Genomic DNA, 72,089 nt, shown 5'->3' on the forward strand with positions numbered 1-72,089 from the left:
TTTGAACATGGAAATGTGACATTAGATGGTAGAAAAGGTGGCATTTGGGGCAGACTCAACCTGAATAGGAAGTTAGTTCATTAGGAAAGTCAAAGGACAGCTCTGTGGGAGGCATGCTTTTCTTTGTGTGTGTGTGTGTGTGTGTGTGTGTGTGTGTGTGTGTGTGTGTGTGTGTGTGTGTGTGTGTGTGTGTGTGTGTGTGTGTGTGTGTGTGTGTGTGTGTGTGTGTGTGTGTGTGTGTGTGTGTGTGTGTGTGTGTGTGTGTGTGTGTGTGTGTGTGTGTGTGTGTGTGTGTGTGTGTGTGTGTGTGTGTGTGTGTGTGTGTGTGTGTGTGTGTGGAAACTACAATCATCTGAGATAATGTAATGTCAGAAAATCCCTATCATTAGTGGGGATGTGATGGTTTCCTGTCTGGGTTTCACTTCCCACCATCGTCTGAATGACATAAAAGGTGTTCGAGTGTGACAAACTTTGTGTTCAAGGACGAATCTGCTGCACTTCTCACAGAGGTCTACATGCGCCTGGATTTCAAAGGGCTGAAGTATAAATTTATCTTTTAATAAAAATGTTTCATGTCTCACTTGGTTGACTTGTGACTCTGATCAAGACAGCAATAATAACTGGGAGGCATGGGCTAATTAAAAATGAGCTTGAGAGTATTAAAAACATTATATATTTATACACAGTACACATACAGAGAAAACACATTTCAAATTTCCAAATAGTTTGCCTGATGTCAGCATTTTGCTTCCTGTAGGCTCTTCAGCATCACCATGCATACCCGTGGCAGAAAAAGGCTTTTTTTTTTTTTTTTGCAATTCCCAAGATGCAAAGTGATGGAGCAAGGGGAGTTTTCTAAATGATGAGCTCTTGCAAATTGATGACTAGTGAAGATCACTGATGACTTCAAAGCTGCATGGATCCAGGTCACCTGCAACACGTTTCATGCTTTAATAAGTGCGGGTGAACACAAAAATGAACCTGCATCGATCCACTTTCACTCAAGTCAGTCAGGCAGTTTATTATTAAGAGACAAAACCAGCCAATCGCTCTTTGAGCTGTAACAGACTCCATCCGCCTCAATTAGCCATCACTTTGTATTTCAAATTTGCGAAACCCAGGCACGTCCCCACGGTCCTCGGTTTCTCATTTTTGCATAGTTGATGCAAATATATTTGTTCTGATGCCTGTCTGGTTTTGAATGTCCCATAATCCATCAAGTAAGCAGCGGACCAAGAGGCATGCCGTTTTCCTCTCCTCTTGCTTTCCGGCGAGCTCATGTTTCTCAGACCACTGACATTCTTTGAACGATATGGAGCGGTAGAAGTTGTCATGATGGTGGACTCGCACAGAAAGTGCAGCCATGCAATTAGCGTGACAGCGTGCTTCATTCGCCAGCTTTACGGAGTAGCCGGTCTTGAGTGCGAGGGCCGTTTTAAGAAGCCGTTTCCTCCTCATCTGTCTGCTCCACTTGTCAGTCCAAGTGATTGTGAATAAACGGAACCTCCCCGAGTGTTGTGGTCTCACACTAGACAACAAATTGTGAACAGCAGTCGTTGAAAGCCTGCTTCTCCGTAAGTTTAATGCGTTAATGTCATGTTCACTTTTTTATTTGGTCAATGATGCTCATGATATAATTGCCAGTATAACTTTGCACACGCTATCAAAAATAATTATTGTACATTTGAATTGTTAATGTGAAGATACCTGCTAATGTGTTAGTAAAATATGTGGGATTTGGGGATTTTTGCCAATGATATGTGGAGGACGTTGATGAACGAAGTGGTTGCCGACAAGCCGTTTCTCTTCGCGCCTGTGCTGCCAGTTCTAATGCTGTCAGCTGGAGGAAATATCTCTACAGCTCACGGAATCCACTTATTTGTAGGATTTTACTCTTACACTCGTATTCATACATTATACACTAACAACAGCCAAGTACCTTGGATCACCTCAAGATCAGCTGAAGTAACAGGCTGTTGGCTGGCAACCAGCCAAAACCTTTTGTGGGCGATGCAGCGAGCCGAGATATACCGCAATCGTACCTGGGGAAAAAAAGTCCTTTTCAAGCCTCTTTCTTTCTTTCTTTTGCAAAGAAATCATTGTAGTAATCAGCGGTATTTTTGCATAGTTCCTCTTTTTTCCTACTAAAATTGCCAAACTGTGAAAGCACCCTAATCTAGGAAAAAGGGTTAATCATCGAAGAGCATACTTGGAACAAAATGATAGAAAGCAAAGTCACACCAAATCATACGGAGAAATTCTCCCTCTGTATTTTACATTCATGTTTCTTGGCGCAATATTGGATTATTATTGCAATTTGAATAAAATCACGTATTTTCAGGATCTTTGTATGTAGCTTCAAAATAATGGCAGCGTCAAAAAATATACGGTCTTAAATTCACCCGTTTTAAACTGTTCTTTAAATAATCCGGTTGGATTTCAAGATAGTTTGACAATAGTTTCTGGATTTTTTTTCTATATTCTATATCATTATTTTCATTCAAGGGGATGGAAGTTTGTCATTTGAAAAGTAATATTGTAATAAAGCCATCCTTCAAATGCAGTGATTTAAATAACCTGAAAGACTTGTGCTTGAGTAAACATACTTACAGTGTTTACTTGTCACTCATGGTCATCAGTGGGCGTTAGAGGGATGCAGGGAAAAAAAAAGGCTTGTTTTCTATTGTAAGTTATAATATTCAGGAGTTAATGTGACATACACAATTAAAACAAAAAGGCATGCACAGCGATGCAGACAAGCATGTAACGCGCCGGTTTGTGGAGGGGGAAAAAAAAAAAAGCGAGCGAGAGGGAGTTACAGTCGAAATGGCAGCCGTTCAGCTGGGTTTGAGGACTGGGACCCTGAGAACAAAGGAGGCCTCAGCGCGGATTCTGCACTGGGAGTTCGCACTGTAGAAAGGGAAGGGACGGCTACTGTTTCCTCTCCTTCCATTACCCAGAGGTCTTAATTAGTTTAGGTTAATCATGCACTGCTGTAATTGACTACTGTTGTTTCTTCTTTTCATCTATCAATTCACTGCCTGGAACCAACCTGTAGTGGGGCACCTCATTTCACATAACAACACTGATACACCCCAATTCCCTAATATGATTGTTCTGTAGCTCCCTCCCTCCCTCTCGGTCTCCTTTCTTTCTTTTAATCTCGGTTTCCCACACTTCTCTTTGTCTCGCGCACACACTTAATTACGCACACATATTGCACCAAGGCTGCTTTGTTTTTGCAATCTTCACAGTCACTTATTTTCAGAGCAGAGAGAACTGCAGGTCCACGACACGAGTCGTGAGGCCGTGCGATCATTAATCAGGAATCAGTCCACTTTAATCAAAACTCACTACTGCTACCCTAACCGTGCAGCGTGTGGATGTTTATTCTACGTTTTTATTCCCACACTGTGTAAACCAGGCGCTTGCTTTTTCAGTTTTTTGTTTTTTTTTGTTGCCTCTTCGATTATTTTATCATAAAATCCAAGACATTTTCATATACCAAATCAGCCAGAGGGCACTTGTAATCACAAGGTGCATCTGAAAAACATTCATCAGAAATGCAAATTATATGCGGTTCTCGGGATTTGCGCTCCTTGCTTGTGTTTAATTTAGGCCATTTGTGAAGTTGATGATTTTCAGATTGAACGTAGTCAATATCATTATCAACTTCAAAATATTCACCGCCAGGTTGTTTATCTTAATGTTTATAGTTCCGCTCTGCTCATGTAAATGAGACTAAGTTTATTCACCATCTGCATAATGATGGCTGGGGCGAAATGTCTGGGGCAGTATCGTCAAAAGGTTGCTCAGTGAAGTAATGTTGTTTTGTCAGAAAGGTGGATATGTACTTTGTGATGTTGGAAGAATGTCTCATACTTCCCAATAAACTTAAGAAAAACTCCAAATAAAGATATGAAAAAAGGACGTAGGAGGTATGTTGGCTTTCTGGCATTAACCGTGCCTGCTTCATATTCAAAATAATAGGCAGATCCAACGGGGTAAAAAAAAAAAAAAAAAGTAATTCCCAAGTGATGTGTCGAGATCAAGCTGTGAGAGTTCCTAAATTAGTGCTGTGACTTAGATAATGTAGTTACTGTTTTCGCTCATCCCTGGGAGATTGAACAAGTTCCTCTGTTCTTGTGTAGCGTGTTGGGACCTTAACTCACCTGGTATCTGTTGACCAATTGTTGGGAGGGGGAGCTTCCAGTCGCGTGAACAAACCACGTCCCTATGAAGTTAATGATATACATTTTAGAGATGGACTTAATGAAATGAACTCATAGTTATTCAATTCCTTTTGAAATGACAGGAAAATGACTTGGAGTCAGATCAAGATGTTGATTTATCACTGTATGTGTAAGTAGAAGGTAGTTATTGATACCCAGAGACAATTGGTTGACTGATTTACTGTTGGATGTTGTTGCTCTTTTCTGTCGTCTTCACTGGGCCATAGAGTTGTGTGCATTAAGATGTCAGGCAATGGCCCTGGGTGATGTGCACACAACAGGCCGCCCATCAATATCCCGTTCCCAACACTTGTTGCTCCTCTGCGGCAACATCCCGTCAATTCAGTTTTAACACAAGACCAGTGACATGCAGCGAGGTTCATGGCAGGCAAGCCACTGACTCTTTAGGAGTCGGATTCAGAAATCAATGAGCCCTCTCGAAGAGCTTAAATTTGCCATTCAACTGCCCATTCACGCAAACACGACCGGTTGCGTTTCAAATATCAAATCAGAATTTTCTGCACATAAATAGGGACACAGATTTGATCAGAGAAACAGCCATGTGTGCTTCACCAGTCCTAATTTTCAAAGCAAAAGCAGAATGAGCCGTGCGCTCAGCACCGCCCTGGCAGTGACACGGAGGTGCCGACTGCATTACTCTGTGCTTTTTCATTGTGGTCTGTCAGATGTCAGAGCAGTAGAATTAAATACGGATGAAATACATTACCGTTTCATTGGAAAGTAAAGACTTTAGACTAAGTGACGTGTGCTAAAATCCCAGTCTCGTAGTTTTGAAGGGATTGCACAACCTGAGGTGACGCTCAGCTTGAGCTGCTTCACCTCGCAAGTCGTTTCAACAGCAACGATGCAAACTGAGAAGTTTTGTTAATAATCAAGTGATTGTAATAGTAAAGAACTCAAAGCACAACTCGGCATACAAATATGAATATCATTTCTTTTTTAATCATTATTCACTTTTTGTCATACCCTGACTTCACGTTCCACTTGTCAGTGTAACATCACCACCACTCTATCATTTGGACTATAGACTGATTACCAAGGATGTTTTCATTAATCAATATTGTACTCAAATTAAAATCCCTTTCTGCTGAAAATTATCTTAATTTACATGCTTACAGAGTAATTTTGAATTACCTAAGGCTCAGTGCTGGGCCCCCTTTAGTATTCCATTCAGTGAAACTTTACTAATAACAACAAAAAAAAAAAAAAACACAGCTCATCGCGACACCTCTACACAGATTTGGCTTTTTTTTATTGATTCAGACAGAAACAGGTCTCAAAAAAAACCTTTAAATCAAAGAAAAGAATGTATGGTTAAAACTGCTACTTGTAGTTCGGCGGTTTCTCCATTTTAAATTCTGGTCAGCAAAACAACAATCTGTTTGTTTTGTTTTATACAGCACCGGACGGCCAAATAAAGGAATTAAGTTAAAAGCTTAAAAGCTCAAATTCATGTGGACATACAGAAGCCAGAATGTGCCAGCCCTGTTGGGAGGCACAGGGGTGAGATAATGGCTCCAGTCTGTGCTCACAGCATATGCTAGAACATAAGTGTCTCTGTCAGTATTTCATGCAGTTTCTGTCAGGGCTGAAGGGCAGACATGCACAACAGAGATTTGAATTTGGATTTCTCTTCAGGGAAAAACAAAAACAAAACAGATGTGTGGTGGCATTTGGGAGGCTTTCTATTGCATCTCCAGGTGAGGGGATTTTTTTATTAATTTTTTTACCGTGAGACTTGAGGAATCTTTGGCAGGCTTTGTTATTGTCCACGAGTCGGAGGAAAAATTAAGGCACTCCAGACCGGCCGTCGTGGTCCCTCTGCTGTCGGTGCCGGCTCTCTTATCAACAGCCCACTTCTTTTCTTTCAGCTCTTTCTCGATGAAGAAAATTGAAATTATCACAGAGGAAACGCCGCACATCCTGAGCTCACCTAGAGCTGATATAAAATAAACAAAGGAATTTCACACCAACTGTGCAAAACAAATGTGTTTGTTTTTTTTCTGTCACATTTTAATGGTCTGTGTCTCTTGGGGGTGGGGGGGGGGGGGGGGGGGTGGGGGGGGGTGTCTCGAGCTGTGCGAACCCGTTTTCTGATTGAGGCGTATCTTTGTGGGTTTTCATATTCCCGATTTTAATAGTGCCCTCAAATTGTTCATGCCTAATTCTGGTGTGCCACTTTCTGTGTTTATTCGGGGCTAACAGCGAGTCCTGGGTTGGATGACAAACCAAAGAGACAGGCTGACACTGGGCTGTCAGGGTGATGCCAAGCCATCTGCTGCTCTTCTGGTGCTTCCAAGCGGGAGTGAGGTAGGGTAGGGGTGGAGAAGAAAAAGACTAAGAATCTTAACACTAACCCCGCAGACTGTCTTTTGGCTCACCTATAATTCCCATGGAGCTGATATCAGTTGACAAAACATAACATTATCTGAGCAAATGTGTGAGGCTAAGTTTGCAATTTTCGGTGCAAGGCTGCTTGTACGAGCAAATGACTAAACTTTTACTGAGATTCGGTGTTACTCACGGATCCCCGAGGAGAATCCCAGATGGCTGCACCTCAGCAGCCCTGAGTCATCTCGTAGGGAGTGAATAAAGGTCATTCCACAAGAAGAAGCAAGATAATATTGTGCTGTTTTAATCATTTCATATCACCAGTCGCAGCAGTAAATGTCCAAAGTGATTGCAAATTTTCACTTTCATGTCCTGACAATTCTAAATGGTTTTAAAGCAACCCACCCCCATATTAGATAATGAAAAAAAACCGACTGAATAGCTCAATTTCCACTTCCTCCAAATGAAACATGTTCATCGTGGCAATGTCCTTGATTGAAGCTTATAATCTGTTGTAGAGTGTCGTAGTGTGAGGGGCTCGCAGGCAGTGTCTACTCGTCTGAGATTATGATTAGTAGATAATACGACGATAATACGACAGTGTGAGTACACCTCACTCTCACCGATGGTTCCAGCTATATCCGCTAACAATCCGTATAAAATCAGCAGAAAGAATTGTAACTGTTAAAAGTGACCCCATTGCATCAAAATAATAGTTTTTGTATTTCACTGTACATAAATGCCACTAGAACAAGTGCGTGTCTGGACCAATCGTTTTCCTGTATGTTGAAATAAATTGTCGATTCTGTAGTGCGCTGTCAAAGTTCCTGTCGTACCCAGGTTTATAACAGCCAAATTGCACAAAATAGCTAATAAACATAAAAGACCGCTAAACTCCTAAGTGTTTGTTCAGGTTCAAACCATGGTTCAATTGCTCTTTTAGAGCAGTCTGCATAAGTGCCAGCAATCTCATTTAAACAATGAGGAGCTTAACATGTAGCGTTTGGTTTGCTTTCGAATAAACTGGCGCCGTCCCATTCAAGTTTGATAGAAGAATGAACACAGCATGAATAATAGACCTTAAAATCAGGAATGTCAAAATGTAGCCTGCAGGCCAAAGACAGCCCACTGGCCTCTGGGACAAAATAGCATAGAGTAAAAGTCCACTCTCAAACAGGGATGCATGTGGCCCTTAAACAAACAAACAAAAACAACAAAAGTTTGACAGCTCTGCTGGAAATGAGCCGAGCTTAGGACGTGAGAGGCTTTGGAACATCGCAACCCCTGTTAACGGATGTGTTCATAGGATTCCTCTACTGCAATAACCCCAGATGCGTGCTTCACATTTAGGCAAACCTGAAGCATTGGTGTTGAGAACGTTTGATTTGAGAGAATATACATAACAGCTATCCAACATGCTTTATCTTAATAAGTGTTTGAAATGTACAATATTTATTGCTTTTAGTTTGAGGCTGTGTAAATGCCATCGGCATCGATCAGTGCTCTAGTGGTGGGGGAGGGGGTTGGGGTTTGTCTCAATAAATGCATCTGACAACTACACATTTCCACATTTCCTTAAAAAAGCTTGAGAACTAATGTTTATGACTGCATTTGTTCTTATCCATGTGGATTATTTTGATCTGCATTTTATACCATGAACGGTGCTCAGCGAAGCTTACAACCATCTTTGTTCAAGGTAACTTCCAAACACAAGACTATTGTCATGTGCGATTTTCATCCGACCACCATCTTTTGCCTGCATGCTTTCTTATACTACATGGCCTGATGGTTTAATTTGCCTAAATACGGGTCAGTTTTGCAGCTTACACAATCAGTCCCTCCGGTTGGATTTCACAAGAGGGGATGTTGCATTAATGGACTCAGTAAAACTCTATTCTCTTTTATTTTGAAGTGACAACAGAAAACTATCTCTGCACGTGTATAATTGATTATAGTAATTCATCAAAACACATTACTCAGTAACTAAATATTTCCATGCATAATTGATTATTTTTCGTTTACCTAAATTTGATCACATGCCTTAGCATCAAGACCTTTTTCCTCTAATCCAGAAGCATGCTGGATCAGCCTCTGTGACCTCCCCGTTGTGTTCTTCGACCGCACGCAAGTCCTTCGCCAATAACAGGCTTCCAAAAAGTGTGCATGTGCGGTTTGCAAAAAATACTTCCGTGTCAACAGTCACACATAATTACCGTATTTCACAAAATGTTTTACCCACTAGATGCGCACCCCGAGGCTTGCATGCGCACACTACTGGAACTATACGGTAAATATAGAGGAATCCTTGTCCAATAGCCAAAACTCTTGAAATACCGCGCAATGCTACATTTTGCTACCTAAGCTACACTTTTGTATTTTTTGACAGTCTCCCTTGGCTCCAGAGATCTCATTGTTGTGTTGAAATTATGTCATTTAGTTGGAAGTCACACTGTGGGGCACAACCGTAATTTTGGCCCTGCTGATCTAACCAGAGGCCGGACAACGGTGCCTCATAGTGAGAATCTGTGGGCCTCCGTGTGGAGTTTGCATGCGCTCTCTGTGTGCGCATGGATTTTCTCCAGATGCACCAGTTTGCCCCCACAGTCCAAAAATGTGCATGCGAGGTTAACTGACGAGCTCAGAGAGCCCAAATTGTCTGCAGGTGTGAATCTGAGTGTGTGTTATTGTTTGTCTCTCTGTTTGCTCTGTGATGAAATGATACTGTTCAGGGTGTAACCTACCCGTCACCTGCAGTCAGCTGGGATTTAAATGGGCTGAAGATAAAGTCAGTCATTTATGTCTGGTGTTCTGAACTGCACGTGCTCCCGCAAAGGGAATGCACATCTTTAAAAGGACATTTAAGTTGGGTGTTGCTCATTAGTTGCAGAGAACGTGAACAATATGGACATTATTATACTTGCTCGATAGGAAAGAATTCATTTCACAGACAAAGGCTAAAAGATCTAAATATTATTTTCTGTCATTCACTCTGTTGGAGACAGCTTGCTCACTTGCTCAAGGTTTAAAGTTCATCTATGCAAAAATCTAGGGTATATCTAGATATTTATATATATAATCTCTATAGGAAAAAAAAATCTTTTGGTTTGAATGGAAATGGCACTCAAGTTTGACTGACATGAGTAAAGATGTCATGCTTTGTTCTGTGAACGCACACACACACACAAAAAAAGCAAAATCCTGGTGAGAAGGAAAACGACAGTCATAAAATAATACTTGTACTTTAGTCGATCCTTTGCAATGAAACAATCACAAAGTATCACATCCCAAGCCGGTAGACACAAACAAGTTTTGTTTAAGAGCAGTGGTGCTGTTGTGGTTCTATTTTGGTTGTCTTTGTGTTAATGTGTGCGTACGAAACCTTGCATTTTCCCATTTCCATAATGTCCTGAAAGTCACACTCACTGGCATGCAGAGCTCGGTATCAATTACCTCCAGTGCACTCGTACAACTCTCTTTCCTCTCAGTTCTCTGCCTCTTAGAAGGAACAAACAGTGACTTGCAGGTATGTGAAGTCGTGGTTCAGTGATGGAGCAGATGACAGTAAATAACAGGTATAAAACAAATGCACAAGAGAAGAATAGCACACTGGGAGCACACAGAGAATGTGACGACTGGCTCACGCAGAGGAACTTTCTCCATTGTTAAATATAATCATCCTCTGTTCTGCTTGCGCACTCAAGAGAAAATCCCTCGGGAGTTCATTTACATGAAGCCTGGCAAATTTAGCGACTTCTCAGATTCACTGCTGTGTTTTTGAGGTTAATACGTCCCACTAAGTGCGCTGGGGACTTTATTGGACCTGAATGATTGCTATTCAAAAGTTTCTAGCAAGGGAAACTATATGGATATTGAGGTTATAACATCTTGAGCATATGTGGTTTGGAATAGTAATGTCTTTAATGATCATTATTTCATTTAAAAATATCTATATATATATAACTTCACAGAAAAAAAAAAAATATATATATTTTTTGCATGAAAGCTTATTTCCATATGTTAGGGAATAAATATATCATACATTGATCAGGGAAAAGAAATTCTAACAAGTCATCCTCGTGAGACACTGTTTCCCCAAAGCACATTCACGCACCATGACTTTCAAAGATGTCCTATTAAAAGCAGCTTTAATTAGCGCAATATCAGAACAAATGATAAATGGTTGTGACAGTGAGATTACGAATGTCAACAATAAAACGCGCTGCCATTTGTTTCTTGGCAGGTTATAATTGTATTTATTGACTTGTATTCATGCTAAACAGAGGTAATAACACACTTGACAGAAAGTAATGGAAGAGTCACAGACCGCAGAACTTCTTTCGAAAAAAATCATTGAGCCGCCACACATGTATGTCCAAAGTTCTATTCAAAGCTGATTATTTTATCACTTCTGTGCTCTGGTGGTTAGATTGTGTACAAGTGTTGAAAGGTGGTGAAAGACGCGGCGGAGGTGTTAAGGCAGCCCACCCTCCAATCCTGAGATGGATTATTGTGATGTTTGGTTTTGCTGAGGCACACGTGTGGAAGTGTCCTTGGCAAAACGCTCACTAAAACTCAAGTAGCGTCCAGTGGAGAGCTTTGCTTGACTGACAACGTAAACACCTTTGAGAGAGCAATACATCTCAGAAATGTCCATGCAAGTAAAAGTTCTGAAACGTCTCACGAAAGTGAAAGTGCTTTAGTATGAATGGAAGTTTGTGGCCATTGTGGTATATTGGTCCACTAAATCTATCACTATAACATCATGTTTTCAATAAAAGCAGATGTAGGCAGTTAGTGATGGAGCTGGTGCTACCACAGACATTTTTGTACATTAAAAGGCCCTTTAAGAGCTGCACGGGCTGGGTAATATCAGAATGCATTATTGGCAAAGGTTTATGTGCAAAAAAGAAACTAAAGTGTCATCAAAGCTTGCCCCAATAATCCTCCTAACCTACCATTCAAAGATCCCTGGGCTACCTTTTATGCTTCAAATTGTAACTCAACCAGGTGCCAACGAAAACAGTTTTTGATAGAATAACACCCGGGAGAGATATATGTGTCCTTGTCAAGGGCTCAACCTGAATGACAGGCCGGGGAGAAGGAAATACCGTTCATAATTCAACTTGTTTATTTAGCAAGGTAGAACTTGGTATTAGATTAGATATTTACAAAGGTTTTCTTAGGTGTTACATAAAAAGGGTCTTGGTGAAATTAAAAGTTTGAAAAGCTTCACAGTGGGCTTGAAAGATGCACAAAATAGGATAACTCCCAAACGAACTTAATCCTCGGAGAGAACAAATATATATATATTTTTTAAATTATAAAATAAAAGTATAAGGCAAAAAAACAAAACAAAAACGAGTTTAAAATGTATCGCGGCTTAATTCCAAAATCACATAAATGACTGTTCACAAGACTGTTTATAACAATCTATACCAAAGGCCATCCACATGTTAATCAGTAATCCCTAAACAGAAGGAAAACACACGTTCACTCAACAAGCACTAAGCGACAAACTTACTCGACAATCACAAGCAAATTCTCTGAACAAAAACCAGCAGTATGGAGCGAGAGGAACACTTTGAAAACAAGTGGATGCCGTCACTCCAATCTCTGGATGTCAAGTGGTCTGGCTCCCCCAAACACAAATTAACCCTGGCATTTAATTTACTTTTAGGACCCTTAGTATTCCCTCTGAGGGATTTATTTTTTTAACAATAACAATACACCACATCTTTATTACACTTTCGAACAATCGAGATGACAACATGTTAATTGATTAGAATTGGGTTGTTCTTGGCAAGGCAAGTTCATTTGTACAACCCCATTTAGACATGAGGTCATTCACCGTGATTCACATGGCAAAGAAGTGAAATGTAAAACACATAAATGCATTCAAACAAAGTAAAAAATGCATAATGACGCCTAATAGAGTAAACTCGTCATCAAAATGAGCTCAACCCTCTGTGTTTGTGAGCCGTGGCTGTCGAACACATTTTAAGACACACCATTACAACAACCCGGCTCGCTGAAAATGTTTGCATGAACAAGTTTTCTGTGACTCTGAAACTTGAACACAATTAACAATGCAAGTGTAATTTACTTGTTGTCACCAGGTTGTAATCCAATACCAATTATATATTTGAGCGCAAACGCTCAGATGACTTGCTTCGTCGTCGCCCACGGCTCTTAGTCCCCGGTTGTTTTTGAGAACACATGGAAGCACGGAGGCTTATTTTCACTGGTAACAGGACAAATAAAAACTCCTCACATGATTGGTCATATCCAGGATTGCTCTCTAATTGGATTATGCATCAGCTGCCCAAATGATGATGATGATGATGATGACTTCATAATATGAACGTGAGTCAAAGCAATTCATGTTGTTCCTGGTACCATTGGTATAATGTCAGCAGCTGAGTGGATGGGCTCTTCCAGTGGGAATGAGGACCATTCGGTCCACTGTTTGAAAAATATGTCTGATATTTTTTTGACACTATTATTGTCTTTGTAAGTAGTCTTTTATTCTTTTTTTATTCTAAAAGTGAGGTAATCTTTACACAGATAATATTATATTCTGACTATTACAGAAAGTCATTAGTATTTGATTTAATACAGTTGGCACAGACTGAAAATTTTAATTTAATAACTTTTTATTCAATAAATTAAAAGGAAGACAACTCCTCTGATGTTCTTTTTGTCTTTTTTTTTTTTTTTTTTTTTCTTGCACAGAAGCGTTAAAAGAAATCTGAATGTATACTGACTAATTAATATCCACTGAAACTGTGTTTGTGACACTACGTGATGGATCCATACAGCCTACGCAGTTTCGTCAAATAATTTAGGAGATATTATTCAGTCATGGCTTTTATTTTTTTCTGAAGATCAAGGCCGAGTTTGTTATTTCTCTGCTCGTCATAAGAAGCAATGAAATGAGACGTAATCTGAGAAGAACAGGAGGAGGCATACTCTAGTTAAGTGGGATGCTACTTTAGGTAACTTAAGGGTGGATTGAAACACAATCCTTTCATCTTTCTCTGTCTATTAATCTCACTCTTGTCCCCGAAGAGATTAAAACATTGAAAATAAATGAGGGCAAAAAGTCTGGCCTTTGAGATATAATGATTTTGCTGGTCTTCCTCTTAATTTTTTGGAGCTAAAGCATAAGTTCTTCATTTTGCTGCCTTTTGAACAGAAGCAGTTTATGTACTGGAAAAGGAGCCGGCACAATAGAACTAACTAACTCCGTAAGAGGAAAATAATCTAGTCATTTGATTTTCGATATTTTCAACAAACTGTCAACAAACTTCGCCGCAATGACGTTATTTTTTTTTTCCCGGAAACATTGTTTGTGCGGGGTATCATAGAGAAACATGGATCCAGGCAGTTTTCACATTGTGTACTCTCAATCTGTCTCACACACACACACACACACATGCACACAAATGCATCCCGATCCAACTTTGCTTTTAAGTCGTGTGGCATGACACAAAGGGGATCCTTCTTTCCCCACACATCATCTGAAAAGAGAGAAAATCAAAAAGGCACAAAGAGGCGTCGTGCTATTCAATGGGGAGAAAACTCATTCTGTCACTGCTGCCATTCTGAGTGAGATTACAGTGGGGACCCGCGGCCCATGTTGCCTTTGCAACCCGACAGTGCTGTTTGTTTGTGTGCTCGTACGTAATGAATGTTCTTCCGTAGGAGGCGTCAGAGCGCGCGCCACGTGTGCATTGCTTTTGTCTATAGGCTTCTCCTGCATTCAAAGGTAACCTCATGCTGTCCAGGAGTAACACTTGCTTAATACAATGCATTATTCCTTTCAAGGGGGCCATATCTTGGTTCGGCGGTGGAAACACAGCAAACGTCGGTCTTCTCATTTGCATGCACACTAATGATGTTTTCTGTTTTGTCTATGGAATCTGTAATGAAGCAAAAAGTGCGCTACTGTGCTGTACAAGAACATAGCACAGGACAACAAGCACACAACCAAATAGTTATGAACAAAGAACCACAGCTTGGGTAATTGGTTGGCTGGTAATTTGTTTTGTGCTCTGTAACTGGCTGTGCTGTACTTTCTCGTACAACTAACACACAATCTCATGTTGCAGTCTGTGATAAAGCTGTATCGCAATTGTTTGCCCCAATTTCAACAGAAAAAGAGTGGAGAGAAAAAAATTAAAAAAAATTGCCAGCACTCGCTCAGGAACTCCAACCAGTATTTTACACTCTTCTGGAGGGGTTGGTGACCTCAGTCTGTCAGCATGATGGCCTACTAGTCAACCAAAACAAATCACACGGCAGACCTCACTTCAAATGAGGTTGGCACAATGTGCAAGATGTGAATAAATGCAGAATGGAAAGGTTTGCAAATGTCAAACAAATATCTACACTTTATTAAAAAATAATAATAAAAAATAGGGTTATAGCAACATTGTGAAAATCATTTAAGTGCATGTGAGCAAATGTGCAACAAACAGTCTGTGAAACAAATTAATACTGATAATATTAATGTGAAGGATTTCAAGATCCCACGGTGCCATTATTATCATCAAACAGTATGGTGAGTGGAAAAAAAATAAATATATATATATATATATATATATATATCTTGGCCTGAGACAAGACTTAAATTTTGAAGCCTGAAATCTTTTGGCCCTCAGGCAGCCCTGTATTGCGATCAGGCATGATTCTGTATGGGAAACTACTGAATGGGCTCAGAAACACTGCCAGAAATCATTGTCTGTGACCACAGTTTACACAGATTGCTAGTTAAAAGAAGGCAAAAAAGAAGCCAAAGCTAAACACATACAAAAAAAAAAACCCCACTGCTGCCTTCTCTGAGTCAAAGACCATGTGAGCTCAGCTTCTGCATCCATCACAACACCATGGCTTCACAGTGGAACGGTCTACATGCTGAACGAGCCTGCTTCGGGTCCCGACCCCTAACTACCACAAAACCTCTGGCACAGACCCAGGACTGAAAAGCTGCTGGCATTTCACCTCAAACAATACCCCCCCCCAAAAAAAATGCTACAACTCTCTCCACTCAGTCTCCTCTCTATAAGACACTTACAGGTTATTTGTCGAAGAGGCAAAGCTCCACAGTGGTAAACATGGCCCTGTCTCAAGTCTTCTATATGTTAATATGCATAGATGAATTACAGATTTGAGTTTTGCAAAATGATTGTCTTCAGGTTGTTTACATTTTACTCGTCATCCCAACATTTTTGAATTTGTGTCGTACAAGAGAAATGTTTTTCGACATGAAACGAGTAGACACTTTACAATGTGATGTTTCTTCTGCCACATGCTAATTGTTGGTTTAAAACTGTGATGAGGATTTCTTAGTGTTTGCGACAAGTCTTTAACTTGAACTCCAAAAAAAGCAATTTGACTTTCCGTGGCAGATGGTGATAGATTTCTTAGGTGGGGCCCTTCGTTATTATTCAATTTCAGCCAATGTTAACTTCATTTAAATACAGCGCCTTTCTAAACCACATTACAACAATCTTGTCTTTTTTAGATTGAGAGATGAAACATTATAGTTCTTTTAAACCGCTCGTGAATAGAGAGTTTTTATTAAGATGAGTCTTTTATTAGAATGCTTGTAAACAAATACAAGCAGATGCTCCATTCGTCCCTTTGAGAATATTAATGTGTTTTAGGGCTGGTTTACTTGAAAGGACAGTTAGTCTGAGTTTAGGAATAGGTTGAATATTTTCAAACAACACGTCGGTCCATCTTTCAAAGCATCATAGAATGCTTTAAAAGAAATCTCCAAAAGAAAAAGAAAAATTGCAAAATAAACCGTGCTTGTGTGCATTTAGAATTAACTGCAATGAAGCTGACCTGCAGCTTTGCAGCCAAATTTCTCCTTTCAAACGAGTAAATTAGAAGAGTATGTAACTTGAGTTAATAATCAGAGGCTCACCGCTCACCATCTATTGGCCAGCCGCCACTGGTGACTTCTTTTCCCCCCACACCTGTGGATACTGATATCAGAATGACTTCTGGGAAACAAGTTCTACAGTCTGGATAATGAGAAAGCCAAGTCTTTACACATGTGCTCTATGATATTTCACCTGGATGCTCAAATCCTGCTGAGCTGAGGTAACTATAAATACTTAGAATTACACCCCATGGAATATTTGTTACTTAGATTTGTATGACGGCTCATGTGTTTGACCTTGCTAGATTATATATTTACATTTAAATAATCAGAATTTTATCCATCACAGGATGGTGTTTTTTTTGTCCTGCAAGAAAATGCATAACTGCTCCTATTTTCATAATTCATTGTGATATTTGGCTATATTTTGATTACAAAAATCTATTTCCTATGACAGTTTTTAATACCAAAGTTGTTGCAGCTCCATGGCACTTTAGTTCCTGTGATGGTGTTTTGAATGGTCTTTTGTTGTTCATTGCCGTTCTCCTTGTGGTTTCATTGACTCTGAGCACCGTCGTCGTGTTTTCGGACCCCCACAACGCAACAAAGGTTTTCTGTTTTTACTCAAAGTTGTCAGCTGCTGTCAGCTGCTTTTCTCTTTTCACTGGAGCTCTGAATCGTGACTTTAAAAGTAACAAAGCTTAAATCAAACTGATCATTTGGACTTTGTTTTAGACAGTCATGCCAATATGATGACTCAGCTCTCTTTCTGAGGTTAAGTCTGTTACACCTCTTTCATAAATCCCTCATAGAATAGAGTATAAATTCTTTAAATCTAAAATTCTCATCTATAGAAGTTAAAACAAGAAGGCAGGCAGTTTTGATAATGTAAGAAATCAAAAGCACAAATAGGTAGGGAGCAGCTAAAAACTAAAAAAAGACAAGAAAAACACATTAACTACAGCTATCTTAAGAATCTACTTACATTAGTTAAAAATAGTATCTGTACTCAGTTACTCCCCACAGAATGACCTGAATCTTCTCAGCGCAGACAGAAGTGAGAATGGAAAGAACACAGCCTCTTTGTTGAACCGTGATCATCCGCTTGTTCACGGTGTCACCAGCACATACACATGGGGTGTTTTCTCACTCCTCATTATGGATGAATATTAATGTTGAAGAACCCTGCGAGCATCTCTGACATCGTGTGCCTTGTTCTAATAAGACTTACATAATGCGATAACAAACTATGGAATTGTTTCGCGCGACTTATGGGAGACCTTTGCACCTCGCTTCAGCTGTGCTTCTCAAAGTTCAATTGTGCATAACTGAATAATATTGTTGTGTAACTCACTTTAATTTCAAGGTGGAAACAAACGCAGCGTCTCGAGTTGCACCAGCTGGTGAGACAGCGAGACGACCCTGATCCCTCGATCTTAGTTGTGCACATTCATCTTTCTATAAGCATGTGTCTGGTGGCTTCAGATTAGCTGCAGGCCACGTGTCCCCGTGCAATCTGATGGGGAAACAAAGACATCATGCCGTAACAACAGAATTATGGAAAACTGTAAGTCGTCACAGGGACAGTATCGAGGGAAATTTAGAGATGTGTCAGAAATCACCTTGAGAGGTGTGAGAACGCGAGATGAACACATCCATTATGTGCTGATTAAACTATACTCTTAACAGCGTGACTGCAAGCCATTCTAGAGTCTAGATGGCGGTGATGTGATTATATGTTGCTAAAAACATGCAACTGTTACATGTGAGGCGCAAACGGTTTCCACACAAATGTGTTCTCTCGCAATCGGCACATTCTCTGGAAATCAATATTCCACATGGTAAAAATGGCATTGCGCGTTTTCAGCGTTCGTGGTTTGTTCCACAAGTGAAAGTCAGGGCAGATAATAACATATTATCGTCGCAATAAAATCCTCTATATCTAGAATTAACCACCACGGTATAAACACTAGTGCACGCTAAGCCATTTATAAGCCTGTTTACAAGTTTCATGTCCCCCGAACAACGTTGTAATGTGCCGCAGAAAATGAATGAAAAAGTAATTTCCCTGAGAAATCCTTCACCAGAAACTGAGCAAAGGGATTCACTTTCTAATCCTCTTTCAAAATGCCCATAAATGCTTTGGCACTGCTGACAGTGGTCATGTATGTCTAATCTATATAAAACTCCTGCTGCATGTTTTACGGGGCCTACCCCTGCTCTCCTTCCACCGTCCCCACGGCAACATCTCCTCCCTGGTAATCCCAGCAAATCTCACAGCCTGACCGTGCGGTCAGAGCGTAACCTGGGCCGTGTTAGAGTTATCAACCCTGGCCACATTGCGTTGGGAGTCTGCCACTTTCTTTGCTCAGCCAGAAAAAAAAACAACCCCCCCCCCCCCCCAAAAAAAAAACAACAACACTCAGATCTCTGCAGATCCGCCACGCATATTCACAAACACAACATCGGAACAAAGTTAAGCAAAACTGGGGCCGTGCAAAAACAAAAACAAAAAATATGGATCACAGTTTTTCTTTTGTGTCGTCTAAATATTGGCGGAAAAGTTAAACCAACACGGGGACGAGAAGTTCCCATCAAAACACTGCACTTCCTTTTCTATTAAAAAAAATGAAAAAATGAAAAAGAGTCTTGCCTGAGAAAGCTTTGTAGCCTGTTCTCTTGCTCTCCTCTCCCTCCCTATGTGTGTTAATTTGGGTCACTGTGTCACCTCAGAAGAGACCAAGGTCTCCTCATTACCGCCGTGATATGAGCTAATGCATCACTGTCCATATGTACACCACGGGGGAGAAAAAGAACAGATCAAGTAAAAAAGAAATATGATTGGTTTAATGCAATTATGGGGAAGTTTAACCTGGATGATATAGCGGAATTGTCATACTTTATGGCTTCCGATATGCTTATGAATGGTGCACGGGAGGCAATGGAGGGCTGCTCTTTGATGCCGAGAGAGCGGGCCATCAATGATTTTCATTTCACAGCCTGGTGAGCACATTCGCAGAGGTCCTGATAAGCACGGGATGAAAGAGCAGAGGGGTCAGCCTCACTCTGAGCACCTGATAAAACGGTGGCCATCATGTGGTCCGGGGCGTGGACTGCAATAACTTGCAGGTCAAAGCAACAGTTGTCATTGTTTGATTGTTGACCGGTAATGAATGCAGAGGTAGTTATCGGTAGTCGAGATACGAGGAGACTCGATAAATGGTAATTGGGCAAAATGGCTGGATAAGTGGTGAAAATGGAAGGCAAATGCAGAACCGCAGTCTTTAAACTGTAGTGTGAAGGTGAAAATGATTTAGCTTCTATCAGTTTAAAAGCTCTGCGAGTGCTTTAAAGAGGTTGTTTAGAAATATGGGTTTTTCACAAGAGCACACACTTAAAAATCAGGCGTAAACTACGTTTGCGCAGGTATTGATATAAAAACATTTATTTTATGAATACAACAATTGTCCAGACCTCTTACAAAGGTGGTGTTTAATAGCCAAGGACTTTACTTGGTATCCTCTGCCAGCTTTTCAGTTTGCTAAATGTTTCTCTAAAATTATACCAGCGACTGTATACAGATATGAGCAATCAAGCTATCAAAGGGGAAAGGGAGCTGAGTTGACTTTAGATGGAGATAATGCGTCTGATGCCGGAGCCTGTACGCTGCAGCACGGAGCATGAAGCGACATTTTTATGGCCAGAACCTGATTAGATCTTAGTGCAAAGGCGAAGGAGCCATTAATTGATACGAAAGCAATATGCTGCTAACAAGGTTTATATGGAAAACTTTTCCCACTTTTGAGATTTGATTTAAATAACTGCAATACACACACACACACACACACACACACACACACACACACACACACACACACACACACACACACACACACACACACACACACACACACACACACACACACACACACACACACACACATTTCATTTTTCCTTCAGGTAACTTTGTTTGCTTATGAGTGAATAGAGCTGGAAATGAATGATATGTCTCATGGAATTTCAATTTAATCTCAAAATACATTCATTACTTGCCATTCAAGTGAGGAACTGATGGAAAGTAAACTGATAAGTCATTAATGAGTCGTTTATTAAAGGAATGTGTATGAATCACAATTTGTTTGGACAGTTTCAAGACAGAATTTTGGTGAAAGGAATTCTGTATTTTTAAGTTCTTTCGTCAAGGTTTCAGGCATACCCTGTATACTCTCCATGCACACTATAATGTGTCTACTTTGAACTTCAAGGTACAATATGAAGAATTAATGGCTAAAGCGTGAAGGAATGTCCTGAAATGTGAAAAGAAAACATAACTTTCAAACTTCTGGAACACATCTTTGTGTTATGTAACGCTGATTTTTAACATGAGGTTAACCAACTTGCCCCGAGGTGGGCCAGCCTTGGCCCGAGTACGCTACTTTCCCACACCGGATAATCTCTTTGGGATCAAACGTGTTCTCAGTCCAAGAAACAAGAGGGAAGACGTCTTTCTCAACACTTGTTAAGTCCTGTGGGTCCTTGTTTCACCGCTGCTATATAAGTCCTACTCACTGCAATTTAAAGCCAAGGTTGTGCACGCTGCCAGCATCACATATTCTCTTTGTTTATAATCTTGGTTATCTCTCAATCGACCCACGAAATGGCCCCAAAAAATATGTGTCCGCTTATTAATTTTAGTAGAAATTAATCATCGGTTACTCATTTTGTGCACCCCCAAGTGAGGTGATACATCATTTTCAGTAGTTCGTATAAGTTCTCCCTCATAAAGAGGGACGAGGTAGAAACAATTTCTCTCAGGGATTAATAAAGTATTTCTATTCTATTCTATTCTGTTAAATTGGGATTTATCACACCATCTATTTTTTTTTTTTTTTTGCTCCATCCCAGCAGGGTTCCATGGCAAACGGATGTTTTAAAGAAGCAAAAGGTTGCTTGCCCCTTTAGGTAAAATGTACTATATTAGCTTCCGTCGCTGCTATTTGATTAGAACCTGCCAAAATATTTTCTTTGGCTCAGTGTTTGAGAAAATTGTTGTGTCATTGTTATGACAGATGGCCACCCACACTGGGGAACAGTCACACACCAGTCAGTCGCAAAGTACAACAGCCTTGAACAACACAAACCAGCTTTGGTACTTTAGCGAACGTCTCGGTGAACAATTTATCCTTCAGACAAGTTCCCACATCTGGTCAGTTTTAGGTGCAGATGTGACATAAGCCTGAAAAATCACATCTAAAAACAAAATAGATCTTTTTGGGGGGGGGGGGGTTGGTTTTATTTCTACAGCACAAAGCTTGTTTGCTTTGTTTCCCCATACACCTTTCAGTCTGCAATTATTCAATAATGAGAAAATTCTGTTAATGCATTTAGGATTCATGTCAAAATGATTTTTAATTTCATAAAGGATAATTGGGATTTCAAGACTCGCACAGGTGCAACACACACACACACACACACACACACACACACACACACACACACACACACACACACACACACACACACACACACACACACACACACACACACACACACACACGTCCCCTTTGAATGCAAGTCTTTTGCCCAATTAGTACCACCCTCTTGTTGCACAAAATAATTTGTGCCATCTGCGTGGCATGCATTATCATTATCGTTAACAAAACAGCCTCCTCCTTCACTCCAACAATGGAATCTGGTCACGGATGACAGCTTGCTTGCTCACAATGGATCTCCAAGGAACCATTAACCCCAATAGCAACAATCTGTAAATAAATGTTTCGCCAATAATATCAGAAGAGCATAAGAATAATTGGGAAAAAAAAAAATTATATTTTTGTTACTGAGATATTGAGATGCTGCCCGGGTGATGACGCTTTTTGTGGTCCCACCAGGATGGCTTGCAGTTATCTGCTGTTTACCCTGCTTAATTAACCAAATTCCCCAGCCTTTCCCTCCTGAACAGCCACCTGTACAACACACCTAAGAACAGACGCAGATTATGGTAGTGAGTCCCGGGAGCTACTCAAATCAACAGCCTGTAATACCTTCTCAGCTGGGACGCACTGATATTTGCTCTGAAAGCCAACAAAAATCACGGCAAACATCCTCCTGACTGTCATGCGGCCACAGACACAAAGGCATAGATGCATGGGATGGAAATAGATTGCACTTATCCTAAAGCCATTTGAATACACCGTCATACATATTCATGCGCAAATAAATTAGCCAAGGAACCAATTTAGAAATCCAAACACAGAAACGTACACATGAGCAGGACTTTTTATGATGAAAAATTCCCACATTCAAAATGACCAAACTATTTACGTCACATTTTCAAGCAACACAAAGAGCTTGTCTTTTGCAATTTAGGAACGAATGAATACCATGGAGGAAAAACAAGTCAAACGTTTGACAGATAATACAGTACTTAGTCTTTACAGCTGTTGTCTGTGCGCTAATTTTGTTAGATTACCGTCTGTATATTTGATTTTCCCTGCCCCATAAACTTGGGGTGACACAAGGAGATTAAAGAGTGGCTAAGCAGCCTAAACCGCACGTCAAGAAGTCCATTAATGGCCAGGAATAAGATTGGGAGGAGAGTTATGTGAATATAACTGAATCTATAACTGAAGGACATGTTTACAGCCCTCCTAATGGATCTCTGTTGTAAACTCATTTCAACTCTGCAGGATATCATTGCCTTCTTGTCTGCATCCCCTGTTATGATTGCACTGTCACAGAAGATGTGTGTTTTGTAATTACACGAAATGGCTTTGTGGTTGAACTGGAAAGACTCCAACCATATTACTGTAATATGTATAGATATTCAAAATACGTTGGATTTACAATATAATGCAAATTTGAATCCCATTTTCCATCTGCAGTTTTCCATCTGCTCTGGTTGTTGATTAAAAAAAGGAAAAAGAAAGTGATGTTGGAAGATCAGAGAAACTAAATAGTGCAGTTTTTAATAGTGCAGTGTTTGTTAGGTTAAAACGCCCTTCTTAAGTGTTGTATTGCAGGATGAGCCAGGCAGGAAGGGTGTAGCAGCTGTGTTTGAATCAAACACTATTTTGAATTTTGAAATTCATCGTGACATTTCGAGAACTAACTTGCTGGCATTATTGTAAACACAAAAGCACACACCACCAAACCACCCTTCATCTGTGTCCACCTTTATCACCGGTGTTTACGTCAGCGTCCGGCTGCACTCAGTCTTCACTCCATTGACTTGCTAATGCCCTCTGCTGGGGCTGTAAATGTCACACTGGCGCTGACCCTTCCCATCCAGATAAAGGGTAACCAATTTATTTGTCTGCTTTGCAGGTAATTTTCAAAACAAACTTGAAACTTTGGTTTATCTCTCAGCCTTTTGTTGTGTCTGGATTTTGTCTCCAGCGAGACGACTGTCTCATTGATTTTGATCGATTAATAGACTCAAACTCAATAGGTTGAAGAATGAAGCTTTGCATAGGTGGCATAATAAGGCACTCAATTTCTGCATGTGATTGGAGGGAAATTGAATTCCCAATGTGCCTTAGTTGTTTCTTATAATTGTTAATGTTTGAGAAAAAAATAATCATGATACATGACATATGTGTTTCACTGCCTGTCTGTTCTTCAGTAATGGGATGATTCCAGGAGTCGTGCAGTGTATGTAGCACAGGATCAGCTACCAAACCGAACGTATAGCCATAGCACCCCGACAAGCCTGCCGCAGCATAGTTGGAAATCCCGAAATCAACTGAGAAAAACAACTTGCGTGAGACAAGAGCACATGTGGATCCTTTTGTGAGCTCTATGACAGGTGTACACATCTCCCCGCGCCTCTTGTTCCTCTGTGACCTCTGCCTCCGTGAGCAGTGCCAGTAAATAAAACAAGAATCAACTAGTTCATATTTTATGTTTCCCTTACTAATTAGTGCTTGCGTGCTGCAGCTGTCTAAGTTCTGCAAACGCTATACGTTGCCGAGAGAAACCGAAGACTGTGGTGACTTCACTGATACCCTTAAACAATAATTCTACTTTTTCAAGACAAAACACTCACAAGAGACAAACCAGGGCAGCCTTGTGTGAAGGCAAACTGTGGCATCACCCTACTGTATGTCAGTGTCTTTTTGCTGTGGAATCTTTTTCAGAATAACAATGCTCTTTTTTCTTTGATATTTGTGCTTCAGCCCTGGAGCCACCAGGTATGAAATATAAGTATTCAAGTGAAATACAACCTTTTTCATCGAAGACAGTTCATTCTTTTGTGACATGTAAAATATTGATGCCACAATGATGAGGCATTTGCAAAATATTGTGCGGCCCTGACCACAACCTAATACTGCCATTGAAAATGTGTACAATAAATCCAGGGTTGAAATCCAGACTTTAGCCGAAGTGCAGCGTATTGGGCACAAAGCTGAGTTTTGACTTGTCTTCGTAATGCTCTATGCACAGTATGTCTCCGCTGAACATAAAAAAGCAATTTAGTTTGTGGTTTATTCTCAGTGGGTTCAAATCTTAAACAAACACCTATTTGTGTACTGTTTTATGTCTGTCATTTTCTGTTTCTTGGTTTAGCTTGTGCAATTTAGCATGGAAATTGGAAAAGTTGTTCATAGAAGCAGAGCCAAGGTGGTAAAACAATTCAATCAGCTGCCTTTTAGAAACGCGACAAATACTATTTTCTCAAAGCCCATTATAGCCTTGCATTCATCTTTATTTACTCTGGGTTTGCTTTGTGTGAACAAGTAAATAATATCGTGACCCTTTTGGCTCTCTGGTTGTCTAGTGGAAATACTGAATCGAAACTGGAACGGCAAGTGGCATTAATGGTGATATATGCATGTATGTTAGGTGGTGAGGTCAGTGAATATGCCTTGCTGTTTATGTGTGTAAAAGTGACTCTTGGTATATGGAACATTTTGGACTTTCTGGGGCTTTATCTGTTGTGCAGCGACTGCACACACTGTGTACAAATGCTGCATGTTTGAGGTAAGAAAACCCAGAACACTGATATCGCACACAATGTTGCCTATTGTGCTGTGTTCTTTGACAAAGCCTTGGGCAAACAGTTCAATACAGCTTCATCTCATCAGACCTTGGCACTAAACCCTCCCGAGATGCACATGGGACATCGCTGAGTTCCTGCCAACCATGGGCCTGAGGAAGCAGGAGCAGTGTTTGCCTTGTAAGGACACCACAGTGTAAGTCCCAGGAAGTTATTTGTTCCTTTTGCCATCTAATCAATGTCCCCTGAGCCACAGATAAACCAATAGGTTGCTTCTAAAAGGTCATGGATGCCTTTACAGATCTGTGTGTTTACCGAATCACAAAACAAAGGCTCATATTTGCCAGAAAAGTCCCAAATCCTTAAATACATAATGGACAGAAACACAGATGGCCACGCAGGGTGCATGCATGCACACACATACATGCACCCATGTGGGGACACATATTAACACACATCGCTGTATTTGTGTGCAACCTTGCCTCCAAGGAACTATATCAGTGCCAGCATCTATCTTGTTAAAGGTGAAATGGGCAGAGCAGGCAGTGTGCTGTCAGCTTATTTTTCTAAAACCATAAATTCAGTGCATAAAACTCACTGGAGTAAAACTCTCAAAGGGAAAAGTACATTTTCTTTGCAGCCACTGGGATTATGCTCCGGCAGACAGAATGATTTAAAGTGTCAATAAATGTTCAAAACAAAAGCCTGTCTTTCCCGTCTTTTATGGCCGGGATGGAAAGATTAATCTATATTTAACATTCATGCTGCCATTCAAAGCAAAGAGTAAATATGCAAGCAACAACAGATTTCATTTAAAATAATTTCCAGGGAACAAATCGTTCAGCTTCGGGAAACTTCCCCTGGGGGTGTTGAACCCACTGTTCTGATGTCGATTTCTCGTGTAATGAAATCAATAGTAAAACTTCTTTTTTTCAAGGTGACAGTGAAACAATGTAGAGACACCCTTTATTGCCTGGTGTGAAGTGCAACCTTTTAATTTGGAGGTCTATAATATATTGAGGCATCAGGGGGCTCCCTTCTCTCAGTGTCACACTGTAATAGATTACTTGCAGCTTGATGTCAGCTGATAGAGTGGTATAATTTGCCCGTGACCCATGATCAATTGCCACATTCAATTTGAAGATGATGGCCGAGGAGGGGCCAGTGGGCTAACGACAAGACGGCGTAGATTTAAGACACCCGGCTGTTTTGGCTGAATACAGATGACCTCACAAGGATAATGACAGAATCAATGTTTAGATAACAACTATGGATTGTTTTTGCTACCACAGGGGCTAACGGTCAGCCGACACATGTTCTCGCCTTATCGAATACCAATACACGGTTGGAAATGTGACTCAGACGTTGTTTTGTTTCCCCCCTCTTTTCTCACCTTGGAATTCAAATAATGATTATGGCTTTGACTTTAGTACATGTAAGAGCAACCACAAGAACAATCACAAAAAAACAGAAGCGGCGATCATCAGAAAGAGCACTCGGAGCATGATTAGACTGCGGGGTAAAGAAAGGTGCGTTCTGGGACAAGAAAGATCGAGTGCTGAGAGAGGACCCTCAGGGTTTCATCTACCTCCTGACATTTGTCTTTCTCTCCTCCCTTAACTCTTAGCCTCTCTCCCTCTCCCTTTCGTTTTGTCTGTCTGCGTCTCGTCCTCTCCAGCAGAGCACAGTGTAATCTCCCGCTCCCCCGTGGGTCCGGGGAGTAAATCAGCACAGCTGGATCACAGGCATCAATCTCAGCCAGCCCTCAGGATGGGCCACTTGTGAGCCCTCAGGGAGGCATTTCCTCTTCATTCCAAATGAGAGACAAATGTTGCAGGGAGAAAGCGGCACCGCACGGTGGGGGGGTTGAGCGCGGAGGGGGTGGGCAGGCCGGGGCAATGAAGGTTGGTGGTGGTGGAGGAGGAGGTGGGAGCGGCAGCAGCATGGCAGTGTGTGGGGGAGATGCATACGATTGGCAGGGAGCAAAAGTGACACAGTATGGAAAGGAGACAAGTGGATGAACCAGGGGAGAGGGAATATACACCACACAAAAATGTACAGTCAGCGCTAAATCTTTGTCTGCTAATGAAAAAAAAAGTGCCAGCTGGGGTGAAGAGATTTTTTACTTGGTTTCCAGTGCGGAAGATTTTCTTGAGATTGCGCTGTCAATGAGTGATTCACCTTTATGGCACGGGGAATTTTAATACATGTTAAAGCGGGGAGTTTTGTAGGGCAGATGGAGTCGGATATGAGCTCTCATTCATCCCCTTGAGTAAGAAAAGTGGCGGAGTCCAATTTAGAAAGCAGACCAAACAGCCAACGCATGCCTTTTTTTGCAATATAGCACAACAGAAATATAAATAAATAAAAATGACAAAAATCAAACATAAACTACAGGCGGAAACGTTAATATCAGCAACTAAAAAAAAACGTCATCTACAATGGTCAGGAATTCCTTTGACAGACTGACATACGCTACTAAAATGTTCCTGGTCCTACCTGCCAGCACTTGGATCGTAACATACACCTTCGGTTTTAGTGACAATGCGCGCAGTAAACCAACTGTGGAACAGATGCTCTTGATGTTGTTGACTCCCATTTGAGATGGCAAGCTTTGAGAGCATTCCTGGGTGACTACGGTGTAAACATCAAATGTGCATTAACTGCTGATAGCAAGTGTTGATAAACACATTGCTGTTCGGTTCAGAGCGTCCAGCTCCAAATCTACGGTCTCCGCTGAGACTGTCTGTCTAAAAGCCAGGCAAACCAGCCTTCATTCAGCCTTCATATGCAATTCAGGTAGTTTCATGTTTAATGGTCGTGTGCCTTTTTATAGTTTTTCCACAGTGGAATCCTCTAGTAGCCAAACAGCTGCTACCAGTGGAACATAGAATTTAGAATCACTACACAACCTTAGGCTGTATTGGTGTCGAGTTAATTGAGTGAGTTTTCCAAACACAGAGTTTGCAGGTTTGCTTCAGTTTGTGTGCAAATGAAATACATTTGTTGCTCTACTAGTCTAGTAGCTTTAAAAACTGTAAAGTCTATAATATAGTTCTTCTCCACTGTGGGGTACATCTTCCATTCAGTGGTAGTTAAGTGAGTAGTTTGTTTGAGATCATTTCAAATTCCCGTTATTCATAATTAAAACATATTTCTTTAACCCCCTGATCAAGATGTTTGTTTTTTTTTATTCTGAAAGCAGGCCAGCTATTGATGGTTCTCATCCCCAATCGATACGCTATCACTGACGATGCGTTCAATGTATTAAAAATCCAAACTGTTACTACAACGACACAAACGTGGTAGGCCTGTCTTTCATGCTCTTTTGCAGTCAGTGTCCATGTTGTGATGTTGAGATACACAGACAAAAGAACTGTGACTGTGGAACAAACTCTTTTGTTGCGATCGTCTATTCGATAACTATATTCGCAGGTTTCACAAGGCCAACACACATTACTTGATGTTTCCCGGCAACACTGTCTGAAAAGCCAATCAAGCACAAGAAACTAAGCGGAGTAACCTCAGCATCATTGCAGTTTAGCTTGTCTGATGCTCTGGCTGTGCTGCCTCCATTTGTGTGTCTCCGGCATGCACATTCACAGCAGCGATGACATGATATTTAACTTTTAATTAGCTGTTGCCAATTTAAGCACTGTAATAAAGGTAAAATAATAATGAATTTAAAAAGAATAGATGTTCCTTTGATAATGGGGTGTTTTATAACAACAGAGGGTTTGTTTAGATTATGATAATGCGACTTCAATTAATAGCCTCGGTGGTAATTAATTTTCATCACAAAGAAAAGTGACACGGATGATGTCACACCATAATGTAAAGTTGCTTTTGCGCCTCCTCTTTGCTTGCATCAATCCTTAGAAACTAAGCAGATTGACGTTTGTGCTTGGAAACGACTTTGAAGGCATTACACTCAAGTTGAGGAGGGCTATCGTTCCTCTAGGTGCTAGTAAGACAAAGGTCTATATAAGTAATCTTAACATTCACATGACGTACTTTATGAATGTATTTCACATCCTGAAAGCAACTGAGGATTCTTCAAGTCCAGGAGTGAACTCGGCCGTGAACTTTTAATGCGATTCTTTCTTTTGTAAATGTGCATCGAAAACTTTTGGTCACAATTGTATATTATTTCCGTTATTACATTGTGTGAGCTGTGGTTCTAATTTCCCAGCTGACCGTACAAAATGAGCAAGTTCCATATTTAGTTTGTGCCATAGGTACTGAAAATATAAATCATGTAGTTTCAATATAGACCTAAGAGGTGACAAAAATAACAGCACAGCCAGTTGCTCAAACAGAACCGAACATTGTTGTGTGAAATGTATTTTCTCAACCGAATTACAGTGATACTTAAAAAAAAAAAAAAGAAGAAGAAGAATTAAATTCAAACACACTCATCCATGAACAAGGAAAAGGTAGTTATACTCTGCAGCAATAATTCTTAATCTCTACTCCGAGAGCTTCTCCACTTGCGTTCGTTGCGCTACAAGACAGACGATGCGAGGAGCTTGTGGGGAAGATAGACAGGTTTTAAGGATATTAAAGAGGGAAACCCACATCTGTTATCCAAAAGTCCTGAATTTGCAGACACGAGTTGCTCCATTTTGCTGATGAAGACTCTCAATACCTTATGGATTGTCATCTCAAAGTGTAATTCTGTGCAGCACTGTCATGCCTGGATCGTATGTGTACGCTGAGAAGATTTAGTGGTCCACTTTGTCCGACATTTTTCATGTAAAAACGCAGTGGCTACAAAAGGATGTAAAGGTATTGACCACAGTAGTTTTAACCGTTAAAGCACAGAGAACATTTTTCTTGAGAGCCTTTTTCTGCCGGAATCCTTTATCTGTGGTTTCACTTTCTCCAAGTAAAATTGATTGTGGAAAAGTGATTTCTCCCCACTTTAGTTCGACTTTCTGCTTTTTCGTGTATCTTGCCTCTTTTCTCTTTTTTTCCCCTGTTCCACAATGTTCACTTACCTCTTCATGTTTACAGAAACTGACACCAAAACTAAAGTCATCACTTTAAAATGGTCATACTGTTGGGTGTGATGCTATTCGTCTGAAATCTGCTTTAGTATTGACTGAGTAGAACATCTCCATCTTTGATTAGAGTAAACTTTCATTTGTTGCCGTTTTGAAGCAGGCTGTGTTTACTCTTTAAACCTTGAAGTGAAGCCTGTGACTGCACTGCCTCATAAAATACTCCCGCAACAATAAAGGAGTACACATATTCACACTAACTAGCTCATTAAGCAAAAAAGTATGTTTGGCGGACAAAAACGTCCCATTGATATTCATACAAAGTGTTATTTTTACATAAAAATATGCAGAGTTGCCTTTCTACAAATCCTACAATGAGAGAGGCAGCTCTGGTCTCCACAATCCCTGGATAGAGACTACAGCTTTCCTCTGATATCTATAGATTTCTTTATTCTACATCAAAGGAGCCGTTAGCCTTGGGGTGTGCTTGTAAATCACCCAAATGACACTTGTGCTGGGATGTCTGACACTCGTCAGAGGCTCACACTCAACCAAAGTCTATTTTCCTTTTGTGAGGCAGTTCATTCTCCGTGTTTTGAAGCCGTCTCAAAAGGGTTGAAGTGCCTCAGCGACGCAGCCACACGATGCGTTGACAAATCACACAAAGAGCATACCTGTTTGTGGGAGATTAGACTTCTCAAACCCGTGCAAACACTATCCAAGAGTGACAGTAGGCAAACACAATGCAAAACCATTATTCTAACTGCTATATATCATGAAGCCTCCATTAAATGTGTGTGTGTGGGGGGGGAGACAATTAATCAATCAGAAAAATGTGATAATGTCATTTATTTCATAGATGTGAAGGGTAAAAAGGATAACACAGCTGCCACCAGCAATAAAGAGCAGCGTTAGCTGTCATTGTTGTTGCTTTGTTGAATGCAAAAGCCAAAGAGGAACACAACATGACTAAACAATGCGTAATAGTTGTTGCCTAACACAAGTAGGCATTAGTTGTACTTTGTAAAAGTTGTGTTGAATGCTTGTTTGCTAAATGCTGCCAATGTACCAATATTAATCCTTCGGTTTCCCTGAAGCCTCGCCTAAGTAGAAATTCCAGTCAGGCGATTGTGTGTAATGCAGTGCAAGGCTTTGAGGGCCCTCAGAGGAATCACAACAGGCAAGCTCCAGGTTCTACACTGAATTAATCAGCTGCTGCAATCTCTGAATGAACAGTCATTTTAGTTAGGAGGGGCCCCAAGCAGAAAAAGCCCATTAAGAAACATTACATTTCTTTTTTTTTTTCTTTTTTTGTCAGTACTTTTTAATGCTTTGGCTATATCCAAGTGAAAAACATATCCTCCAAAAAGCTCTCCATAAAACAGTTTCCCCCTAAGAGATCAAACTCTGCTTCTCTGAGTGATATTTACCAGTCACCCAATTATTTTTAGCATGCTGTCGATGTGCGCTACATACGCCCACGCACAGGAAGACAAGGTTGTGGAGGGTGTTTGATTGCGGCCTTAATAGAGGAACCTTTGCGTCAGATGCAACAGCTGTCAAAGGAGCAGCTCCCTTCATTAGCAGTCCTACCAGAGTGTTCCAGCAGCTCAGCACCAAAAGCCAGGAGTTGTGCTGGAAAATGCTCTAATCTTACAGCAAGGAATGATGGGGAGGGAGAAAGAAATAGAAGATTTGGAAAGGATTTAGGCAGGGAAAAGATTAGAAACCCATATCGGCCTTATCGTGCAGCCTCCACACTGGGGAGTTGAATGAAGCAGCTGTCAAATTTGAAACATACAAAAGCAGTAATCCTACAGTAAACAGAATGCTGGGTTTTAAATACAGCAAAATCCAGAGAGAGAGAGAGAGAGATAGATACACAGAGAAAGCAAGCAAGCAAGCAAAGAATCTATCAGTGTCTGAACAGCCTGCCTACGGAGAGAGCAGGGTCTTTTAGTGCACGGGGCCTGACTGTCGGCTCTGGCAGAGGAGCACCGGCCACATGGGGAGTGGGTGAGAGTGAGATCTTGCGAAGATGCTGACAAAGTCTCCCAAAGAACAGGGCATTCGGAGAGTACTGGTGTGTCATCTTGAAGAGGCAGACGGGCCTCTGGTCAAGCAAAGGGGAGACTTTTACATGACTTGACAGCGGAGATTAAGACGACACTCACCTCCCGCTGTGGCCCCAGTTGAGCCAGCCTCCTTTTATTTTTTTTATTTTTTTCCTCGATCCAAGCAAAATAGGTATTATCTGTGAGACAGGAGTACAAAGGCCTCGGTTTGGACTGCTGCTCTCAGCAGACAAGATGCTCTCGTTGTGTCTAGGACCACTTTTAAAGTGGCCAACTGAAGTCACTGAAAAGAAAAACAGGTGCATATGGGTGTGCCAGCATGTGTGTATTCAAAAAGAGGAAACATGGTGATCTTTGTATTTCATCGTTAAAATGTAGTGCTCAAGATGCCCTTGGCAAGACACAGCGAATAAGAATAAAATTGACTATGTTGATACTTCATCTTTCTCCTTTTAATTTTTCACACTTTCAGTGGATCATCACCCACAGGTATCATTAGGGATCGCAGGGCTCGGATAGTAAATGGCTGATTATTATGGAAGAAAGAAAATTATAAGAAGCAGATTAAACCATATTGTCCAGCAGTGATTTTCACTACTTTACAAAGTCTTTGGCTTCACCAACTTTGTATCCTCACTTTAATAAAAAAGGGGCACTTGGATGACATGTATCTGGGAGTCAGCAGTAGAGATATTGAGTTAATAAATTCTCTGCGTTATAAAAAGGATGCTGAGAAATGAAAGCCGTGTAATGGAAAGGGCACAGGTGAACGTTGTCAGCCACCGTTAAATCAAAAGTCCCAAGCAGAAGGTGAGGTGTATGCCTCAAAAAGTGTTTATATTACTGATTAAATGATCACAGTTCATGCCTCCACGTGACCAAAGCACATCGTCTATGTACAATGTGTTGCATCATGGCACTGGTGCTGTCATTAAAAAATGCTAACGCTAAAATAATTTGTGAGCTGCACAGTGCGGAGAAATTCATATAATTTCATCATTGACTATAATTTGGATGCTGGCACGTCTTGCATACCATGTACCACATTAGGCTATATACTCTGAATATCCTCTGCTTTCATTATGCCAAGATGAAAAAGAACAACACTATTACCATAAATACATTTTTTTTTTTTTTTCAGCCTCATTGCGAAGCCAACAACCAGGCAGCCAATCAAACCTAGCGTGGTAAATGCTATAGGCGATATGGTTGAGCTACAACATGGCCCGAATATTAAGTTGTAATCAGAGTTGGTGACCCTTTGAAGAAACAAACTCTACCTCATGGAGGAATTAAAGCATTTCGCTCACGGTAAAAATAATCTACGTTTCCGCTGCTTGTGTGCAGAAATGCCTTTAAACCACTGATTTGAAAGACATATTTGTGGGACTAATGGGGCTGTGGCCCAGCTGTGTCAAAACAGCCCCCAGAAAAACTGCTGTGTGGTGGTTCATGATTACTGAACAGGTCATTTATATATGCATATTCAGCAGCATGTTTGATACCCCTCTCGACTTCTTTGGCCGCTCGCTTTTAAAGCAGGCTTATATCGCTTGGTATGCAACCCACACAGGCTCTCCTTCAGGGCATCATCAGTGGAGACTGAAGTCTGATGAGGGAAAAAGAGATGGCGAACGGAGTGAGGAAAAGAAATTTCAAAAAAAAAGAAAGAAAAGAAACCGAGAGCCTTCTTTACACCAGAAAGCATTTCCAAAAAGCGTCCAGTGTTTTGACCACAGTGTTTTGATTTGAACCATAGCTCAAAGGCTGCAGCTCCATGGTTTCCCATCGTACCCATTCAGCACATCGATTGCAAAGTTACTTCTGCCACCAAACTTTCTGACAACTGGTTGACCGGTGCCAAACAGACTGTGTTACAGGATTTTTGTAAGACCTCACCAACAGTTAGCTTGTTGACTGTGCCTGAAAACGAATACCTTGGTTGTCTTTATCCTTCCTAACTTCTCATCATAACTCTTTTGGGAAATGAAGCAAGTTGATTTGCCATTTCTGAGCCAGGGCCTTAATTACGTACTAAGTCATGCCTGGCACAGAATTCTCATCTCCTTCTGCTGTATTTGGCCGACACCGTGTGCTCTGCGTGCAGATTGAGGATTGAATGCAGTGTGGGTGCAGTTTGGACTTGGCCCTTGATGGTTTGCCTCTCCAATCAGCCCTGATGAGTGAAATTTGAGGTCATTGCATTGCGTGTGTGCAATCCCTGTACAATACATATATCCATATACAGTCGGAATAAAAAAAAAAAAAAACTGTGGCTTCAAAGGCTATGCATGTATAATGCCATGCTGAACTAATAAAGGGAGTCAATCTGTTTTGTAAATCCCACTTGTGCAATTTCAAAGTTAAAGGAGAATTAGAGTGGAGGACTGAAAGAAGAAAAAAAAATCTGAATCGGGAGAAAGAAATGAGATTGCCTCCCATTGCCGGAAGCTTTCCAAAAATCCTTTCTTTACTTTTCTTCCCTTTTTCTCTTTCTGAGCTTATTGGTATCTTATTAGATATGTCTCTGCCATACAAAGTTATTGTGCTGGGAGTCCTTTCAAGGCCAAAATCCCAACAAAGCCTGTAATAATCTGTCAGTTGAGGAAGATGCCCCTACTGACAAGGGCCTCCTAATCCACCTAGATCAATAGCAGACAGGCTGGCGAGTGCATTGGTCCTCTCTACCACTGTCCACCCTGTGACAGCAGCTTTCTTTGTGGCTTGTGTCTCCCTTCTTGCCACTAGGCACACCCTCCAGTCTGAAATGGGCCATGCTGGGGTTAATGAGTGTGATAATAGAGACATATTAGAGTCAATATCTGACCCTTGGATGTGGGTCAGGAAGAGTGGCGGCACAGGCAGTGTTACACTGTTGCCCACAATCACCATCACGACAACTAACATGTATTTTATGCAATTAGGTATTTGCACGAGTCATTTTGTGAAATGCAGACTTCACAATCACGTGCCTTCACACACATTTGTGTAAAGTTGACCCAATGTCTCCATCCAGAGAAAATGTTCCGTATTGAGAGGGACCTTATATGGCAAGTTCCATACATATATATATATATATATATATATATATATTTTTTTTTTTTTTTTTTTTATGGTGGGCGAGAATCTCTGCATTGACAGATTTGCTTCACAGTGAGCTATAAATGAAGCCAGAGGAAGATTGTCTCCCTGTCTCACCTCTTCTTCTTAAAAAGGAGGAAAAAAATACTTTCAATTTCTGTCTTCCTTTCCCCTTTATCTTCCTATGCTTGGAAAGAAAAAAAGAAAAAAACAAGATCCTTCTTCCTGCCCTTCTTCCTTCATTTCTCTCAGCTTGAGGGCAGAGCAGACAGTGTGTGCCAAAAGAGATGGAGTTGGAGAATGGTGAATGACAATGATTTGATTCATTAGAATGGTTTAGATCACCACTGGATTATAAACTCCGACAACTGGCTGTCATCTGTGAGACAGGAGACCATTGGTATTTTGGTCCCTAATACGCCTATCTCCAGGGATGTCCGAGGCAATCATGGCTCTAATGAGGGAGACAGAAGTGAAGAGCAGTACAGGATATTGTTCCTTCAGGCTGCTTAGCCTCCTTTATAAATCAGCTGCTTGGTGAGTGAAGACACATGTCAAGTGCCCGCAATGCTGTGGGTTAAAAAAAAATGCTCCATGACACATCTCATAGTTTTACTTTGTGGTGAGTGATAACAATACGCAGATGAGACGGGAGGTGCATCCAATTGTACCCTCATTTATCTTGTATATTTTCATCTTTTCAGTTTGATTGCATCACAGATAATCTATTGGTTGTTTCGCGCCATTTACATGTATTACCTATTTCCTCATACATATTTCCCCAAACCAGTGCCCCCCAAAAAAAATCACATAATGTGAATTGGATTGATGAAACCTAAAAAAAAAAAAAGAAATATTGAAACAATTAACTATTCAGAAGAAATCACAACTGTGTTCTGTTGATTTAATACTCCAATGACGAAAGGGACAAAAAGCTGCAGCATAGTCATGTAATGAATGAATGAATGGAATACGAGTTAAAATGAAATAAAGCAAATACCTTCAGTTATTCCTGACTTACATACTCTTACCTCCTCTTACCATGGCAGTATGGATTGTACAAATAAGCGTTTTCGAGGTCATTTTACAACATTTTCATGATCCAGTTTTAGAAGATTTTGGCATAGTCAATCTGACAGGTTTAGAAAGCACATGTTAACCATCCAGTGCAACAGGACAGACTAGGACACAGACATGTAACCAGCAAACAAGCCAGCATAAGCAAATAACCTAACAGCCTAAACAGCGCTGGGAGGAGATAGAGGTGACCAGTACATGACACGAATGACAGGAACTGGCAACTCATGGTGAAAAGAGAGCATCTGCATACAGCTGGTGTAGAGCTGGAGAAGTGATCATCTTCAATCAAAGAACTGGTTAAAACATGTTAACATAGTCTGCGTTTTGACTGGATTCCTGTTTTTTGACTGTTTTTTATTTGGCATGTAGTAATGCAATAAATGTACCTCAGGAAAATTAGGCTGCGCGAATTGTCTCATAACTCCTCGGGAAATTTAGGTCAGCACAAGGAAAAACTTTGGGTTTGATGTATTTCATCAAAGCACCGGATGGAACCTCCAACTTTGGGATTATAAGACAACCTCCTCAGTCATAACAATTGCTAGTTTGCATGTTGGTGGAGACACATTTACAAAAGGCAACGATTCATGTTTGTACCTTTTCTTGGTCTGATTTAACCTGAAGGAAATCAACAATTCATATGAATCCTTTCTCTTGCTCTGTATTAATACTCTCTGAGAGACAGCACTATTTTCCATGACAGATGATTCAGTTTATTTGTATTTGACAAAAGAAAACACCCACACCGAAAATAATACACTATTATAAATGTATTAAATATTCAAGTCACAGAGAAAGGTATGTTCTTGTTAATATATTCATATTAGTGTTTTCAATTGGTATATAATAACCCATATTGTTTTATTGTTTGTAATTATATTGTAAACTCACTTCACACAGGTTTTGTAATGTGAGGGACTGAAGCTGTTCACAGCTCAAATCTGGCCAAAAGTGAACTCAATCAATTAACCACACAAATATATGTTTTTTTGGAACGTGGGAAGTAACTGGAGGACATCAAGAAAACCCATGCACACTGAGGACGAACCTATAAACTCCACACAGAACCAGAACCAGACGCGAAACAACACATCTTGCTGTGAGACAGCAGCGCAAACCCTAACACCATTGGGTTTAGTTGTTTTAACAGTAATACTCATACAACGATATGTGTAAAGTGATTACTGCATAGACAAGTGTTCCTGGTATACCCCTTCAACAAAGCTTGCTACAAACTGAGTCCACTTTTCCATTTTATATATATATATATATTATATATATATATATATATATATATATATATATATATATTATAGAACTTCAGAATATTCAAACGAGACAAATTGTTTTTTATTCAGTTTCACGAAAAGCAATGATAAACAGATTAAACGGAACTATTCAGTATTATAAAGTTCATTCTCTTCACCATGGTTCAGCAAACTTTCTCTGACATGTGCAGTTTAGTGAGAAAGAAATCTTTGGCTTTTATTTACATAGACTTACATAGACAGTATCTGCGGTGTTTGAAATGCACCATCCTGTTTACTGCTTTGTCAGTGCAGTCGCAGAATGGACACGCTGCCAGCAGTCTAGTAAAGGAGTTAATGCAATTGAGAGGAAAGAGGAGCGCTCTTTACAGAGGGTGATCAATGCAATATAGCTCTGTCCTTTGCATAATACGCACCTCTACGGAAAGCTGCACGATTTCAAGACGTGGTTTGGCTGTTTCACAGGAGGCAATATTATTTTTAACACACTAGGACGAAGCTCTAAGTGATTTTAAAATCCACCCTTCAATTACTCCTCCTGCCAAGCCCTGTTGATTCCTGCCTCAGTGTAGATGTACATTTGTACGAAATGTTGTGATGGGAATTTTTGATCTGTGGCTCGAGGCGATGAATTTCATATGCAAGCCTCGCTGCTGATTATTTTGGAATAATCACTCCATTACATGAACATGTCTCCAAGGCATAGTGCGTGCTTCCTCAAAATAAATATATTTTTTATCAATGCAGTGGTTTCATCTGGTGTAAAATATAAATTTCCCGTCAGTGCTGGAAAAAAAAAAAAGAAAAAGTTATCTGAATAAAAACACTAACTGAGGTAATGGCCACATCAATTTAAAAACCCACATTACGGTAGGGATTTGTTTTATCACAGCTGGAAGACATTGTTTAACTAATCATTTTTCCAAGTTGTGTGAACAATGATTAATGATGCCAGATAACAAATAAACCAAGTAAAACAATTTCACTATATTTCCACCACTTTTAGAATAACAATAATATTATGATATTATTCATAGCTCAAGGGGGGGTTATTTATGCATATCTGTGATACTGAAGACCAAAACAACCTTCATTTACCTCTTCACTTCATAGACATTGCACATGTATTGCAATATTCTATTTGTAACGCAAGTAAGTGTGACACTTTGGTGTCGATGCTTCAACAGGGATCTGCGGCCGCTTTTGTGCACCATCACCAAAATGAAACTCTGCAGGAACACGGAGACTGCACAAACCGCAATCACACAGTCTCGTCAGCACAGTAGATTGCAGTTGGGGGGGGGGCGACACAAAAACTTGCATAAAATTTGCAGCTAAAACCACGGGCGTCCGAACAAAAACGCACAACCCCCACTGAGGGTACATGGAGCATGGCTGATGCTTTACTTTGTATGTAAAACAGGGCCGAGCTGAAGAAAAGGGATGCATTCTTACCCATTCCCATGTGTAAGTAAAAGCTAAATATTTCACATGAGCTATAAACTGAAAGGTCATGCCGTATAGTGGCAACGGATAACAAATGACTCGGTTCACACGGAATGCCGGTGCCTGTCCCAGTGTGGGCAAAACACAAACAAAACATTTCTCTATGCCTGAATTAAAACTTATTCCTCTTTCGCCGTCTCCCTCCCTCCTGCCCCATGTTGAAGGCGAGATGATAAATTGGCCAAGTGTGAGCATGCGACGGGAACTGCATTGTTCATGGACGATCAACCCTCGCAGAAAAGTCTGGGGCAATGATGTGTTAGCACATCCTCCCGAGATGAGTCACCCTGATGCCTTCTGACAGGCCTCATTCCACTAGTGAGAGAGGCTAACCAGGAGTGCAGCTTTGCCCCAAACACATGCTTCGGGGCAGACTCCATCTGGCCCAAATGAGACCAAGGGAAGAGAGGTTAAAAATAACCAACAGGGAAGGTATGGCAGAAAGACAAGGCAGGGATGAGATGAAAGCATGCGAGCACAGTAGTGGGCTGCCACTGAGGCAGAACTGTACAACAGCTGTGAACAAGGAAACAAGCTTTATTGATTTATTTTCTTATTTGTGACAGGCTAAGGTTTCAATGAAAAACATAATCCCAACCGTTAAGTTTATATATATATAAATATATATATATAAGTGTGTGTGTGTGTTTATGTGTGTGTGTGTGTATATAATCAAACCATTAAACTAATAGTAGCATAGATAGGACTTTTTGTTACAGCATTTCTTTCCCACTCACACAATATCATCATGCTGGATGGACATATGAATGGCATTTTCATAAAGAGGCATGGATTAACATCTTATCTGTCATATTCAGTGGAATGAAATACAGCCCCATAATACAGCCTCAACATTACAGTATGTGTATTATTTTATTATTTTTTTTTCACTGGTTATATTGTCCGTTTTGAAAGCTGAAATTAAAGTAAAAATCTGATGGACTTTTGAGTTTGATAGCATAAAGTTACAATGGAAAATACATCACAGGCGTCAAGTAACACAAAAAAAATCAGTTTATCATTGATTACAAGAAGGATGAGACTTAATGTATTTAAAAAAAAAAGAATCTATGTAATAAATGTTAAGCAAAGCAGACAAGATATGCAATGCTGTAATAAATATTTCATGGGTCCAGTTGTTCGATTTGGGTGTGCATCACATGTAAATGTGAGAGACCAAATAAGGGTATTGAATGATTTAGGACGTCATTTACTCAAGAACAATCTTCTGCAATTTGCAGATTGCTTTGAGTTTTCCATGCCGTGATTGGATGGAGCGCTGAGCCCAAACAAGCACACATTTTTATCAAGTTCAACGTGGTGGCATGGGGTTGCAACGATTACCGCTCTCGTTTCACAGCCAGAAGGTGCTGGTTCAAATACCGGCCAAGGCCTTTCTAGATAGAGTTTGCACATTCTTCCGGTCTGTTGATGGATTTGCTCCATGTTAGTTCAGGTTAGTTGGTGACTCTACAATTGCCCGTAAGGTTTGAATGTGAGTCTATATGGTTATCTGTCTCTCTGTGATGGACTGAGGATGTATCCTGCCTTCGCCCATTGGTGAGGATTGGTTCTATCGCCATCTGACCCTGCACAGGATTAGGCCATACAAAGAGGGATGTATATTTGTGTCCAAAGTTACCAAACGTATTGGCCAAAAAGAAAAAATTTAAATAAGATAAAAGAGTGACTGATATAATGATGTTTTAGTTTGTAAGTCTGCAAATAAAAGTCCTTAGAAGCCAGCTCGCCACAATAACATCTCCGCTGAAGGCTGACCTGTCATCTAACACACACACCTTGAAATGTTGCACATGTATATAAGTATTTTTACTGGAACGCTTGTCCAATATTCCAGATTTATCATTAAACTGCCAGTTGAGTGCGCGTACACGATCGAGTTTGGGCCCATTTCAATTTGCTCAAACCTTTACAGCAGCAGGCGATGTGTGGGTTGAAACCAAATTGTTTCTCCGCTGTCTGCTTCATTTATCTTTAAATGTGTTCATTCTAATTGTGTTTGTGGTCTCCATGTCAAAGTTGCCCAAAAACTGTTCCACCCCTGCCTTTTCTCTCCTCCACGAGTTCTTATCATCTCGCCAGACTGTAGGCAACAAAAAAAAAAAAAAAAAAACCCAAGAAAACCTCCAACATCAGACCGAGTGCTCGTTTGAAGACTTGCTCTCTGCTGTCACGGTTCATTGTGGAAAGATATCTGTCCATTTCCTGTGGAAAAAAAAGAAAAGAAAAAGAAAAAAAAAAAAAAAGATTCACGGTTCAGTTAGGATGCCTGGCCCTGTGCCTCAAGCCTGGCATTACCCCCACACAGCTCTATCTTTTGGCCCCCTGCCTTTCTTCCACATTCTGGTATCTTTGTGGATGGTTAGTGGGACTTGGACGTGGGGTAGTCGACGAGGGGTGGGGGTAAGAGGGTTGGCTGGGGATGAACTGACAGGTTATTACTGGCTTTGTGGGGGATTAGTCTATAAAAGCCCCCTCAGCCCCGTGGCCAGCATGGCCAGAACCCCAGCAAATAAGATAAAATAATCTCTGTCAAAACGGACTGAGAGATGGGGGGCGAGAGAGAGAGAGATCCACACTGGTACTCCTGAATCGGAAATAAACCAAAAAAAAAAAAAAATGTTTTTTAATCTGTTCTGATTTTTTTTGTTTCGGATTTCTTCTTCTTCTTCTTCTTCTTTTTTTTTTTTTTTTTCTTTTCCAGAAAATCGTGCCTGGGGATATGTCAGTTGGAATGAGATTAAACTCCCACTGTATAGAGATGGGAAACCGGAGTTCAACACATCTAAAATGCTTACAGCTCCTGTTTAGAGAAGCTATGTTCTTTCCTCTTGCTTCAGTAGATAGGAATCTGACTCACGTGGGCTGTTGGATAAGCAGGTGCAATCATTATCGGGACCTCGTTTGGATGGAAAACCCTGTTTTGACTACAGCCCGTGATCTGATAGATTTTAGACTTGGTCACCAAAAATATAGAAATAATAATACAGAATGGATGCACCTGGTGATCAAATATAGAAAATACAGAGGCATAAACCAAAGCAGAGCGAGAGAGGGACCAGAAAAATATCACATATAAACGTTTGTCATTTCATTATACACATGGAGTTTTTTTTTCCAAATTGGGTTATTTCTCAATTAAACACTCAAAATAATAGAAATTTCATTAATGAAGGAAAGATGAAGAGTCAAAACAAGTAAGCATGTAAAATATTACAGCTTGTATTCATTAATTACCTTGGAATTAAAATTATTTGATTATTAACGACATGGTCCTATATTAAATAATAAAAGTTTATTTGTAAAGGAAATTATAAGTGAGACAAACCCAAGTAAAAACAAAAGCCATGGATTATATATATATATATTTTTTTTTCATCCACTTATTATGATGAGCTGCTGCATTGTTGAACAAATATTTGTGCAAGGAGGAAAATGTTGAAAATATGTGTCACCTTGTCCCTAGTAAAAAAAAAATAAAAAATTTAAAATAAAAATCCTACTGTGCAGCAGAGGACTTGATAATAAATCCCTGGAGTGTGGGTGTAATTGAGCACCACTTTCATTTTGTCTTCTTCATGCTACAATAACACTTGTTAATGAGAGAAATAACAACATGGGCTTTTCCATAACAAAGTCATATAAAAATGTTGGCTGCCTTATTTTGTGGATAATTTCCACTACTTTGCTTTAGTGGATTTTATTTTTCTTAAATATCTAGTTATTGCCATTATTATGCCGGAATAAGTTTTAATGGGTTTCCACCACAGTGGTTAACCAACTGTTTTCCCTTGGAACCTGCCCAATTCACCTCGAAGAAACACTGGAGGCACCTCAGATTTGCCAAAGAAAAAAAAAAATCACAGTGAAGCCAAATGCTGGTGGCAAAACTAACTAATATGAGCATGCAAAATGTAGGATCGTTTGAAATAAAAGCAATTAGCAGTTTCCTGGACCTGCTCTAAATTGCAAAAAAATGTGATATCATGATTATAATCTTTTTTTCTTTTTAAATGTTGAAATTTTGACAACCTTATCGCAGGCAGAGCCTCAGGCCCCCTCCCACCACTGTGATCTTTGAGCCTGACAGCCCCCCCCCCCCGGGTCAGGGACTCCAGGTTGGCACCCATTGCTCTTAGACATAATTAGAGTTTCTTATAAGCCAAAGTTTGGTTTTAGACTCATAAGTCCTTGGAGGGAGAAGATTATAAAATATGAAGTGCAAGTATGATTTTTAATTCCAGGGCCTTGCCAAAAACATAACTGCCAGAGGCTATTGCCCTCTGGTTGACTGACAGACAATTTTACTTCCCGTGAAAGATGAATTCAAAATAAAGTCTGATCACAGATGCAGGTGATCTGACAAATACAAAAGTAGTGAACGCACTGAAATGGACCGTAATTTCAGACGTCATTAACGATGGCTTCGATAATTACAAGATACATTTTTAAATGAGTGCTCATATAGTCCATGATGAAAAAAATCCAAGCACAAAAACACAGCATCAAAAGCAAGTTTTTTGATGTGTCTATATACATATATATATTCACTATAATTCCCTCCAAAGTGCTTTACAATGTTAATCATATTCACCCATTCACATAAATGGAGGCAGCTGCCATGCAAGGCACTCGGTCCACCCACTGGGAGCAGTTTGGGGTTCAGTGTCTTGCTCAAGGAGACAGGAATCAAACCGGCAACCTTTCGTTAGGGAGACGACAGCACTACCAACTGAGCCACAGCCACTCCACCAGGATGTTACTGGTAAATTTTAGCTGGAAATTAAGCTTATTGTAAAGCTCAACACATTTTTACAAGCAGTCTTCAATTGTTCACAAAATCCTCCTCTCGAATCAGCCAACCAAATAAATTAATTACCATGGAATGCATCCAAATTCATTTCCTGACAATACAACACGGTCACTGCTGGGAAATGTGCGAGTAATTATAGAAAGGTTAACTTGTGTAAATGCGCTCTGTAATATTTTGACCACAACGCTTGAACCTCTTATGTTCCCTCATGTGCTTATATTTAATGGCCAAACACACGGCGCGCGTGAACGGTGAGATTTGGGAGGGATTCATGTGAACGGCCCATGGCGAGCTTCTGCATTAAAAAAAGTTTCTAGTGACTCCTTCTTGTTATTCTATTTGGATAAAAGAAAAAACATTTAACCACAGCTGTGTTTCACATGAACTTTCAGAAAAGTTTCCACTGAGGCATTTTTAAAAAGTTCCACCTTGCGAGCCATTTTCAAAAAAAGTTACTTTTTCAGTAGCTATTTGCACCGTCGTCGTGTAAATGGACATAATGCATAATTTGAAAGCTTTACCGTGTGAACGGGGCCTAAACACCTCCAAAGACTTACACAAGCTGTATTCAATTCACAAAACTTACCCACCAAAAAAAGATTGTTAAACACAAGTTTGTGTTGATTAAATTATTAATTATTAATTTAAGCTTATATTATTGAAACGCATGCTTAAACTGTTTGAAGGAGCAGGCATTTTTGGGGACGAACAGCAGAACTGAGTGTGCTAATAAACATATTTTCTTTGCTTTTTGACTGTTATTTGGAGAATTAGATAATTAAAGTCAAATAATGTATTCATTGAACAAACGCGAGCCAACAAACCTCATTAGCATCAATAGCAGCCTGGCAATTCCTCCTCATGGTGGCCACCAGCTTGCTCACAAACTGCTGTGGGCTGAAATCACATTCCTCAACCAGCATTTGTTTGGCACAGGCGGCCCATCCAAACTAATCCTGCAAGTGTTCAGTGGGGTTGAAGTCAGGACTGCTGTGCAAATGATCATTATCATTGTATGCAGATAATATTACCAGGTGATGTGATGAGCGACAAAATATCGGATGTCAAACAAATCAGTTTAACACGTTTTACACTGTATTTTCATCCGAGAGGCAGGCTACAAATGTGTAAGAATAAATTTTCTGTTTGGATTTTCTGTAATTAATGTGTCACTATAAGTGCAGTGGTTCCAAACTAGTACGTATCCTGAAACTCTATTGTGTAGGTTTAATGCCTACTGATATGCATGATATTCATGAAAGGGATAACAGGAATAATAATAGACCGTCAACAATTAATAAAAGAAAATAAATGACATTTGTAATCAAAGCAAAGATTTTCTTACTGAATGTCAGGCAAAGGGCTAAAAGGAAAGCCTTAGAACATGCTGCAGCATGCGCTTCGCCGTCGGTAAAATAGTTCTATTCGTAGACATGACATCAGTGGAAACCATCAGAATGTCTGTTGATCTCACGCTAGTTACACTGGTGGTGACCTTCACCCGCAGTTAGTCAAGACATTTTTGAGCAAGTTTCAGGACTTTACTTTTGCTATAAATAACACTTGACATGAAGAGTGTTTTTTAATAAATTTAGGGAGATGATTTATGATAAGAGTGTAACAATGCTTCATTCCACTATCACATTAACTGAATACAATACACAATGGCCTTCGGATTTAATGGGTGATAATTTTGTCTGATATAAAACCCCTTATCATTAACTTGGTAATTTAATGGAGATTAATGCAAATCACATTAATATTTACAACTGGCATACTGTTATTAGCTTATATGATTTCTTTTACAAGACACGTGATGTAATTTATGGAGAACAATCCAAGACAATCTGCGTCTCAGTTATGAATCTTGGCCGAGACAGGGAAGGATGAAGCTTCATTAAATATCCTTGAAGTGAATGTCACTTTACAGGTATGCATCATTATTACAACTCATTAATCTTGATCTGCGGCTGTGTGATAAGACTGTTCATTAATGACTGCGAGATTCATTCCAGCAGCTAATTTCAGTGGGAGTGACCATCAGGGTCCTCCGATCTCCAGCTCAAAGGATTACATCATAATGCAGCTTCAAAAAAAAAAAAAAAAAATGACTCCATCTTCTGTGTTGCTTGGCCAAATAACATGGTTAGACCTTTAAGCTTCCACATTGTGTTCATATTTCTTCATTTTTTTTTTTTTCCCATTTCAAATATATGTGGCTGAAAATAGAAAACTCAGAGTTTGAAATGAAACTCCTAAATCATAAAGTCCCACTGTACACCGGCACAAAAGAGTGGAATCTCAAACACTCAAAATTAAGATGAAAAGCTTCTGTGACATCGTCATTGAGATGGAAATTACTCTATTTTGTTGCTGAGGGAGGATTCTAAGGTGCAGTGCATACACACAGAAAACATGAAAACAAGCAGCACATATTTTTTTCATCCTTTTGAAAGAACAAGCGATACGTAAAACATTGCTATTCCAATTCACTCATGGGTTTGCAAATTAAAGTGTTTGTTGTCAAGTTTCAAATCACATAATTCCATAAAAAAAATTTTCCTGCATTGATCGTGTTGGGTATACCATATTACTGTAACACTGATTTTTAGCGGTGATGCCCTCGTAACTGATTACTGTGAAATTGATGATGCGGTCACAATTACTGACGTTTCCATGAACTTGTGACGTGTTACTATTTAGATAAAATCTCAAAACCTGCCTCTTCCCCTTGGCTTTAAACACCATGTATGATGTTGATATTAATGCGTGAGCTACTTATTTTACATAAAGTTTAGTTTTCAATGTAACTCTTATTAGTCCTTGTTTTTTTTTTGTTGTGTTCTTTAGTTTGTGTACAACAATTTGGCTCCCTGTGGTTCCTTTAAACTGCTTTAATAAATAAAGACAGACTGGATTACGTAGTTACGCGGATACATCTGTGAAGCTGCTCTCGACTCTGTGGCGGTTGTGAGCTTTTTCATGGGCCTCATCTTAACTTTTATTAGTCTGTTGCTGCTTCTTGTTGTTGTCTTCAGCTCCTTCTTTCAAGAAGATGTCTGATGCAGAATTCTGCTTCGCTGCAGACAATCGCATTCCCCTATGGGAGCATGCGGTATATAAATAGCAGACTTTCATAAACAACCCATTAAATGGTGGCGCTATCTAATGTCACTTCAGCCGAACAAGATGAGTAGATCAGTCATTAGTTTGACTCGCAGTGTGGGCAGATCAGCTAATGTGTCACAGCAATGCAACTACCTAAAGTCATCCTGACGAACGGAAACAGTTAATGTGACACAGGTAACTGGTGTGATTATTATTTAAGCAATCAGCAAAGTAACTCCATGACTTTTTGAAGAGATTAGTAACTGTCTTCTGATCTTTCAAATGAACACAACTGGAGGAACGAAGACACTCATTTAGTTTGATCCGGGATTAAACAACAGTGTTGCCACAGTTGCCTTGAAAAAGTAATCTGATTACTGATTACAAGGTACTCCAAAGTACCTTTACTGATTACTTGTTTTTAAAAGTAACCAAGTTAGAACACAAGTAACTTTTTAGTTACTTTCAGCAGCTGCCGACAACACCCCCCCACTGTCTCAACAGAAAAAAGGAAAACTCTGAAAAAAGGGGGCGGGGCTTCCTGCCAATATATCTTTTTACTCAAGAAAATTACGAAAGTAGTCTAACACCTCTGCAGTTGTGTTCTTGTTGCAATGATATGGTTTTGTGATCATGTTTGTCAGTTCCTGTTCTCCTGTGTCACCTGAACGCACCATTAGAGCGAGCTGGTCTGTGATTGGCTGAGAGTGGAGCGGCCCGGTTCTGTTTGATAATTAAGCGGCTTTGCAGAGATGAAACTTGTCTTGTTGGACGTTACAACAGTAATGCACAGTGGCCTGGAGAAGTAACTTTAATCTCACTACCGGTTTGGAAACAGTAAAGCGTTAGATTACTCGCTACTGAAAAAAAGGAGAGTCATTGGAGAGTAACGGTTTGCTAATTAACGCGTTAGCATCACTGTTAATACGATGAACAAGCATAACAGCAATAAGGCAGTTGTTCGAGTTAAACAGAGCAACTTCACAATAAGAGTTGAAATAAGGTCCCTGAAGTTCAGTCTCATCTGCGTCTTGCTAACATTTCTAATGTACTGTATTTTCTGAATCAATACGACGTTTTGACCGACCCTTCCATTTTGACCTGAGGGGGGAATTGCGTGTGGGAAATCATCGGACTTCGTGCTGGTGGAATGACTGACAGAGCTATCAAAGAAACAGAAAAGAGGGAAAGAGGTTGCCTGGAGAAACAGTGCGATCGCTTATTAAAAGGCTGCTGGAGGTGAGGGCTGATGTCTGTGACATGCCTGGAATAGCATGCAGCCAACTTTCTTGTCCAAGACACAACACCGTAGAATAGGTGACATTTCAAAGCAATTTTATGTTTTTCAACAAAGTTCATGCAATACAATACGAACGTGAGACTTGGCCGACGGCTAAACGGTCACTTCACCTGGTCGTCAAAATGAGGTCGGCACAATTTCGAGGCTGAGCTTCTCTGGCAGTTCCAAAAAGAAGCCGAGGAGAAGGCGATATCAATTTGTCTGTCCTCCTGAAGGCGATCTCATCGTGGGCTTGACACAGACATCTGTGCCATTGACTGGTATGTATCTGTGTGTCCTTGGCAGTGATTGAAGAAAAAAATTCTTTAATAATTCTTTTTCTAGTTGGTCAATGCGACTTGGCGACAGCATGGCGAAGCGGGTCAAATCCGCAGGAGGCAGGTTTACTCGCCTTGCTTGAACTAATGTCAAATGAACAAAGTCAGTTCGAAACGTGTGGCACATTGAAAATGTTGAAATTGTTTATCACTTCGTCGGAGTTACATCAGAACCCTATACACTGTACAGAAGAGAGTTCAGGCCTTCCTTTCTTCTGTTTTGAAAAACAGGTCTCATGGAAAAAGTGGAGCATGTCGGTTCGTCCTTGACACGAAGCTTCACTCTTCATCATTTGAAGCTCCTTAATGGGCAGTAAGCAGACAGTGAACTCAAGGTAGCCCTGGCAGTGTCTCCCTCTGCATCAAAGTAGTTATCTCGTGATTAAGGTGTGCACATGAACACTATTGACATCTGTGAATACTGACCATTATCTTTTAATTACACCAGCAAATTAGAGCTGTCCCTTGATGGTTACCTTGGACTGGGATGAGCCACTGATGGATGTGAGACAGAAATTACCAGGCGGACTACTGATGTCAAATTGACTTGACAGTGGATCGGAGGAAACCTGATGACTGCCGCCTGAATTATGTATTATTAGCTTTCATTTTAATCTTGTTCAATGCAGCAACAGTTGAGTGGATTTTATAAATTCCACAAAGGACATGCTCATAGTCTGAGTATAAATTCATCCTAGGATGTTTTTTTTAAATGGTATACTATATTATGGTTCTGATGTTTCTTAAGATATATTCTATTTATTTGTGCCTTGAAACAGCAGTGGATCAGTTTCATGTAGGAGCTAGGACTTTAGGCTGATTTAGTAATTGCTTTTGGTTTTAACGCCGTTTACCCTTCCTTAAAAATTACTGCAGCCAAATGTACTGTGCAGTAAGATGGGATACATCTTCTGGAAACCCGTTGATCATCAAACCTGCAAAGTCTTCCAAAGAATAGGATATAGAGTGTCGATAAATGAAGAGAGACTTTAAAAATGCAAGACTCGCTACAGTAGCACTATAGGTTAGGTAAGCCACTGTTGCACTTTCTTCCAACGTGTATTATTACCATCTGGAGGTGGACGCTTCAAGAACACGGCAAAATATGGTCGTTTTTTTCCTGTGAGTTTTTGTAGCTGTACTCCAGCTGAGTGAATGTTGGCGTCAGCAAGCAGATATACTAAATGTGACATTGTTTTCAGATAAGGTCTATAAGATATAAGATTGCAGTGACGGTGCTTTGTTAATTGGAAGGTGGGATGGATAATTATTTTATTCTGCAGTTGATGCTAAGTCCAGCTCTAAGACTTTAAGAATGGAAGCAGTTTGCTTTTTTGGAGTGGTGTGGAAGGCTGGAGCCGTTGTGTCATTCATTGTTCCCTTTTCTGGCATCAACTGCATCTCATTTATTTAATTTAGATCTAGACAGACAGGGCATTACAATGACTCACTATCCCACCGAGTGTTATATGATGCTACAAGACCAAATCAGCTCTGGTTAGGTTAGTAATTGGATCCACTGAAATATAAATAACTTATAGTATGCAATACAAGTATCTTGGAGACAATGTCAAGACTGTTATTAAAGCTATTTTTAATACCTTTATTCAATAAACATATATGTCACAGTGTAAAATTACAACATAAGCCCTGACTGACTTTGTAACCACTACCAAAATACACAAAGTACACAACTAAGACATAATGTAAACCCAGCCATTGATATTTGTGAAAAGGTTTTCAATGACCAGCAGGGACAATGACAGCTAAGCACAACAAAGGTGTTCACAAAGTACAGTCTGCTCTCAGTGTGTCTGACAAAGAGTGCCGAAAGTGTATAATGTATGGTGACCACTTCTGTCGATGGGTCTACCAGACAACCACTCTAGCAATGTTTTCTTGTGCCCCGAGAGTCGCAGTCAGAGTGGTGAGAAAATCATCGAGAAACATATTTGAAAATCCATTCACTTGGGGGGGGCAGTAAGCAAAATCTATGACTGAGAGGCCGGCGGCACTCAGGGACTCATGAGTTTTTCTATTTTCTGATAAATTAACTTTCTATGCTTGTTTGTCAAATTTCAGGAATTCGACCCAAAAAAAAAAAAAGCCTGTTGCTTACTTACCTGATTGTTTTTACACCCCAATATTCCCAAAATTGGGGTTGGGGAGAAATGCACCATAATCACTATAGCTTTTCCCGAGTATTGCTGAAAGTGCATCTATGATGGATTTTCCATATTATCTCACATTTAAAAGGAAGGACATTTGGCTTTAAAACTTGAATGGAACTGCATTTATTTTGTATGGAATCAGGACACATTATAAAGCTTTCAGTTTATTGCCCCCGAGACTCTCCATGGCAGGTGTCCTGTGGCACATGTGATCGTGGGTGACAGCTCAGGGTCCATGTTGGATACAACAGTTGGCAGTTTGGGAGCCTGATTCGCTCTGAGCTCCGGAGGCGCAAATAGCAGTTGCGAGACAGCGGTGTCAAAATAGAAATAACTCAATCTTCAAATAAAGAGTTTGGCCAGTTAGACGGGACTGATTGAATAAATGAATCACTAAACTTCCCTGCTTTTGCAAAGGTTCTGTTTCAAGCAGGGTTTTAGACATCTTTACAAGCTTGACCACAAGTCCTTCGATATCACCAAAAAGAAAACAAAAACCGTTTGTGAATCCCATTTATTTTGTTATCAACTGCTCGAACGTCGGGACCAACTGTCACTCCGAAATATTAAGCTGCGACCCAAATTAAATAATACATGAGCATTTTCAAAGTTATTGAATTGAAATATGATGTCGTCTAAACCCGAGATTAGTGGAACATTACAGTGAGAAAATAACACAAGTGCCATGCTAAACAAGAAAAGCCTTCACTTCAGTCACTTCTTTATTAACAGACACATTCTCCTGTGCCGTTATGAAAATCATTTCACTTTTAATGGCTTCATTAGGATGTTCAAATTCAATAAACTATCCTTTTTGCAAACTTGAAATTTTAACAAAACAACTGCAATTTTAACAACATTATGCCTCAGTTCACCATGTGCTTTACAACTTGCAGATCACAGTGGATTTTTTTTATTTTTATTATACTGTGTTTGGTCAGAATTTGGTCACATGCAGCTGAAACCAAAAAATATAATACGCGAGCACATATTATGACCAGAATGTCTTGTCAAAATCTAGAAATTACCATTAATGTAGACACAATACTACATCTGTGGAGAAATTATGATCAAATATATTTCTCACAGCTGGCAAATTTCATGTCATGGGCCGGCTGTATGTTTGACACTCTTGTTCAAGAGGATGACAACCTCATTATGAGGCCATTAAACACTGATAGTACTTTACTTTCCTCTTACTGATCATGCCACTTTGAGAATCTGATAAGTCATTATTCTTTAAAATGGTAGCATAGCAATGTGACCAATTTCTAGGCTGTTCCTGTTATTAATGCTGCCAAATCTTTACGGGGTTACATAGAATACTGGCGCACCCCGATGTCCTCAATCATATGGGGAGAGCAACACTGGGCTGTAGGTGGGGTGATAACTTTGCAAGCGAGAAAGAAATATGAAAGTGCCCCGTTAGCCAGGATGTATACTGTTTTTCTCCCCTTTCCTCGCTGTATCAGTATTGTTCACTTGTTTGACCAAGGTAGTGCCTCAAAGCCCAGAGGCATTCATAGCTGTGTCTTTCTGCACTTTGGTGTGTGTGTTAAAGTCAGGTTTTTCATAATAAATTCTCCATCGAGATCAACCAACTATTTAAGCTTGAACCTTTTCTCATTATAGTCTTCCAGTGAGGTATATCTGTGTTTTGTTTTTTGTTGTTTTTTTTTTGGGGGGGGGGGGGGGTCTCACCAGACTAGAAGTAGGGCCAGTGCACACTGAGATGGCATTTGACAGGTGAAAAGTCAAGTCATCCTTACAGCCAACAGTGATGCACAACCTCCCAGGCACCTGTCTATTAAATCTGCACACTGAAAGAATAAATATTAGAATATGAAGGATCCACAGCCTGAGGGAAATTAAATATACCAAACTTTTACCCTTCACCTTCACCTCAGGCTTACTGATGAAGGAATCCTTTTTTTTTTTTTTTTTCCCCATCCACACATTCTCATTTGAAACATTGAAGGATTCTGGAGATCTGATGTCAGACTCTGCAAATTACTTGTCATTAATTTCAGACACCAGTCAGCAATTTGACTGACCTTGAGCTAAAAACTTGCAAGTGTAGCTCACTCAATCCATCTTATGGATTTTTTATTTTTTTTTGCATGTTCCCTTTGCCTAATTAAAACCATTTTTTGAATCATGTTTTCACTTTTCTTCTGGGCAAGTTAAAAAAAAACCCCAAAAAAAACAGTTCTTTAAAAAATGTGGATCTGAAATGAACTGGGGATTGATTAGATGTTTCCTGTTGACAAACCCTGTAGGGATGATAAATCCTTCATCAGTCAAAGAGCTAATTTGGAGTGATCTGTGAATTCTGACGTCAAGGATCAGATGCATGAAAAGCTGAGATTAAGAAGAAGAAAAAAATCTTGCCAAGCATGTGCACATCACTGTAATCCCTCATTTCCGCTTTTTGGGGGTGGAAGTTCTAATTGATTAAATGATGTATGGCAGGAACAGTGCAGTAATCTCCGAAACTGTGCCTTATCAAATCCAGATTCATGTTTTATGACCAGTGTCTACATGACTGGTATGTTCTGTTTTGGCCACCAACTCTCATCCCTCTCACTTCTCTAAAACGTCCAATTCCTTCTGCAACATGCACACTTCTATACACGCCAGCTTCCTTGGTCTCACCTCTCTTCCACTGTCACACCCATCTCCTTAACTCAACGTCACTCTCGCTTGTTTTGCCACATCCTCGCCATCTCTTTATGATACGATCTATTTTCATCTGACGATAGTTTAATGAGCTTTTTTCTATTTCACAGAATTCTTATCGTGTTGTTAAAAAAAAAGAAAAAAAAGATGAATAATAGATCTGATGATGAGACAACTGTAGAAACATTCCACATTTGTCTGGCGGTGAGATAGGACGAGGTGCTTTTGTTTAACAGGACTCCATATCCAGCTAATTAATGGCTCATGGCTGATCTTGAATCAATCGGAAGGACAGCTAACAGATAAGAGACAGAGAGGCAAAATCGCATAGAAATCGCAACTGCACCAGGGCTGGGTTTTTTTTGTGTGGTTTTTCCCCCCCCCCAGCACTAAAGGGGTCCTTTTTTGGAGCTGTGTGATGCACTTCACACCCCAGCAGGGCTCGTGAGTGGGCTAAAGTGAGCTCAAGCCCCCTATTGGTTCTGTGTAGCTCCTGAGGCTAGCACGCCCTGCCAGTTTCTCTCCATACACAGCACTCTCTGCTCTGTCAGCTTAATTGGCTCGCCTCCCATCAGCAAGATACCCCAACCCTATCGTAATTGGCTGCCTTTTAGCCACCCAGCCAATGCTATTGTTCAGGTACACAGTGTGTCGCTATGGATGCGGTGATCATTCACACATGAATTCTAGGACAAAAGACTCATGGGCTGTCTCAACCAGTTTCCTGAACTGCAGCTATATTTCTGCCAACAACAACCATGGGCTTAAAAAAAAAAAGAAAGAAAAAAGCGTTTCTCCCTTCAAGCTAATACCCTGGGGCCTTCTTTGGGGAAAGGTAATTTATTCACCCTCTATGGTTCCTCCACATGATGTAGAACCACATCATGCCAGCAGTTGGGCCAGCACTGCCTTGTGTTTTCATGTTCATCCTGAATGAAGTTTACATAGGAACATCATAGTGGATGCCAGTCAACCCACAGAGACGGCGAGAACAATAATGATTGAGAGGATTCAACAGTGTGTGTGTGTGTGTGTGTGTGTGTGTGTGTGTGTGTGTGTGTGTGTGTGTGTGTGTGTGTGTGTGTGTGTGTGTGTGTGTGTGTGTGTGTGTGTGTGTGTGTGTGTGTGTGTGTGTGTGTGTGTGTGTGTGTGTGTGTGTGTGTGACAGAGAGAAAGATGTGACTTCCTACAGACTGCACAGACTGAGGCCAAGTCTTGTTCTGTCTGAGAAAAGGTAGTCAGTGTTACCCTGATGAGTGCCACTTTGGCCCCGGCTGGGTCACTTCCCCTGCCAGTGTGTAATGAGCCCCATTGAGGGTGAACTCCCTGTTCTCCAGGTGCCCCAGCCTGTCTCCGCTAATGAGCTCGCGAATAAATCAGTGTGGGTGCACCATCCTCCCTCTACCCCACCCATTTCCTGGTCCAGCCTCTGTCCCTTCACTTATCCTGCCAGGCCTGTCTCACCTCACCTTGCCTTGTCACCCTACCCCTGTAATGAGCACTGAAGAACACCACACATCCCCTGCCAACATTCCCTGTCTTTTAATTGTGAGTGTTTGTTTGTGGGACAGTCTGTCTCTCTCGTGTTTGAAGACTGTGGTATTCAAATCACCCCATGTGTGACTGTTAGTGTTGCTGCTGCCTGGAGCTGTGATTGAGTCTTAGTCTTCTTGGAGGAAAAAAAAAAGATATAGTGGTATTTTCTTTTCTCCTCATCATACTGGATTTGGGGTGTTAAATAAAGAAATAATAATACAGACCTTGCTTCTGTATGCCCTATTAGTCTGGTCTTTTTTTGGCTCTCATTGGAACATAGGGGTGTCAATGTTCATGCTGCATCTGGTAGACAGATACATACTGCCTTATAAACATCAACGATGAATATTGCAAGGGATGGCTTATTGGACCAGAAACCTACCCACTCTGCTCCATAAATAGTCTCAAACAGTTGGACTGAAGCTGGTCAGAGCTGCACAATATTTAACCAGAGGATATTTAACATGCAGGGCTAGATAAAGTAGGCCAAAGCTTTTGGTTTTGGTGATGAAGTCATATGCGATGGAATGACTCATAGAAAACACTGGGAACTGAATGCAGGATGATCTTGATATTAGAATGTAATGCAAGTAATAAGCCCAATGAGCGTGTATGCCTTGGATAATCCAAAATGAGCCGTTGGGATGTGAAAGAAGGATGAAAATTTGTCTCTGGGGGGAAACTTTCTGGGGAACCCACATAAGAAGAAGAAGAAAAAAAAAAAAAGGCAAGCCCCAGGGAAAGAGCAGTTACTTTACAGTGTAGTCAGCACTGGTGCTCCCCACAGATTGCCTTTCCAAGGTGACTGACCCCTGAGCAAATGTTACTCGTCAAAGTATTGGCTGCCATGCATCAGGTTCAAACATTGTTTTTCTTTCACCTCAACTGATTCGTTTCTTCACAGATTGCCTACCCCAGAAAACTTATCAGTCAGCTTGGGGAAATCAATCATGGGGTGACACTATTCCAGACCACAGTGTTGTTTGTGAATCTGTTGTCTGTGATGCCTGCAAAACCCCCGCTGCGATTGCCAAGCCTCTCGATGTGTTGGTTTTGGAGTTATTTTTCATTGTAGGTCTTTTTTTTTTTTTTTTTTTTCCCCCGTCTCCTTGGCTGAGTTTCTCTCTGCCTCTCTCGCTGCTCCTCTATTTCTCTCTTCACTGTTACACTCATGTCTCACAATACAAACCTTGGAGTGCATTGATGTAAGTGATGCCAGGGCTGTTTTTGGAGCGACTGACAAATAAGCTGGCCCCACAAAGGTGACTGCCAAGCAGGGATTAATGTAAAACAGAAAATATTAGCGCTTCAAGCCAGTGCTGAGCCGAGAAATTGCTCCTCGTTAAATAATCTTTCCCTCTTGTCAAGCGAGTCGTCTCTTGTTTCCTTCCCATAGTGTCCACTTTCTAATGTCACATTGTGCGCTATCAAAATAAACCCCCAAAAAACTACCGGAGGTTCATTTGAGTGAATATCACTTCTATTTATCTGAGGAAATTTAAAGGAGCATTTCCTGTCGTCTATCCAAAGCTAACCGAATCAACATGTTGACAAAGGCGGAATATGTTTCAGGAGCTTATTTATATACGCTTCAACAAACTGGAAATTTGTGGGTTTTGTTTTTTGACAAACAAACCAAAGAAAGTGTTGTTGCATTATCCCCGAAACAAGGAGTAGAACATGTCTTCATTTCTGTATTCCAACCTCGGTGTACCATGTCTATCTTTGGAAGCATCTCTTGTTCTTAGCCAATGCTGTGCAAGTGCTGTGAACTGTCAATGTCTGCCTTTATATTGCTATGTAAAATGTGCGCCGTATAAACAAATTTCCTCTTGGAAGACAATGAATGATTTCATCTTATCTATCTAAAGTCCTTTAAAGATGGCCGCTGCGAAATAATGACTATGTGATTCATCACAGACTGGAGAATCGGGGTAGTGATCCATTAATAGTTGAAGGCAAGCTTTTGAAAATGAAGACGACTCGTGATTTATTTCACCCCACCCCCAAAGAAAAAGTTCCATGTTCTGAATATAGGCCTGTTAAATTATTGTAAGGTATTGACTTTATAAAGTGTTTCCACATTACATTGCTCCGGCTAATTAATGGGAATGAGACCTGTTCAATTTATTGTAAGTGAACACAGCAGGTAAATTAATGTACGGTAGTTAGTGGGGGGTTCCACAAAAGGAGAAAACAAATAAAAAAATATTGTTATTACTTTAATTTTAATTTATTCACAATGACAAAAAATTGCGCTCACACAGACAGCAGGAGAGAGTGTTTTCAGCAATGTTTACATTCTTCAAATAAGCTGCAGCTTGCCCACTGCATCCATTTTTGCTCTGCACTCGCACACATACATATAATCATTAATTCTTTCTCTCTATACCCTCTGGCTTCTTATTAGCATTCCCTTACACAGCCATGGTTTTGCTTCAGTAGCTTCAGACTGGTATTTTCATACATAAAATATTTGTATGCATATAAAGCTATTTCAGAAGATGGACCCGGGACTGCAGCAGTTTGCACGCACTGAGAAAGTGTGTGGGCAGCCACACACCGAGTTTTGCTCCAGAAGCTACACACACATATATATATATATATATATATATATATATAGCGTCAGCATGCATGGAGATTATATGAACTGTAAGTATATACTTTCCTTCATCATTCGGTCGAGACATTCTATCCATTTAATTGAGTCCCTTTTTATTCAGACGGAAGCGTTAGGTGAAGCAATTCAAGTCTGCTATACAGTAAATATATTCATTTTGTACATCGATTACATGTGGTTCTACTCATACACATATAAATGGCATCAGTAGAACATTTTTATTACAAATAAGCACAACAATCGCAAAAACAAACTCCAGAACTTAACCGTGACCACCCAGTTTAAAGTGGGCTATCATTGGACAAAGCACAGGTTGTCACTGAGATCTCTAAATTTCACCTTCTTCTACCTGTAACCCTGTATTCAATCTCAGGTTAACCCTCGGGTCTGAGTGTAGTTTTCAGGCCCCACAAAGCAAGAAAACATGAACAGACACACTCGTATACTCATACATCCTGTACCAATTATGAATCTGTCCCTTTCAGGCAAATTGTTTAAGACGTGTTTATTTCCTGCAGCCTTGAGCCTAACTCTTACTACTTGCCTGACAATAGCCTATCACAGTAAAACCTTTTGAATATACATTATGGCCTCTTTGGAAGTAATGGTTATCAATAAATGTAGACCAGACATTAATAATGTACACATTGCTCTAACCTCACCTGCCAATGCTGTTGAAGTTTTCTCCTTCTCTTTCTTTTTTCAGGCTTGGCCCTGATTTTACCTTGAAAATTTCCTGATGACTTCAAGGTTTCACTTACATAATAGTGCCTGGGAAATGCATTTGATGTCAATTGATGGAATTAAGAATGTATTTCCCTCACTTCACTTTTTTGCCTTTTAAGTCAATTAATCAGATTCTTATCAAATTAATTAGTCCACTTAAAATAACTACAGCACAAACTATAATTGGTTTAGGTTTCCTCCATGTGAGAGGGGATTTTTAAGAGCCGAGAGAGGCCGTGAAATTAATTATTCCAAACGTGATAGTACTGAGATTGTGCATTTTGTGGTTCTGCATGACATTCTTCCCTGCAGTTTGGAGAACAGGGATTACTGCTTCGGTGGGTGACTGGAGGATGGGGTTCCTTCACCGTTCTGAAAAAGGAATGCATCGCCCAGTAGGAACACCACCGAACACGGACACTTCCAGGGGGACTTTCACACAGAGTTCACATCTTGGGTTCAACTCGCCATATATAATTCAATTTGTTTGGGTACTGCTGCGAAACATGAAGGACAATAGATATTCACTTGCCAGGAAAGATGAAGATATCTTCACAACCTTGAAGGGATTTAAGAAATGATGATAGATATACAGATTTCTCTTTCAGAAGTTTCTCAGGATGCCTCTCATGCCACTTGTTTGAGGTTTTCTCAAATTTGACAAGCCAAAACGACTTTTACTCTTGATATTGACTTCTGCTTTCCCGGGACACCCTTGCAACATACTTGTTTAGCGTATTTGTATCATATCATGCAGTTCATGCAATTTTTACTTGTTTCTATCTCGTGGTGTGACCCCATACATATTGTATTTAGACAGACCCAAGCCCATCATTGTTGTGATTCATGTCGGATATGAGACCCAAACATCCATCTTTTATACTACTTTATCCAACTGAGGGTCACTGATGATCAGTGTGCACACTCACGAACACACACACACTGTGACATGATTTCACATGCATGTTTTAGGACTGTCGGAATAAGCTGGATTACCTGGAGAAAATCCCTCACGTGCTGGGGAAACATGCAAACTACATACTCACTTTGAGTTGAGAGGGCTTGAAGCCCAAAAAAAAAAAAAAGTATATATATATATATATATATATATGTGTGTATTGTGTTATTTTAGTGTTTTGAAATAAGTTGCAACTTACCTAACCACTTCAGTGGGAAATAATAGATAGCTTCCATGATACATTTCTTAATAGAACTTGCATATTTATTTCTTGTCCTGCCAGATGAACTACAGCAAAATCAGCCCAAAGAAATGTTCTATCAACATACTTGTTTTGTGATTTTGAGAGACAGGTGGAAAATGAAGATTAAAGTGTTGAGCCCGTGAGCTATGTCATTTAGAAGCTTTCTGAATCTGAGATCAGGAAGTGCTTTGAGGCTGTAATCTTCGGAATACAAGTCATAAATTGTGTGGTGTTTGGTCATACTGTATGTTAATTTCTTCACTTTAAATGCATATTTTATCTTCTTTCATAACACATATTTTCATAAATCTTGATTCACTTTACTATTTTTTTTCTTATGTTTGTCAAGATCCTTTGTCGTATGTATATGAATTGCCTGACTCGAGAAGCAAGTCCCATTATTGCAACTCTGCAAATGATATATTACAAGAGGATGCCCAGAATTATTCTTTTATTTTCTATATTGCAGACAATATCAATGCACCATCATCTGATTCATGTCTCTCCACATTTTGTGTAAATTTCTTTTCCTATTCTGGGAAGCTATAACAGGTCAGGACCAAATGGGAACAACATACATAAATATTTCTCAAGAGCTTCTTTTCATATTCATACTACACGTGCTGGTTATTTGATAAATGATAGATGGATTTCCTCAATTGGGGATGAATAAAGTACTTATCTATCTATCTATCTATCTATCTATCTATCTATCTATCTATCATTTACATTGGTTGGGGAAAGTCAAAACATGTTCACTGAATTAATAATATATAATACAAATATTTTATTTCATAAACACAACATGCATGGTCATGTTCCAAAACTGCACTGAGAATGTAATCCTCAAACTTGACATCTATTGTAGACCTCCAAAGTAAGACATTCATTTGAGCAAGTTTAGAGAAGACCCCACTAAATCAAATCTCTCCTCATGGTACAGCTACTTTAGTACTATTTCCTATATATACCTATTAACTTTGCTTACTTAAAAGCTAATTAAAGACCTCTTTGTATTTCATTACCTTATGTTTCGAATTATTTGTATTTTGTAGTTTTTATTTGCTGAATTGCTTCGTCAAAGGACACAGCTGCCTGTTATTCCAGGTTGCACCAGCTGTGTCATTGCAGTCAAGACTGAGATGACAGAGTTGGAAAAGAAAGATCAGCCCTCACAAGAGAATGTGCTTTGGGAGTAGGAGATAAAAGTAGGAAAACTCAACATCCTCCATTGTGTTCATTTCCTGTCATGAAAAAATAAAAAGGTTTCAGTAGAAGAAAAGTGATCACGTTTCTTTAAAATGATGCAGACCAAGCGGCGCCATGTGCCACATAAATACTTTGCGAATTTAAAAACTGGAAAGAAAAAAGACGGTGGCCAATTCAGTGGCATAAGGTTTCCTATCTCAGCAGGGTCATGAAGACCATTACTGCACCCATTCCATATAGTTCCATTCTTTCTGTAAGATTGATGGAGGAATGTTTGCTGAGCTGCACAACAGCATAGATATTTACACCAGGACAAGATAAAATGTAATGGGCTGCAACTCAGCGAACTGACCAGATGGAGAGCCCTTGCTGAGGGTGACTCACACCTCCTATGCAGCAGTCCTACTGCCACTACTTGCATCTCTCGTCCTTTCCTCTCCACTTCTCGCTGCCGCTACCGCTGCTGCCGCTTCCACCTTTTGAATTGCTATATTTGTGACTGTGTCCATTGATGTGGAAAAAGCCATCATCTGGGCCAGTAGATCTGGAAATAGAGTACTCGTCGAGGTCGGCCAGAGACAAGCCTTGTACTGTGCAGCTCGCCCAGCCAAGGGTGTAGGGGGCAATGAGTTCCAGCTTGGGAGAGCCGGGGGTCGCTGCTGGCTATTTTCTCGACATTCACTCTGGGGCCTGCAGTGTTCTTAAGCTAAGACAACCCTTCCTACCGACTGGAGCCTGTTCAGTCGCACATTGCTTCAGTTCTGTAAGATACACGCAGGAAGACAGCATGTGAGATGCTGACTTCTGCCAAAAAAATTAGAATTTTTAAATGAATAGGTGTGGCAGAAGCTGGAGGCATAAATCAATCGAGGCAGCAAGATGCAGGGAAGCTCGTCAATTAGGCTGACAGGAGGTTTTAGACGTATAATACAAAGACTTAGAAGGAAAAGGAAATGATAATAGTGTGGGTTATTATGTAAAGTGGTCCAACAGCAATCTGTCATTTGATCATCACTAATGAAATTCGCATTACTCTATAGTATTAATTGATACGGTATATACTGAGCTTGACTTGAATTGGTGGCAATTTTGCAGATGCATTTATCGACTATCAAATTTGAGAGGGGGATATTTGTTGAGGTTTGCAAGAGACAAGCTTTGAACTCCTCACCTCACGCAGCTGCTTGTTGTTGGTACTGGCATTAGTGGTTCGCTACTCAGCCAATTAACATAATAGTCAGGTACTACTGCCTCACACATTTCACACTGTAGCATTTTGTCCCCACGTGTTGGGCCAGCAGGTTGCAATTTCTAATGAATGATGAATGGAGAATGTTTTGTACTGTGATTAAGTAAAATACATAAGTGAAAACAATAAAAAGCTTGGAGCTTACTATTTCAGTGAAAATGCACAATGATAAATGTGATGTTATATTGTTAGGATATGATACATTATATCAGCAAATGGCCTGCAGAGACTTACATTATTATTATTATTATTATTATTATTATTATTATTATTGTCACTGACTTACACATAACTACATAAATGACGGGTATGTGGACACAACATTGGGTAAACATATGAGCAGAGGGCCGCTTGTGTTGTGGGTGCGATAATCAACATCAGGTGAACACTAACAAAACATCCAACCTCATCAACCGAAATCAGAACAAACATTATTTTTCATCCGGCTTTCAATGCAATGAGCCATCATTGTCAATGCATCATATTTGTTATTCCATTCTTCTAATTACAGGTACATTTGAACCCAACGGATTCATGGGATCACAGCACTTAGCTCACTGGGAAGTAAGCTGACCTCTCTCCTCCATCCCACTCTAAAATGGCCCTCAGGCCTTTACTGTGGCATAGTTAATGGAGTGTGCCTACATGAATTATTAACAGTGCTTACATTCCCTTTATGCTTGCCATTCTATCGATATTCAACCCTTTGCATACCCATGGGTATGTGGGCGAATTTTCACACATCAGGATGAATTGCCCTTTTCACACACATACTGGTCCCTCTCAGATAAATATCTCTTATAATGTGGGATGAGCCGGACTACGTTGAATAAAACATCCAGCATCGAAGGTGGAAAAAATAAATAAATCGAAAAATGTATATTCTTCTCATAGTTACAGATCTGAATTTAAGTGCCAGTGAGAACAGTGAATTGTGACAGTACAACACTCTGTCCTCCACTTCTTTGGTTTTACACCACAGGGACACCTTGAACTGTACATTATTAAAGCATACTTGGATTTACACCATCAGCCTCCATGGGGAGTAATCCAAGAGGTGAAATCAATGGCCAATAATCCGCATCCGCAAACTATAAAACAGCTCCTCTCTGGGAAAGTGCTTGTAAACCTTTTTGGACTATCGCTGCCAGACCTGGCAGGACATCTCTGGGGAGAGACACATTAAGTTAAGAAAACGACACAAAAGCAACCTCCTTGAATTCTTATGAGGGACATGAGGGAGCTATTACGTAGACCTTTTCTCCTGGTCTGGCAGAAACTTTTGACTAGATTGTTCCAAGTTTTATACAGTGCACGGCAACCAAATTTGAAGAGCATAATTCTTTGTGGTTAACGACTATTGATTTCATGTTTGGGATTGTTTAAGTGCGTCATGGGCTGTTGGCGTGTTTGAAAGATATAGAGAGTCCAAAGCAGATGGCAAGTAATTTACTACAGGAAAACGGTAGAAAGCCTTTAAGCTATTTCATGTAAACAGTCAGCCTGTCTTGAATTAAGGCATTTCTGATGGTGCCAAAGACGCCACAACCACTATTGCATAATAGATGGAAGAGCAACACAAGGATTTATGTCATCTACGTCAACTGTTGCTGTGTTCACAATTTCCCCAGATTCTACCGGTTTTAGTTTATTTAGATTCTGACAGACTTGATGAGGCCACACTAAATATAATATAAATATAAAAGGTCAGAAAATGTATTAACTATACTGACAAGCTTTTGATGAAATATAAAACAATCAAAGAAAACTGTATCAAATAACCACGACCCTTTTTAGTATATGTCTTCTAATACTACGGTAATAGTGTGATTGTTGTTGTTTATGTGCAATTTCCTTTTTCCATATATTTTGTTAATGTATACCACCTATTTCAAGCTTTACTAGAAATTGTAAAATGATCATTATTTCAAGAAGTATCCAAATGAATTATGTTGAGTGAATCTAGTGCTTTCCTCTTGTCTTGTCCTGGCTGCTGTGTTCTCTATTCTTCTTTCCCTCCATTTCTTTTCTGTATCCCTCCATTTCTCCTCTCTCTGTCTCTCTCTCTCTCCACCTGACTCTTACCCTCTCCTCCTGCCTTCCCAAACAATCTCCCCTTTGTACCAACAGCCAATGTTTTCTCTCTTTCTGACTCAGTCGGCTCATCTTCCCCAAGGGCTCTGGGCACACAGGTCCTCGGTCTTCTTAGCCTCTGTAGTTTCCTGTCTGACTCTATGAAAATGAATTTCCATGAGCTGTTAATAGACTGCCCACTCCTATATCTCTCATCACGCTCTACCATCACAAGCTTGATTGCTCACAGTGAACACACTGGTCTTTGCAAAAAAAGAAGAAAAAAAAAGAAAAGTCCCCTCTCTCTTTTTCTCTAGTTCTATACCCCATGTTGAAGACAAGGCACAGGATATCTCGGGAATCTATTGTTTCCCCAGGCTCTCATTACAATAATCTATACAATTTTTCCCTCCATAGTTGTACCTACAGACGAAAGAACCTCCATGAACTTCTTTATGAAACGTGCTATTGTCACCGCTTCCACCCACAAGTGTACAATCGAATGTACATATATATCGGAAAGACGTGCATACACACAGTATATCTTGTCATTTACTTTTCTTCGGCTATAATATGTGAAGGATTAATGCATACACTGTTCAGACTGCCGTCGTTTCCAGCAATTTGCTGGGTATTTTACCTCTGGTGCAGATAGAGGACAGTGCTAATAAGCTGATCATAGGTCAGGAGGCTCTGGACATATGGCACTTAGCTCTTAATCACAGTGATCTAACATTACTTCCTCCGGGTTTTCTTTTGCACAGAGCAGCGCATAATTATAGTATTTTACCCATGACTTGTGTATGTGGTTCTTCACTGTTTAAATATCAGTGCCAAATGAGTTTTAATGAGATGCATGGTATGTGATACTATGCTATTCTATTACCATATTTCTTCATGATGAGCCATTGGAATAAAAAAAAAAAAAAAAACCACTTCTTTTTTTTGGTAATTGGTGAAGTGTAGGATGGGGGCAGTTCTCAAATTCATTGAAAAACTGCAAAGATTGTCTTCTTCATTAGATGGAAACTGGTAGTTTTCCCCTTTTCAAGTGTATGAACCGAGTTTGCAGCCAAAACTATTCTTAACTCTGCACACAGCAGGGCACATTTGAGCTATTTCTGTTCTTATGCTAATTTGCCAGTAATTGTTGAAGCCACACACCGACATAGTAATTCAAGTGTCCATATTAATGTGCCCTTACAGTAACAATTTCTATTTCCAGCGTGTCAGCACCTCTTGGCAGAGATGCTATCTTTAAAAAGAACCTCTCACCCTCATTACAGCACACAGAGACTCTGAAATAGAAAGTCTTTTTGTACAGCCAGAAGTGATGGGCAGACTGACAAAGTTGTTTCACTAAGATGAAGCTGTGACATCTTTGCGTGGAAAACTGAACAGCAAAATAAACTGCTTTTTGTCCAGTATAACTGATATATGGTTTTTGAAATTCAGCAGATTTATGATTGAGGTTTCTTAGATTGTGACACATTCAATACTGGACTTGGAACTGTGAGCTTGGGTCTGGGTGACCGCAAACGTACTTTAAAGTACAATTAAAAACTTGATGACACTTGAAAACTCTCAAGTCCAATAAGCGTCAGCTGTGACAAAACTAGATCTTCGTGAGCCTCAGCTCTGGCTCACCGTGAAAAACACGGGCCTAATCGACCATACCCATTCTTGTCTTTTTCAGTATTATATGACCCACATTTAATGAAGAAAATACTGCATTTAATTGATATCTCTGTAAAAATGCATATAGTTCAAATCACAAAAATGTTTTTGATAGCCTATTCTTTCCTAGCTTCTCATGATTCCAATGTGGTCATTTTAGAATGTCTATACTCCTGGAGTGACTTCCGACTAGATTAATGAGTCTGGTTTTTCAAATTGTCAGAGGATAACCTCTCATGGAGCTTGGACAACATCCCATCACCACCTCTCATGCTGCTGATGTTTTATCTCACAAGTAGTCCTTTTTATTTTGTTTTTAGAATTGCACACTTCATGTTTTTCCACATTAGAAGATGATTTGTTTTTGTTGGCTGTAGAGATATAACAAAAATACCATTCTTCTTATACCAGTTAGAGACAATGTGTGATATCTACTGAGTCCTTACATACTGTGCTGTGGAAAATATCTTAATGGCTTTGCCATGTAGTGCCTCAACCCTTGTTATATCATGGATTGACTGTGATTAACCACGATTTTTGAGTTCGGTTCCACGAGCCACATCCAGATTTGTTTAATGAAGAAATCACTTCACTAGAACCTATGTAGTTAAATAAAGTCGGCTAAGCGATCTCAAAAACGAACACATTGTGTTGTTACAACCCAGCTCCACAAAGGGAAAGCCAGTAAAGGAAGTATCAAAAACCAGTATGGCGAGTGGAGGAGATAAAGAAAACCCAACAAAAAAGGAGCCACTTCTACCGAGCCAAAAAACCGAATAACAAAGCAGAATGATTTAATAAAACAAAAGTCTACTTCTACCGTAGAAGGCCACTCCAAACACGGTTTACAATTAATAAGGTTACTAAGGCTACACAGGTGAGCCAAAAGGGGCAAACAAGAGAACTTTGCTTCCGCTGTTAAGCAGTGGGCAGAAATGAGTAACAATAGTAACAGGTTTAACAAACAGGTTATCTCAAAGAGCCGCACACAAAACGCCCAATTAAATGAAATTCACAGCAGCTGGCACTTCTACTCAGCTGCAGGAACAAGTCAGATTTACAAAGAGTTAACGCAGGGCAAATGCTTACAACTCTAAAGTAAATTATGCAAAGATCAGAGTTCACGAGAGAGACAATTCAACACGATCACACACGGAAGGTGTCCAAGGTGAACTGAGCTGGAGCTGGTTGAGTGCAATCGGCAGATCTCAGGCGATTAGCAGCATCCTTCAATCAGAGGGACCAACGTCAGGCAGGGGGAGGGAGAGGTCTGGGAGGATATTCCCGCCCCTTCACAGTAAAACACACATTAGTAACACACGCAGACGGGGAGATGAGGCAGTGTAGCCCGTGGGCCGTAACAGATCTAAAGACGTTCAAGAAGCGACGAGAAACGCAGTCACTGATATCTATCACTTTGTTAACTGCACTGCAGAGTCTGCAGCTGTCACACAGGACAACACGGTGCTATGACGAATTATTCATTCATTTTAATTGTTTTCTGTTTTAACGTGTCAATTTGTTTGCGATATTTAAACGTTATACTGTGTGCAACATTCTGGGCATACACTAAATAGCGACAGTGCCTTCAGTTTTCCTCAGCTGTATTTTGCATGAGAAGAGCTTTGTAAGAGACTGCCTCTCTTTGTGTAAAGCCTGTTTTTGAGAGCCCGTTTGCCAATTCTATCTGTCTTTATTGGATGGACATCTGTTGCCTCTTTCCCTCTCTTCCTCTTAGGAGGTGGGAATCACAGCAGGAGTCACTCTCAGCAGGTGAGAGCTTGGTTTGGAAACCACTTTTTTTCAGTCCAGTATCCATCCATTGAACACGTTTCATCTAAAGGGCCTCTGTTTCCACTTGATATAAGGACATATCGAATGGATGCCGCTGCAGTGGCAGACTCCAAATTTATTAGGATTTTTATGGTTGGCATTTAATGGTCAGTCTTCTATAAGCTTCAGAAAGTACTTTTTCAAAGGTCACGTCATAAAGTAAAGTGCTAATAACAAACAGAAAATTACATCCAGTGCGTCTTTTTATTCTGGAAGAAACGAACTAAGCTTTCTTGAGCATGTACATGTAATTTCAGCTAATTGTGTTTGTACTTGTTTTTTTTCCACTTTTTAATGATTATGTTCTTTTCATTTGTTACAACAGGCCTTGTATCCAATATGAACTGCTCCGGTCTATTTTAATGAAGGGGAAACAAGTCGGTGTGCACAATGCCAGCTATCCTGCTCTTGATTTTGTCCATGTTTGTTTGCTGCAGATTTGCAAGTGAAAACTAACTAGGGATGGGATTTCAATCTGATATTTGGTATTTGAACAAATTTTGTTCATAAAAATGCGACCATTGTTACAGATATCAATGTTTCCCCTATCGGACAGTGTCCTAAGCATCAACCGGATATCATGTTTGTGTGAGTGAGGTCACTACAAATGTGCCTTGTGAGGTCAGAAATATTCGTTCTCACACTGGTTTACATGTTTTTAGGAGTAAAGGTGTGGTTGTACAGCTGAGGTTACCGTTGGGTTAAGATTAGGGTTAAACACCTTGATAGGGCAGCGTTAACCCTGGCATTGTTCTTGTTTGTGACATTTAGAGGAGGACAAGCGCCCTATTATTTCTCAGAGTGATTGGATTTCCAAAGAAATGTCAAGGACATAATTTAGCTTAGACGGAGACTGTAGCTCAGGGGTGTGAAACACATTTTAGTTCATGGGTCACATGCGTCCCTATTTCATCTTGAGTGGGCCAGACTGGTAAAATAGTGCCATAATAACCTTTAACATTAACTTTAAAGTTTTTATTTGTTGTGGCACTGAGTATAAATGATGGAATTATCTATATTTTCACAAAAACAACACAAAAATGACTAGTCTTTTCATAAAGCCAATTTTAATGACACCTCCTGGTGCAAAATACAGTGAAATGTCCAAAAATCTTCCCGTGTAGCTGTTGCATTGTGTTTTTACAAACTCATGGATTTGAGGTTAATGCTATTTTTCTAGCAATGAGGTAGTTATCTTTCATGGCAGCATCACAGACAGCTCAGCTTGAGTGTCAGTGTTGTGTTGTGTGTGCGTTTCTTAGGGTTCTTTAGACATTTTACAGTTTGCTGGGTGGCTTGGTGGCCAGATTGGAGGAAGGTCTGCAAACTAAAAGCATGTCACATTGAAAGGTATCACATAAATCTATTTAAGAAAGAAAAGAAGAAATTATTAACTCGATTAATGTCACACACTAAACTTCAGATTAAATTTTTTTTATAGGACATACATTGCTACTTTGGCTTTGGTATCGTTGTTGTTGTTGTTTTGGCCTTCTGCGGCTACAGTAAAACATTCATGTCCTGTGTTTATAGCTGGCCATTCAAAGCATGAGAAAACAGGTATGATCGAGAGACTGGTACTGAAATAAAGAATAAAAAAATAAATAAAAATGTAATAGTAATTAAAAAGAAATGCATAGTGGACATGCTGCCCTTCAACTTGCCACGTGGCCTATTTTAGCTGATCGCTCCTTTGGCTCATTATTAGCAGTACCCCTTTAGAAACCATCTCAATCTATAAAGTGCACCCTGTGTAGAAGGGCAGCTCCCGACGCCAACCTCAACAAATTACAATAATAATTCATAAAGAATACACACATAAAAAGGAACGGGTTATTAATCAGTACCCCCCCCCACTGGAGTAGTAGCAAGAGAAATTTTATTAACTTTATTTTGAGCTCATTACTCTTATATCACCGCTTTACAATACGCCGTATTCAGAGGTGCCGCTTAATTGCCTCTATATTTCTAAGTTACCACTGAATAACATTGATGAGGTGGGTTTTAGTAGGTCTCTTAATAGAAGTTTTCTTCTTCTTCTTTTTTTTTCTTTTTTTTTTCCTTCTTCTCTGTGCACCATCATTCCCGGAGATTAACAGATGTTTTCAAAACATGTATTAACTTGCCGGGGAAACACCAAACCCCTGTAATGTTTTGCATGACAACTGCTCCAGACAAGACTGTGGTTACCATGGAATTATTTAACCTGGGGAAACTGATGCTGTAAGCAGACCCACTGCTGCCAGATAGCAATAGGGGGATGAAGGGCAGGTAGTAAATGCCTCGGGTCATGATTAAGCGGACCACTGGATAAAGCACACTGCTGCAAATGCATGTTGCATAGTGATCAACAAATGTTGAGCAGCCGAGGATGCATCAGTCTCTCCCCAGCAGGTCTCAGGGTATTGCAGCTAAATAAGGAGGATTTGTACGATTTAATACATGTGTATTTGATGACTGCTGTAACCCAGCAGAGACAGACTTTAAAGACATCCCAGCGAATTCTGTAAGTATACGTGCCAGTAATCTTTACCTTTGACCAAGTGTGTTGCTATCGGGTGGAAGCACTGAAGCTTTAAAACAACAGAACGGAGCTTGGCCTCAAGCAAACTAGAGTCATCCACTGCGAAGATACATTTCTATCTTCTTCTGAGTGGAGAGCCTATTTTAGGCAGATGAATGACTGAGCGCGAATGGAAGGAGACAGATTTCGAAACAAAGACAACTTACTTCTGCAAATATATCCTACAGGTCAGCTCGGCTGCTTCTCCCGTTGGAATCGTTGCCAAGGAAAGCATGAATGCCGAGAATGAGCAAGAGGAACTATATTTTAACACTACCACCATGGTTGGCCTTGGGGGAATTCATGAGGTATGATAATTAATACATAATTCATTAATTATAGTAATTATTTAGGTTTGGGAATGAGACCTTCACACTGAGTAAGTGCGCATCAATGCATGTCCATAATTGTTGGATGACTTGGGCTTGAATGAACGGGGAGGAGAGAAAAAAAAAAAAAAACCTGCTGGTCTCCTCCTGTTTCTTGCCCTCCCATGATCAGACCAGCCCCCCGAGGAGGTGATCGGACGCGTCTGTTTCCCGGAGATAAAGGGCTGCTTACCACATCCCCAGAGCTGGGAGAAGTTGGCACAGGGCATGCTGGCAGTCTGCTCATGTAACAGACCCTGTCACTGACACTGAGCGAGACAGCGAGAGAGCGAGGCTGAGGGAGAGACAGAGGGGTTGAGGTGAGGGGTTAGAATTAGTTGAGACTGTAGGTGAGATGCTAAAAGGGTGCAACCCGGCGACGTGACAGAAAAAGAGAAAAGAAAAATAAAAAATACATGATGAGAAGTATGACTCTCAAACAAAACTCGGAACGCTTCTACATAGTACCTACCAAGTGCCCGTTCACAAGTATCACAACACCAAGCCGAGCTCACTCAGTCACGCGGACCTGGTCAAGTTGACCTGCTTAAGTTCAAAACAGACATCAGAATGAGGAATAGAAGCGATTTATGGGACTTTGAAGGTGGCATGTTCTGAGTTTTTCAGAAGCTGCTGATCTACGGCTATTTCTATGCAACAAGCATCTCCAGAGAATGGTCAGAAACAGGGAAAATACCCAGAGAAGGGGTATTTCTCCAGGATGTGACGCCTCGACGACAGTCAGGTTTCAGTGGATAACAGCTATCCGCATTTGAGATAACAGAAATATAACTCAAAGAACTACTTCTGACCACCAGGATATGCAGAAGACTATCTCTGAACACACAGCATGTGGGCGCTTGAAGCCGGTGCGCTCAGGAAGCAGAAAGCCCCACCGCTTGCCCTTTCTGTCTGCTAAACAAAAAAGAAAAGAAACGGAGGCCGCAATCCACAATGTCACGTCGAAGTCGAACAAAAGACGATTGAAAGGAGCGTTACCTGGTCTATTTCAACTTTGATTTTACTGTGACAGTCAGCTGGTAGGGTCGGAGTTTGGCGTAAACAACATGGAAACATGGAGCCTGTTTGCCTTGGTTCCCGCTGGCTGTGTAATCATGATGGGGCAGAATGTCTGGG

Source organism: Lipophrys pholis (assembly GCF_963383615.2).
Source record: "Lipophrys pholis genome assembly, chromosome: 3".
Classification (NCBI taxonomy): domain Eukaryota; kingdom Metazoa; phylum Chordata; class Actinopteri; order Blenniiformes; family Blenniidae; genus Lipophrys; species Lipophrys pholis.